This window comes from Rattus norvegicus, chromosome 8 (assembly GCF_036323735.1).
Source record: "Rattus norvegicus strain BN/NHsdMcwi chromosome 8, GRCr8, whole genome shotgun sequence".
Taxonomy (NCBI): domain Eukaryota; kingdom Metazoa; phylum Chordata; class Mammalia; order Rodentia; family Muridae; genus Rattus; species Rattus norvegicus.
In genome coordinates, this window is record NC_086026.1 from 62,152,797 (window position 1) to 62,224,885 (window position 72,089).

The 72,089-nt window shown below is 41.7% G+C and overlaps 1 long non-coding RNA gene across 10 annotated transcripts; it reads right to left on the reverse strand.

The window, feature by feature from the left end:
* Nucleotides 1-1,613: 1,613 nt before the first annotated feature.
* LOC108351705 (uncharacterized) lies at nt 1,614-55,165 on the reverse strand. 10 transcript variants are annotated; one of them, XR_005488189.2, is made up of 7 exons: nt 53,172-55,165; nt 51,789-52,176; nt 30,944-31,051; nt 27,637-27,732; nt 20,807-20,881; nt 17,808-17,880; nt 1,614-14,772 (listed from the first exon to the last, which is right to left on the reverse strand). It is a non-coding gene; the product is annotated as an uncharacterized LOC108351705 (long non-coding RNA). The 10 variants fall into 10 exon arrangements; XR_005488190.2 differs by having other exon boundaries at nt 1,614-17,880; nt 20,807-20,878; XR_005488187.2 differs by having other exon boundaries at nt 1,614-20,083; nt 20,807-20,878.
* Nucleotides 55,166-72,089: the final 16,924 nt, after the last annotated feature.

The window sequence follows — 72,089 nt, forward strand, 5'->3', positions numbered from 1 at the left end:
ATCTAAGTCATTCGCCCAGAAGAGTCTCCATTAGATTGGACATCTTGACAGCCGAAGTTCACATTGGAATGCAATGTAGCACCTTGAACATAGTCAAAAATGTAAACTAGGACTTAAATCTACCCACAACTTATTTCAGCATAAGGGTCAGAGATGTGGCAGACTGGGCTACATTCTTTCCAGGAGCCTGTGTTCAGCATTCACCTGGAAGCAGCTTTAGGTGAGCAAAAAGTAGCTGAAAGGATTTTAACAATGTTTCAGGATTCAGGACTACGTGTATTTACCTACAGAAATAAGACTAAAGATTATTGTTATGATGATACTAAAACAATATCAAGTAGCAGCCAAAGTAACCGCTGTCTCTGAGGTATTTCCCTGAAGGAATCCACTACGAGTAGACAAAACCATAGCGTAGACTGCAGAAAGAATCTTAAAATGAGTCAGCATGAAGAAGTGCTGACTGAAGTGTGTGTGTGTGTGTGTGTGTGTGTGTGTGTGTGTGTGTGTGTGTGTGTGAGAGAGAGAGAGAGAGAGAGAGAGAACTGTAGACTGTAGTTTCTGTTAGTTTCCTTTTGTTTATTTGTGACGTAGGCTCTCTTGTACCCCAGGCTGACCTTAGTCTGGTTATCTAGCTGAGGATGAATTTGAACTCCTGATCCTCCTTGCCTCCACCTTCAGAGCACTGTGATACAGACATGAGTAACCTTTCCAGACTGAGTTTGTTGTTCTTGACCTTAACATTGTTCAGAAGATGTAGTTTACAACCAGGCTGAAATATTAAGCTTTTTTTTTTCAAAATTAAATATAGTTTAACCATTAAGGTTAGCAAGGAAGTGGTTTATTTCTCTAAAGAATTTCCTTTTGTGAATTAAACTGTAAGTGGGTTTCTGAGCTGTGGTATCTCTGGCTATGGTAAGGTTAAATTAAAAGCTTTCCTATGCTTTGGCCTTAAGTGTGGTTCATTTGTTGTGTTACAGTGTTGTCTGAACTTCCAAAGAAGAAAGTTCTGTCCTTGTAGTCAAACTTCACAGCAGTTTGAAGTTTGACAGATGTGCTTCAAGTGCTTGACCTAAAGCCAAGAAAACAGAAACTAAATTGGCTTGTGAGAGACTTCCTTCCCTTCACACATTCCCTGAATTTCTCTAATCCTCCAGTCCCACCTCGGTACATGCTGTAGTGAATAGCTAAAAATGACAGATCTGGACAAAGAAAGAGAGAGTGAATAGGAAGTAAAACGTGTTTGTTGATTAAGACATAGTTATTAACGGGACTGTATGTGTGCATACTCCTAAGCATATAAATCAATAAATGTCAATACTAATGTTCTTTTTTTTTTTCCGGAGCTGGGGACCGAACCCAGGGCCTTGCGCTTCCTAGGCAAGCGCTCTACCACTGAGCTAAATCCCCAACCCCAATACTAATGTTCTTAAAACTAAAAAACAAATGTTGCTCACACATCGGCAAACAAAACTGGAACACACTAGATCAATGGGAGAAAGGAGTAATGTTTTTAATTAGTCTCAATATTGGTCATCAGAGGAAATAAGTAAGTTATACCTAATAAGAGTGTTACAGAAAAGTAAAAATGTCTCTGTTACTGTCTGTTTTCTTAGCTTTGTGTGTGTGTGTGTGTGTGTGTGTGTGTGTGTGTGTGTGTGTGTGTATGTATGTATATGTGGATCTCTGTGTGCACGTTTGTGTGGAGCTACTGGCATGTGGAGTCATACTGGTTACATACCTCCACATACTGGTATGTGGAGGTCACAGGACAATCTCAGGTGTTGGCTCTTGCCTGCTGCCTTCTTTGAGGAAAGGCCTCTTTGATGTTTGTCCCTACATATGCCAGGCTAACTGGTCAATGCTTCCAGACATTCTTCTGTCTGTCTCCCAGTCACTGCAGAAGCACTAGGATGACAGAAGCAAGCTATTGCTCCCAGTTTTACATCTGTGCTGGTGATTTTAATGCTAGTCCTCATGCTTCTGTGACAATCACTTGACCCACTGAGCCATATCCCCAGCTCCAGAAATGTCTCTTTCAACAAGTAAGCTTTGAAACAAAAAGGAAAAAGTATTCACACAAAGCAAAAAAGAAAATACACAAGTTTAAAATAGACAAAGTATAAAAACAATGCCAAATGTAACCATCATGCCAATAAGATTATTACAAAAAAGTTATTCTCGTGCTGACTTCTTTTAGCCTATTTTATTCAATGTCTCTTCTGTTACTATGATTTCAAAAGATATTCTGGAAAAAGCTTAAGGGTGGAAGGGCTAATTTTAGGTCCATGAGAAAAGATGGACTACTTAAAAATTAACAATATATTAAGCCACAAAAAGTTAAAAATATTAATAATTTCCATAAAAACTAAAATGGTATATTTTTATCATGGAGAAATAAAACTAAAAGTATAAACCCCTTCTTCCTGGAAATACAAACCCCACACCATTCAAATCTTGTGGCAAGAAGATAAATAATATAGAAAGTATAAAAAGTAATTGCAAAGTTTCTGAGAACTGAAACAAATAAAATGCAGTGTTTCGCAGACAGAGGGTACGGATGAATTAAATGCCCAAGTAAAAGCACAGGACGTCCAAAGGTTTCTTGTCAGTGAGAGTGGCAAGTGGATGAAGTGCCAGCTCCAACGTAAAGAACAATGATAGCTATCCCAAAGAAAGAATAATGGGCTGGGAACTGGCTCAGCTAGTAAGGCAGCCTTGCGAGCATGAAGGCCTGGGTCCCCCGAAACCACATTGAAAAAGCTGGGCAATGGTAGAATGTGCTTGGACTCATAGCACTTGGAGTATCCCAAGGGCTCACTGCTGGCGGTTCAGCCTATCTAAAAAGTTAGGCCAGTGAGTGACTCTGTCTCAATGGGATAGGGAGAGAGATAGAGCCTGAGGAACAAGAACAAGGTTGTCCTCTGGCTTACACACACACACACACACACACACACACACACACACACACACAATATTTGTTCCTTTGGATAACATTAATAACATAGGCAAACCTAGTAAACCTATTTTCCTTTCTAACAAACACACAAAGTGGCACAAATAACACAACAATCTTACCAAGGAAAACCATCGAAGTTAATTAATTTTAATATACATAATTAAATTGTAAGAGTTTCAAGAAATCGCCTTTTAAATCCTTGATGAAACAGATAAAAGGATGTCTCTAATCATCCCAAAGATTACTGTAAAAATTATAGGTGAAATATTAAAGCAGGATCTTCTGCAGTGCTGAAAGAAAATCCATAACTTGAGGTTTGGCCTTTTACTACGTATGCTAAGTGTGGACCCCCCAAGACCTGGTTGCCCGAGAGATGAGAGAGTCTGCACGTAGACCCAAGTGACCTTGCAATGTGACCTTGCCCCCAGGTTATTTCTGATTGATGAATAAAGATGTCTACGGTCTGTAGCTGGGCAGAATTTAGATAGGCTTGGTGTTCCCAGCTTTGAAGTCAAAGGAGACCGAGAGGGGAGAAAGAAGAAGGTAAGGAGGAGGAGAAAGTAGCCATGAGTTAGGAGTCAACAAAACATGGCCCTGGGGGTTGGCCAATTGTGGAGTCAAGAGCAGCCCAGATGAAACATAGTAAGGAATAACTCAGATTATCAACAGGGAAGGATTGAGTCTAAATAGCATAGAGGGTAAATATCTGCCCAGCTCTTGTAATTATAAAGGTCGCATGTGTCTTTTATCTGGGAACTAATTCTCAAAGGTGGGGTAGAAACCCCAGATTGGGATTAAAATTTTCTATAACAACTTTATTCTTGGGAAGCTAAATGATTAAATATGAGCAAATCATCCTGCAAATTATCATAGCAGCATGCCAAAGCCATTTCAACTGTGACGAACCTCTTTTTTACAATTCAACATTTATTTTTAGTCATATACACACTTACCATACATATTCATTCATTAAAATAAGAACCAATTAATGAATGTCAAAACGCTAAGCAACTGCTCCCGGTTGATTTACTCTTGAACGTGATATCGCTATAACCCGCCAATGGAATTAGGCGGAATAGATCCTTGAGAAGTAGTACTGAACCAATCCATACAGTAGAAAAATTTAAGATTAAAAAAAAAAGTGTTCTGAAGATAAGAGACTTGACAGATTAACAAAATATAAAATTGTGTGGAAATTAAGACCTTCCACATAAGTAAATGCCGAGTGTTGTGAGATACAAAAGAATAGAACACACTCTACTTTGAGAAGATTAAGCAAAACATCTGACAGCAATGAGGAACAGTAGGGCCTAGTATGAATGAGTAAAGGGAGGTAGAGGCTAAGGAGACAGCTCAGTCAGTGAAATGTTTATTGCACAAGAATAAGGACATGAGTTCATTAAATAAAACAAGTGGGGGAGTAAGGGAGGCTAAGTAACACACAATGTAATCCCAGACTGGAATGGCAGAGAGGAGATTCCTGGGGTCTGGTGGCCAGGTACTCTTGTCTAATTATGCTACAAGTGCAGTGAGAGACCCTGCCTCAAACAATAAGAAGAAACACTATAGAGAAAGACACCCAACATTGACTTTTGTCTTCCATATGTATAATGTACGCACACACACACACACACACACACACACACACACACACACACACACTCACTAGAAAGAAACCTTCCTCTAGATTAAAGAAAATGTACAGGATAACTCACTTGACTGGACTGGTGTGGATGCTAATTAACCTTGGGTCTAGGGTTCTAGTAAAGTGTTGCTGACCTGGATTGGGCCCAGTAACTACTGCTTGTCTGATTTTTTTCTCTCTTAAGAAACTGTTGGGTTGGGGACTTGGCTCAGTGGTAGAGCGCTTGCCTAGCAAGCGCAAGGTCCTGGGTTCGGTCCCCAGCTCCGAAAAAAAAAGAAAAAAGAAAAAAAAAAAGAAACTGTTTCCCCTTAAAGACAAGAGGTGGATTAGGGGTGACATTAAATGTATTCCATTTGGAAAAAGCAAGCAAGTCCCAAATTTTAGGTCTTTAATTACTAATAATGGTACGCTGTCTTTTTCCCTGTTGTTTGTGTTTTTGTGATGGCATCTGGAATTAGACTGACTGTCTGCTCTTGTCTTTTGCTGTGGCTATCATACCCACCTCTGTTGAGTGGGGGCTTGGATCGCTATTGGATGGTACTCAAACTTGGCATATTTGTGATTCTGGATAGAACTTGATGCTCAGGCCGGAGCGGCTTGTGGTGATATATGATCGGGGAGTCAGAAGTGGTCCTAGCTCAGAGAGGACAAAGTGAAGCTTCTGACAACAAGAACAAACCCCTGTAGGACTAGTGAGATCTGCATATAGCTCAGAGTACAGATCCCTTCTGATTATTACTAGTATAGTTGACAAATCTCACAAATGATTGACAGGAGTATGAAACAATATTCTTAGTATGATTATTCTCCAAACGCTTTCCTAAAATTTAATTGAATTAAGCCCTCGGGTTTTCTAACTCTTTCTTTCATGAATACAAGATACTCCCAATAAGATTTCATCTCATTGAGAGGAAGAATCAAATTTTGTGATTTTTTTTAAACACTCCAAATCACTGTGAATGTTTCTGGGGCCTAGAGATCAATTAGTAGGCATGAATAGAACTGGGTGGCTGGTGGAATCACGGAGTGAGCCAAGTTAATAGCAGGGTGAACGTTCCTCCTTATGAATTTGCCATCAAGCCTTCAAGCTGCTTCTGAAGGTACACAGGACAAATCAGAGCCTACAGTCCAAGAGGGGTGTGTGCTCTGTGCCTGGGCTTGCACTGCCCTGTGTCTCCTTAGAAAGGATACCAGTGGAAAAGGTATTTTCTGGAATTGTGTGTATGGAATTAGAAGTACCTAATGACTTGGTTGGGCTTGTCCTCTTTTGCTAGTAGATTCTAACAGGTTATCTCTGTTTGCCAAAATAAGATCTTTTCACATGTCATCCAGACCCAACTCCATGAACATGTAACCAAACGTGTGTGTGCAATTGCAAACACAGATACAACTGGATGGCAATATAACTCATTTTTCTTCTTAGAACGAAGGGGATAGCAAATGCAAATTCTCAACATGGATTTCTAAGATAAAATTAAAGTAACATATCCACCAACCTGGGCAAGGTTTAAATAGCTTAATATTGGAGAAAGACCACTCAAATAAGTATGGCTAAGGACACTCTGAAAGCTTAGGGTGTCAGCAGAGTCACCATCAAGACCACTGTCGTCAAGAGGTTCAGCTCTTAATCTTTTAAATCTTAGCAGCCACAGCCTCGTTCTCAGAACTTCCTGGCAGGGATGTGAAGAGCGTGGGATCTGCAGCCAGACACTCTGTTGTGTGGGGAGAGAAGCCTTTTCTTCTAGTTGCATGGTGGGCCATAATCTTCCTAATGGGTAGAAACCGCTGTGTGATCTATGACTGCAGTTTGTGAACAGACTGACGGGGACAAATATAGCAGCCCAAAGAGCTGGAGCTGCCATCTCTTTGCATAATAGATCACTGACCCAATGACCCTCTTAGACAAGCTAGCTAGATCTCCTATTTCTCCACTTGAGCACTACTAACAAGAGAACTTCATCATTCACCTCTTGGAGGACGTAATTAGGGTTCATGCTCAAACCCCAGAGGAGAAAGGAAGAAGCTGATGTTGGAAAGTATTAAAGCATTGCTAGGTCACAAGTCATAACATTTAATGATATCAGGACCCAGCTATAATTCATATTCACTGTCATTGTTATTGTTATTACCAGCTTTAAAGTGGGGATAGTCAGTTTACAACCTCACAGAACTTTCTCATTTTTCTAGGGTAAACACACACCTGTTAAATCCTATCTTACCATCTGGCTATGTTTTTCCTGTTATTTTTGGTGTCCTTTACTGAGTGGAAGGCACTGTATTGGGATATATGTGTGTGTAGGTGTATATGTACATTGTATGCATATGTATTTGTATTTGTATATGTACATGTATGCATACGTATATAAATATATTCACAATATTGATTAATCAGCCTTGACTTTTCATCCTGAAGTTAACTATCATCATTTTATTTAGAAAGAAATGGACAGTAAAGTTAAAAACTAGTATAACACCACATAGAGCTTAGGATGACAGACCTACAACCCAGAGCTACTCAAGAGCAATAAGCATACTTCATGCAAATGAGCCTCTGTTACATTTTGCCTCTGAAAGGCAACCGTGGCCCATGTATTGGTGCCTTTGAGTCCAGGTGGTGACACTACTTTGAGAGCAGCATTGGTATCAACTTTAGGGGGCAGGGTTTAGCTGAAGGAAGTGGGTCACTGGAGGCGTGCCTCTGAAGGTTTTATCTGGTCTCTGGTCCTTTCTCATTGCTTCCTGACTACCCTGAGTTGAGCAGATTTCTCCTCAGGCCTTTCTGCCATGACTATCTGCTTCATGGTCACCAAGAGAAAAAAGAAAGGTGACAACCACAGGATGAAACCAAGAGCTAAAAATAATCTTTCCCCCTCAGTTGCTTTTCTCAGGCCTTCTCCACAGTGAAGACCCAATTGGTTGTACCCTCCTCTAGTATTCACACAACAAACGAACTAAGGACTTCAGTTTGAGGAGATGGAATCAAGGGCAAAGCGTTCATCCCAGTGTCCATTCACGATCCATTCGCTCACTTGTCCAGTTTCTGTTCCATAAAGCACCCTGACTGGAGCATATCATTCCCTCTTCTAGGTGATTAAAAAGATGTCTGTGATCTGGAAGTTTCCTCACACCTGACCATACATCAGACATCTGGTGAAGTAGCCATTCCTTTGTCTAAAACTCAGGACCTGTGACTTGTCACAGCAGGCTTCTATCAGAGTGCTTGTCACACACTGCCACCTCTGGCCACTTGATAATCAACTAAGCAACACAGCACCAGCTCCAGGTTTAGGAGGATTACGTGTTTCCGCTGGAGCACCAGATGGGATAGGAGCCTGCAGGGCCTAAAACTCAGACCTCTATCATTATCAGCTTCACTACCATTCACTTCAGAAAAGAGAGGGAAGGAAAGTCCTTGGTATGATACTGAAATGGGCTCCTTTGGCAATTTCTCCTGGTCAGAAAGCACACGTTGTTGTAGTTTAATACCACTAGACTTCTCCATCATCTTTAGAAAAACAAAGATGAAATTACAGGCTGAAGCTGAGCAGAGAAGGAATGGTCTAGTCTGTGCTCCAGGAGCAAGATAAATGATAAGGCTCTGCAGTGAAGCTGTGTGTGAAGTCTGAGCAGATCAAAGCTGGGCCCTCACTTCAAAGACCAGCACCCACATGGTGAGTTTGACTCCATTTTGTTAGAAAATTCCTTTATCAATTCCTTTTCAACCACCTTTGTAAACAGCCATCTTCCAACCTCGGTTTCATGGGTGAATGCAAATCTCAAAGGGGAATCCGAGAGATGATTCAAGCTTTTATCTGCTGCTGGGGATTCTTCCTAACCAGAATGATTTCATTATAAACTCGTGATGAGTTCCTTAAAAGGAAAATGAGAATCCCAAGAGAGATACTTCGATCGCTACAGCACACGAGCTCAGGCTGACAGCAATTGAGCTACAGCCCCCATGTATTTTCCTGAGAATTAAACCATCACCCAGAACAAAGGAGATTTTAAGCCAGCTGAATTCAGTCAACGCACAAGAAACTCTATCCCAGGCAAGCATATAGCAGGCCTTCAGTGAATCAGTCTAAAGGTGGATTATTTGTAGATGAATCTTAATCCAGCAACCTGGCTGATCAGATCACATAAAATAAAAAATAAAATAAAAAAAATAAAAAACTTCTAGGTGTGTATGATCCAGGTGGAATGCAGAAATGCCACATACTTTTAATCCCTCTGGCTGGAATGTAGACTCACCCTTAGTATGCACCTTTAATCCTAAACAATGAAGGTAGAGTTAGTTTGTAGAAGAAAGCAGCCATGTTTGAAAGTGACATCTAATTGAAGGTCAGACAAAGTGACAAGTCAGAGAAAGGTTTGACATAATGAGTCAGAGAAAAGATATAGCCAACTCTCATGAGAACAGCTCAGGAAAGGAGGACTTAGAGAGAAATGCAGGGGGGAGGGGCAGGGATAGAGACAGTTTTACTGGACAGTTTTACGGAGACTGGTTGTTGCAGGTGAAATCAGAAAGAACCAGAAAATAAAAAGGAGCCAGAAAATTAGAACAAATTGTCAGAGTTAGTTTGAGGCCAAGCAGAGCAATTCAGTCAGAAGTCTAGAGAAGGCAGTTTGAATCAGTCAAGAGTGGTGAGGAGGGGTTGGGGATTTAGCTCAGCGGTAGAGCGCTTGCCTAGCAAGTGCAAGGCCCTGGGTTCGGTCCCCAGCTCCGAAAAAAAGAAAAAAAAAAAAAAAGAGTGGTGAGGAATTTGGACCGGAACAGCTGAGTTGAACCAGCCAACCATACTTCAGAAAGAATTGGAAAGGGTGAGCTATTCAGCAGTAAGCCTCTGAGACAACAATTACATCTAGCAAATAAAAGTATTTGTCTTGAAAATTATCTTCAAGCTGACCATAGAGCACTGTCCCTCTGATCTAGATCAGCATAAATGGCAGTGTCCTATCAGTGGCAGGAACAGTAATCCAAGAAGATAATTTCTACTTTTTCTCCCATTCACTTTCTAAAGACATTAATCTCACCTTTTGATCCCAACTCCCAGCATAATCTCTCTTTCATTCACTGACATGTGTCTGAGCATGGCTATGTACCTAAGACAGCTAATCTACTGTAGCATGTAGCTTCTTCTAAGAATCCTGCTTTCAGCTCCAGGCAGGCAGACTGTGTGACAGCCCCTGTCCAGGAGCCACCTTGGGTCCTCAAATGAAACACACACACACACACACACACACACACACACACACACACACATTAACTTATTTTTAATATGCTTTAGCTCAATGGCTAGGCTCTTCTAAGCCTCCCCAACTAGTGTGCCCTTCTCCTCACTCCCAGCTCAACACCCCCAAATCTGCCCTCATCTTAGTTGCATTTCTAATAACCTGCCTATTACCCCAGGTCCAGTTGGGGAAGTAGCCAATGGCCACTCCACCCAAGATCTCACATGTCTGGTGGCTCTACCTCAGAAGCGTAGAGAATCTCTTTCCTCCTGTGTCTGCTAGCCTGCCTGCAGTAAATTGGAGGTCCCACCTCTTCTTCCCAGCTACTATCCCCTAACATCTTTATTGATCAATCAAAAACCAATTGCAGAACAGGACCTTCAGCACTCATTCTGGATCAGAGCATCCAAACCACTCCCTACAATTTACCCAAAGCTACATTCCCCGAAAAGTGTGCTTTGTTTTTTCTGGGCAAATTTCCCCTCATATCACAGATGCTCTAGCACCACCAAATGACACCCACAGGGCCAGATCATACAAAAAAAACAACAACAATAGCAAAAAAAAATCAACTTTAGAAAAGAGATGAAATAGGTGTGTCTCAAATAATCAAAATTTCAGAAGCATTCTTCATGGAGTCAGGGTGAAATGGACTGCTGAATGTTAGCCAAAAAAAAGAGGGGGTGGCAAGAAGCCTGTTCCGATACATTTACAAAAGTTTGCATACCTCCGTATATTTGCATTTGCATAATGCACTGAAAATTCTCTTGTTCTTTATTTCTCCTTAATTTTCCCGTGTTACATTTTATCCTAGGCTATGAAGAATGCAAGAGAAAGAGGAAAAGGGGGAAGAAAAGGCACAACCTGCCTTATGATGCGAAGATGGTGTCTACTGGAACTCCAACCAATAACAATGTAAACCTACAACCTAAGTCCTGGTGTTAACAAGCCGGCTGCCATCACTCCACAGCTGATCCAAAAGAAAAAGATACAGTAGGATTAAGAACACAAAGAACCCTTGCTAATCACCAGCAGCTGGGTTTTAAATTGCTACTGCCTTGCCATTGTCCTGGGGCCTTGTGCAATTGTCTCAAGATAATCTCAGGCTGTGCCTTTTTATCTCCAAGTGCCATCCAATCACTGAGACACACAATAAGAGGAAGAAGGATTTTTCCCAACCTTACCAAATGAGATTAAGTGGGTTGATCTGGCCCATATCTACCAAGAGGCTGCGTTCAGTAAAAATTCACATTACCACACTTTTTGATGTAAATTTTCGAGCAATTCTTTACTAGTATAAATTAATAGGCAAAGGCAACCAAGACCAGACATCTAGGTTTCATTTTGTTTTGTTTTATAAGAATCTAAAAGCATTGTTCTGCTTTGAAGTTACTATATTTTAGTGAAAGGTTGTTTGGTTGTTGTTGTTTTTAAACGGCTGCACTTGAGGCAAGTCCGTACACAACATGGTAATATTCTCAAATCACACAGCAGTGATTTCTGAAAATATCCCTTGTCCTCAGAGAAAGCCACCACCATATCCTAATGCCGCTTAACAATACACAATACAGTCATGTGTGTGCTTTACAACAAACTAGGTCATTGCAAATCACTCACCAAATGCTCATATGAAGGGGCCATTATCATCAAGGAACTGGGGAAGAAATGGTATCAGTTTTGCAGGATCAAATCCATGAGTCAAGGGTATATTGAGAAAAGAATTTGTCTAGGAAATTGGGGTGCTTTAAGCACCCCAGAGAGTTCCCTCTCCTTGGCTCAAGTCTAAAACCCGGGAAGCAATTGGTAATCAACATTGAGGGCCCTCTATCCACTAGGCCCAAAGCGCTTCCCATCCTTGTCTTATCATTTGATTTCTGGCACAAGTTCTGCCTCTGCCTGGCTGATTCCATCAGGAAGCTTCTCTGCAGGTGTACTGTGTGACCTGTGAGTTCAAAAAACTTGGTTTTCATGAAGTTTAATTTCTTTGACATTCCAAATATCAACATAGACAATGACAGGAATGTTCTGCTTCTTTCTTTCTTCTGTTTTGGTTTTATGAAAATTTTCTCCATAGGTATGTAAAGGATGCAGAATAGACCACAGATGGGAGAAAGATACGAGTTGGGACTGCAAAATTGGGAAGCAAATAGAATCTTCTCACATAGTTTTTAAACATTTCAATATTTGGTGCACTTAAAAAGAAAGAAAAACAAATTATTCTTCTCTTCCCCAAAAGTAAGACTGTTCTTGTTCAAACCAGCAGACTTCAAGATAAAGGACTCACCAATGTCAGTAGCAGCAGGACCTGAGCAGGAGTTCAGACAGTCCGGAGCATGGATCACCATGTTCCAGAGCTCAGCCTAAGAAACAACTGACTACACAAAATGAGACTGAAGCAAACCTCAGACTGATGTGGATGCCCAGATGTGGTTTATCATTTATCCAGAAACATTAGGCAGGACAGAGCAGAACACCTATACTAGCTGCACTGGCCTGTGCACTGTGTGATCCCAGGACCAACAGATTGGTCTTACTCTTTTCCTAAGGCTGAAGGAAGGTGGTCCATCTGCCTGTCTTTCTGCCTGAGTGTCATTAGAGGCCTTGACAGCTTTCCTCTGGATAACTGGTTGGATTGCTATTTTAGGATCCTTTATTGAATCCAAATAGATATAATTAGTTATCTGAATACTGTTACTGAACAGAAGAGAAAGGTTACTGAGGAAATTGTTGTACTTTTTATTTTGAATTACAGAACCACAAAACAGCAACACGAAAGCATTGAGGCCACCTCCTTCACATGCTCAGTCATTTAGCGATATCAACCGAGCACCAAATAGTGTGCTAGGCATGAATTTGGATATTTAAAATAACAGTGAAAAACAAGCCTCTCTACTTATCTAGCCAAAAAAAAAATAGACATAAGCTTAATCCATAAGAAAGCTGTACAAAATGCCAGAAAAGAAATAGAAGAAAAAGCAGAATAAATAAAAGATATATAGAGGAAGATGTAGGTAGGAGTCTGAATAGAGTAGTCAAGAAAGACCTCATGGGCAGGTTTCACTTGAACAGAAAATTCAAGATGAAGAAATCAGCCTTGAGGCCTCTGTATCTCTGAGGAAAGCCTTGCAGCAGAGAAGAGTCAATACCGAGACAGAAGTGAGTGGCTAGGCTTAATGGGGAGAGTGCTGCTTCCCAAGCATGAGGACCTGAGTTCAGATTAGAACAGGGATCTGAGGGGGTGGGTGGTAGTGTGAGTGGTAGATCCACAAGGGCTGACTACAGACAGCCAGTGTATCCAAAACAGCAAGCTTTCAGTTCAGTGAGAGACTCCTTCTTATAAACTTAAATTAGGTGCACAAGTGAGTTGAGGATGTCTGTTCCTTGCACACTCATGCACACACAGGTAAGCACACACACAAATACACATGCACATACTATATACATACACACAGAAGCAACATAAGAAAGATTAAGGAACGCCAAAAAAAAAAAAAAGGTAATATTGCTAAGCTCCTATGAGAGAAATGGAGGAACTACAGGACTCTGGAAGAGTGACGTCCCACAGACCTTATGGAACAGGGACTTCCACTCTAAAGGGAGCTACAATGTCGGGAGCTTTAAGCAGGAAAGTGAAATGACTGGGTTTCCTTCCATGTGACTGGATGGGCTCTGAGTTAGTCGCTGAGCAGAGACTGTAGATGTGGATTCCAGGTAAGACGCTCCTACAGGAGCCAGATGAGGAGAAGTCTAGACTAGATAGCAGGGAGGTGCCAATGGTAGTAGAGTTCGGCATCCCTGCTAAGGAAAGATCCAATCAAAGCAGTTGATGCATCCAGTGTAAGGATCGGGGAGAGCGCCAATCCAATAAAAGGATGGAGTTATCTTTTGGACTCCCTTCAGAAGGACCTTTATCCTTGAATGTGAATGGCAACTAGAGAGTTTCCTCTTTCACCTCAATCTTCTCTTTGGAGAATTAGCACACAGCGCAAACTCACAAACACCTAACTTCCCTTGTTACTGTGGTTACAAGCCAGCCCCGAGTATCTTCTCTTCTGCTGTCTTAAACATTCCTTGTGACACCTTATACTTTTCCTCCTTTTTCCCCTGTCTGAGAAGAGTGTGTAAGGTCCATGTGACCGTCATTTCATGAAAATAATCCTGGTAAAAGGTGGGACTGGAAGCCCAACTCAAACTAGACGTAGGCTCTGTCAAGAGTTACTTCAACAGCTATGTATAAGAGAGGAACTGATCTCCATCCTGTCAACCTGAGGCTTGCCCAAGGTCAACAAAGGTCATTAACAACCAACCTGCTTCTAGAATGAATCTCCCTTAATTCTCTATCCAAAGAGCATAAACTCTCTGAGGGGAAAAAAAAAAACACAGAGAAACTTTTCAAGATTTAAATATCTTACTGTTTAAAATCCTTCAGTATTATCTGTGACAAATGTCATATTTATCCCAGGAAAAGAAAATACTTCTTCTAGAGAAATTACTTTTTTTCTGCCTAGTGACTAACTTCCATCCTTTGTTATGAATTAGCTCAAAGGCACATCCCTAAGCCCTCAAATGAATTCTCCACAGAAGTAGGAGTAGAGTGGGCTGAGTGTCTGACAGAATCCCTCTTGAGCCTGATAGTGCACAGGTGAGGTGTGTGAGGTCCACGCCTATAGAGTGAAATGTAAAATAGCACATTTCCCAGGCTTATGTAACAGCTTTTCAGAAGTTAAAAGCTGCTCCCCATGGCATTTTATGAACTCCTGTAGTCAGCTCAGCTGCCATGACTGTGGTTTTCACTTACAAGGGTCCTCAGAAAGACTGGTATTTTATTCTTTGTACTTCAGAGCTAAATCATCTCGCATTGCTCACAAGTCAGCAAGACTGTTTTCTACCAAACTGCAAACAATTTCTTCTGGCAGCCATTGTTCTGTGATTTCCCCATCTGTAGAGACAATGGGTTCCAATTTCAAACCTTATGCATAAATATGGCAGCCATCACCACAATAGGCTGGCTCTCTGGCTGCAAGTCAGGAAGACACTTAGACTGAGGGCATTGTGCTGCTCAGATTCGGGACAGAAAAAAAAAATGACAGCTTGAAATAACAGCAGAATAGAGTGCAGAGCATCTGACTAAGCAGAGCCCTGTGAGCAGACATTCTATGGGTCTCTAGGTTTTCAATCATTTCTTAGAGAAGGATTTTCAATCATTTCTTAGAGAAGGCCAAGCAGGCAAAGTGGAGGGAAGGTGGTGGAAGGCAAGGGCTAAACGAAGTGGAGCCTGGATCCCTTGTTCCTTTTTGCTTCTTTTGTGTCTTCTTACTCCATGGAAGAATAAAATGGCCAAAAGTGTTTAAATTCATTCTGCTTGCTGACTGGGTGTAACTCCATTTATGCAAGGCAGTTTTAGACTTGATTTTCAATGGCAACAATAATACACCAAGAGCCAACCACTCTCCCTTTCCCTTGGCTTTCTACAGCTGGAAGCACTATCCACACTCTGTTCACCTTTTTCACTCTTCTAGAAGTTCAAGTCCCTCCCTGCTGTGCCCTCCACACCCCGCATCCCCAACATTACCTAAAATCTAAACAATGCACATAGACACAGACACACGCCGCGCCTTAGATATCTGAGGAAGGTAGGAGCTCCTCTGAGTATCTCCACACAATGCATCTGTCTCTGGTCATCATTGTATACATCTGCACATAGTAGGTGATCAACAATAATAACAAAAAGAAAAACGTCGAGAAAATAAATGGTCGACAGCCTTGTCTGTGTCCCACGAGTAACAGAAGAGACGCTATTCTTAGACTTTGACTTTCAAGCTCCTAATTCTTTCTCCAACCTGCAAAGGCCATTTTGGATCAGACACTTACTCTTCAAGGCAAACAAACAAACAAACAAACCAAAACAAAAACAAAAACAAGCCCATCATCACTGTCACCTTGAAACTCTAACTGAAATTCAGGTCCAGCCCATCTTCTATACATTTTAAGAAGCCCACACTGTCCATGTCTGCCAGGAATGACGTCCCCTCTCTGCTCTGCCTGTGCATATCACTTACTGGTCAAACGTTACTGTGCAGATTTTCAGAAAATTTTGCCAATTATCTCATAAATGACTTTTCACAGAAAATTAGTGCATTTAATTATTTTTTCTTATATCCTAATCACTGTGCTAGCTGTAGCAAAAATGGTATTTATTTATTGACATGAATCTGAAAGAAACCATCCTATTTCAACATTCCGATTAAGAGCTCCAGACAGGCTAGGGAGATGGCTTGGTGGTGAAGAGTCCTGGCTGCTCCTTCAAAGGACTGTGGCTTCATTCTGACTGCCTTGCTTGCTTGCTAACTTGGAGAGACCATTACCTCAGTTGGCCTTAGTCTGTTAAAATGCAAAACAAATGCAGAGCTGTTTCTATAGGGATAGTGTGAGGCTTTAAAAAAGGATAATGTTCCTTGGTACTTAAGAAACACAAGCACCATTGCAACAATTTCTCCTCTCCTTGATGGGGACTCTTAATAACAGACATAGAAAAGTCTGCTAGACTCAGACACAGGGATGACACTCAGGTGCCTGGGAGGACCCTGTGTCTAGGAATGCATGCCAGAACAATTTGTCACTACTGAGCCCGTCACACATTGACATCAAAACACGGCTTGCCTTGCGTCAGTTAGTCATGTGACATGATCCAAGGGCCACCAAAGTGTTCCAACTCCTGGGAATATGTCCTGAGCAGTCTCTAGGTTATCTGAAATTTCACTAATGGAGAAGAACACACAGGGGCCATGACAGGAATGAGAATTCCCCGAAGGTTATTCAGGAGAAAACAATAAAAAGCCATATGAGGTCTACCAACCAACTTCTCATGACAGAGTCCGGGCACCCACTGCATGTGGTAGGAGGTATTTTGTGGAGAGAGCAAAGCCCTTGGAGGAATGCATGGAAGGTAAACTGTGCACAGGACCCTTCAAACAGCAGCCTCAGCTTTCCACTTGACTGGTTTCTAAGGTCCAACCTACAGGTCTGCGGGTGCCTGCATCTAGAACAATTGTGGAAGTGAGGGCCTTCATAGCCTTCTGCTTCATAGAACTCGTGAATTTCTATATACTGGGTCTGGGCTCTGTGCCATCTACTGACATGGAAGACCCAGCATCACCTGCCAGGACTCTGTAAACAAAGAGAGAGACATAGAAGGTGGTTGCAGTGACAGGAGGCTGGTGGGACAGCAGAGAGGATCAAATATTTCGAATGCCATGAGCTGGTTAGAAAATGCCAAAAGTCCCTCCATGGAAAGAGCATAGTTTATAACTCTAATCATTTACACGTGAGCTCACTTTCCCTGGGTAATTATAGATTATTATCCAGCTAATTACAGTACACAGTTTTTAAAAGATCTGGAATTTATTAGCCCAATCTGGAAATTACTGTGAAACGTGATTTGAAAAGAAAAAAAAATCCAGTCTTGCCAGGGTTACTCGGCTCAATAGCCTCGGATCTCTTCCTGCGCAAGATGGGCTTGTAGTGCCGAATGCCCTGCAGACTGTCCTAGCAAGGAGATTTCAGCATCTCACTTCCAAGAGACTTTTCTCTGTAAGTAGAGGTACCAGATTTACAAAAGGGGAGGTGGGGGTGGGGGGGAACAGATGTCAGTTAAATCTGAATTTTAGATGCCTATTCAATCAACTTAGCCCTCAAATGTTGCAAAAGGAATACTTACACTAAAAATTATTCATCTTGTAATTAAAATTCAAATTTAACCCAGCATCCTGTGTTTAATCTGACAAAAGAGATCAGAAAGTACATCTGAGGAGCAGTGCTCAGCAGAGACTGTAAAGGCCCACACAGGCTTACTAAACAGTATCCCATGTCCAAGAAAGGAGGGTCAGACTTCCTGTGTGTATCCAATAATACAATGCTTAAAACTTAAAACAGGGAGGGAGATGTTAATGAGAATTCCCAAGTAAGGGCTTTTACCTCCAAGTTAAAATGAGCTGGTTCTCCTTTTATGACCGTATGTGCTATCTATGAAGAATCTCCTCAATGAATACTGAAAGAAGAAAGCAAAAGAATTATGGGGAACGCACTTCTGAGTGGGAACCCACATCTGCTTTCCCACTGGCCTGCCTCATCTCCTCATTCAATGAAGCATCACCAGGATAGACGGTCACTCCCTGCCTTCCATTATTTTGACACACCATGCTGATCTAAGGGACAGAAAGAGGCAGGAAAAAAAAAAGCATCGTTCTAATTAATAAAGGTCTCAGCAACTCAATTTTTAAAATTTTCAAAATGCCTTTGAAAACTACTTGGGTCTAAAACAACAACTAACTAATATACTTGAAAAGAAGTACAGACTAATTAAAGACAAAGTCGTATAATAACCATCACTATGGATTTTCAAAGAACGTCACTGTGAGTTGCATGTCATCAAAGTAGTCAGATGATCCCTTCGTCCAATAAAGGCTTAATCCGTGCTAGATGCCTCATTGCAGCCACTGAGCTGCAGCTAACAAGACAGGCGAAGTCCTAGGCTCGGAGTATTCACGGTAAAGGGGTGAGAGAGGATAGGGAGAACCAGGAAAAAACACAAGAAATAAACAGTAATAAGGAAACAAAATAAACGATAAAGCACAGATAATTAACTGAGTACTAGGGGCAGAAGCTAGAGCTCTGGGGGAAATACAACAGCACCAGATCTAGATAAGACCCAGTGGTTTCCCAAAAGAGTCTCTCAATTCTAGGTTTGAGGTTGAGGACTCCTGCGTTCCATTGCTCACTGCCAGTTCTGTTTTGCAAATTCAGCTTAGAGAAGGGTTCGCCTAGTCATTCTGTGAGTCCTTAAAAGCATGAAATACAGTCCCCTTCGTGATTCATATTCTCTCTCCTCTCCCTCCCTCCGTCCTCTGCCTCTCATGCAGATAACCTTTGTATGTACAGCAGACTTTACTGAGGTTTGTAGGGGAAGAGCAAGAGAATTTACTCACCACAAATACTTGGCACTTAGATGTCTCCAGATCCTGGAGACACTCTATTGCTTTGTTCCTTTTCTGACTCTGACATTCTGATAGTATTCTCTTCATTTCTACTGGTAAGCTTTGCACAGCCCTTACTAGTTTATCCCCTACTAAGCCATCAACTTGGTATCTTGTTGGGTTTTTTTTTTTATAAGCCCTTTAACAGGGTATTACCTGAAACAGACAACGTCCTCCTTAAGAGAAACTCTGAAGCCAGCTGTTAAGATAATTGCTGATTTCAACCGCCAAGTGAAACAGTCAGAGACCTATACTTTGTTACATTGTGTGCATCAATTGTAAAAATAATAATAATAATAATAATAATAATAATAATTCTTTGATTTGCAGTTAACTAAAAGTTTGCATGGGGCCCAGGTGCTTTCTTCTGTCGTCAGTTTTCCACATCCATTTGGTATCCCACAGGCTGTGTGCCTGGTGCACAGTAGGCCCTCAACACACGTTTGGCGGGTTTAATTTAATGTACTGCAGCCTACACAAGCACCGTGGTGAGTAGAAGGCACACATCTGGCAGCTCGATGCTGGCTTATTAGTTTGCCACCAGCAGCACTTAGCTGTAGATTGTGCATGCTGTTTCTTCATCTCGCCATTAGCAAACACTCCTGAGGTACCTTTTGAAGTGAGCACAGGGAGAAAGCATCCCTGTGGTCGAAGATTTCACACTTAAAGACACAATACACAGATCGTTCCGAGGAAAGCGGGTAATTGGACAATGTAATGAAGCTAGTGACGGCCAGGCTCACCTATTACTTAGGTCCTAAGATGAAAACATCATCACAAAGGCAACTTCATATCTCCAATCGCCCTTGAACTGTTAGCTTTCTTTAATTCATAGTTGACCTCCACTTTCGAAATGATTTTTTTTCCCACCTGGTGAGTATGTTTCTAGTTCATATTGACTTGGGGACACTCTCCAGGTGGAAACATTAACCCCAGCCAGGCTACATCCAGTCCCAGCTCTGAATTATCTGAGTTCATGCCCATTTGTCTTTGAACTGGCTGCTTCCCACCTTCAGGGTACCTTGTTCTCCTCTAACACTGCAACATTGTTCTATTCATTGTCAGCATTTCTCATTGGATTATGGGCTTTTGGGGAGATGATGTGGCACCTTTCAGTTTTAGAGCTTCAGTGTATAACACAAAGTTTGGAGATTGGTTTCATTCAGTTAATAAGTATTTACTGATTGAATCACTCCCTTCCCGTTCTGAGGTAGGTAGCTGTTAGAAAGGAATGAGAAGGTCATGATATGATTAGAAAAATAAACCATTTAGATTTCTACTTACTAATGCATAAGTGTTCTGTAATATGCATGAATCTAATATCTAAATTAGAATTTGTGATGTGCTCTTTAACTCATTAATTGCCCAGAGCAAAGACATTTTCCTCTTTTAAAATTTGTAATGGTAAGTTCACTGGTTCAGTGCTAGATTCTTAGTCTCTGTGTTCTTAATTCTTTGTCATGGAAAAGAGAGTTGGAAGGATAAAATGCAAGAAACTTGTCCAAATTGTATGAGTATATAATAAATGTTTTTCCATTTGTCCCACATAACTAACACACAACCATCTTGCTTTTTTATTGATCTTGGGGCCAATAGATGGACCTGACTAAGCAGTTAATACTATGGGGCCCTAATGAGGATTTTAGGTCACCCTCTTCTCTGCTCCATGTCTTAGTTGAAATCCTTCAGAAAGAATTGTCTCTGGATTTCTTATTCATCATCGGTATGTATGTAAACATATTTATTTTATTCTTTGAGTTACAAACTACCGTTATTTCTTTTGTTAACAGAATTGGACCCTTCATAAATTCATTGCAGTTAACTCTGTGCCCTTTAAAAACATCTGGGCCTTTTTGAAAAATTATTTGATTTGTGGCATCACAAGATGCTATAGCCAATTGCTTCTCTAAGAACAGACGCCCCAATTTCCTCTTCACTTACTTGTTTACTGGACAAACTTAATTTTCTCAAATAAAGGGTCCTTTGTCCATTTGAAAGATGGTTCTTAAGCATCTGCTGAACAACAGAGATACAGTTTTGGTTGGGACAGACGGAGACACAGACATCCCCTTCCTGGATACAATGCCTAAAACAAGCAGAATACCCTGAGAAAATGTAGAGATGACAGTTTGCTGCTCTGCACACCTTGGCAGAAAAGAAATAACTCTAGCCTCTGTCTGAGGTCCTTATTAATCACATGGAGGAAAAGCTATATTATCATCCAAGGAGAACTGCTACCCCTGCCCTTCCCTCTGTTACCATCCCCTGGGAATTTATTACCCATTGAGAGAATTGTTTGCTAAGCAAATAAGTGCTAAACTTATGAAGACTATAATTCAGGTGGTGACTCCTTAGAGAATAGCATTAGTTTATGAGGTCTACTTAATGTTTCCCTGGGCTATGCTGACTTTCATTATTCAGGGGAACTGAGAAATGTCTTGGAGAAGAGCAATAATTGGCTGTATCTATTCATGTTTCTGTATAGTCACTATGCTGGGTCCATGTAGACAAAGTTCAGTGTTTGTATATTTCAACAGGACGACGGATCCAAAATTAAGGATGTAACAGAAAGGGATGACTTACCTTCAAGAGTACAACAAAATTATTCACTGCAGAAACTCACAGCAGAAGTTAACATAAGAAGCAAACAATCAGATAACCTATGGATTCCTTCCGTGGGGCTAGAACAAGCTATTTTCTCTGTTCTCCCTCTTCCTCCTCCTCCTCCTCCTCTTCTTCCTCCTCCTCCTCCTCCTCCTCCCCCCTCCCCTTCCCCCTTCCCTCCCTTCTCTTTCCTTTTTTTTCCCCTCTGAGACAGGGTCTTATTTTGTAGCTGACCTCAAATTCAATAAACTTTCTGCCCTGGCCTCCCAAGTGCTAGGATTACAGCTCTGGGCCACCACCAACAGGCTACAAGATGCTCTTTGTGTACACAATATTTAGACATTAAGTGTAAGATATTTCCAAACCACCTCCAAATTAGTCTACACCATGAGCAACAAAATTAAACCTAACTTGTAACGCTACTTCTAAGCATGCTTAGGTCTCCTGCACTTTGATACCAGTTTTAAATTATATGTCCTATGCCTAACCTTAGTGGTAGAGAATGAGCTGGCAATTTATGAAACAATGCCATTCTTGCTCTTGAATGTGGGTAATACTTATAAAGAAGAGGATGAATCAGTTGCCTTCCTCTATACAAAAGAGAAACAAGCCGAGAAAGAAATTAGGGAAACGACACCCTTCATAATAGACCCAAATAATATAAAGTACCTCGGAGTGACTTTAACAAAGCAAGTAAAAGATCTGTACAATAAGAACTTCAAGACACTGAAGAAGGAAATTGAAGAAGACCTCAGAAGATGGAAAGATCTCCCATGCTCATGGATTGGCAGGATTAATATAGTAAAAATGGCCATTTTACCAAAAGCAATCTACAGATTCAATGCAATCCCCATCAAAATACCAATCCGATTCTTCAAAGAGTTAGACAGAACAATTTGCAAATTCATCTGGAATAACAAAAAACCCAGGATAGCTAAAGCTATCCTCAACAATGAAAGGAATTCAGGGGGAATCACTATCCCTGAACTCAAGCAGTATTACAGAGCAATAGTGATAAAAACTGCATGGTATTGGTACAGAGACAAACAGATAGACCAATGGAATAGAACTGAAGACCCAGAAATGAACCCACACACATATGGTCACTTGATTTTTGACAAAGGAGCCAAAACCATTAAATGGAAAAAAGATAGCATTTTCAGCAAATGGTGCTGGTTCAACTGGAGGTCAACATGTAGAAGAATGCAGATCGATCCATGCTTATCACCCTGTACAAAGCTTAAGTCCAAGTGGATCAAGGACCTCCACATCAAACCAGACACACTCAAACTAATAGAAGAAAAACTAGGGAAGCATCTGGAACACATGGGCACTGGAAAAAATTTCCTGAACAAAACACCAATGGCTTACGCTCTAAGATCAAGAATTGACAAATGGGATCTCATAAAACTGCAAAGCTTCTGTAAGGCAAAGGACACTGTGGTTAGGACAAAACGGCAACCAACAGATTGGGAAAAGATCTTTACCAATCCTACAACAGATAGAGGCCTTATATCCAAAATATACAAAGAACTCAAGAAGTTAGACCACAGGGAAACAAATAACCCTATTAAAAAATGGGGCTCATAGCTAAACAAAGAATTCACAGCTGAGGAATGCCGAATGGCAGAGAAACACCTAAAGAAATGTTCAACATCTTTAATCATAAGGGAAATGCAAATCAAAACAACCCTGAGATTTCACCTCACACCAGTGAGAATGGCTAAGATCAAAAACTCAGGGGACAACAGATGTTGGCGAGGATGTGGAGAAAGAGGAACACTCCTCCATTGTTGGTGGGATTGCAAACTGGTACAACCATTCTGGAAATCAGTCTGGAGGATCCTCAGAAAATTGGACATTGAACTGCCTGAGGATCCAGCTATACCTCTCTTGGGCATATACCCAAAAGATGCCCCAACATATAAAAAAGACACGTGCTCCACTATGTTCATTGCAGCCTTATTTATAATAGCCAGAAGCTGGAAAGAACCCAGATGCCCTTCAACAGAGGAATGGATACAGAAAATGTGGTACATCTACACAATGGAATATTACTCAGCTATCAAAAACAACGACTTTATGAAATTCGTAGGCAAATGGCTGGAACTGGAAAATATCATCCTGAGTGAGCTAACCCAAACACAGAAAGACATACATGGTATGCACTCACTGATAAGTGGCTATTAGCCCAAATGCTTGAATTACCCTAAATGCCTAGAACAAATGAAACTCAAGACAGATGATCAAAATGTGAATGGTTCACTCCTTCTTTAAAAGGGGAACAAGAATACCCTTGGCAGGGAAGATAGAGGCAAAGATTAAAACAGAGACTGAAGGAACTCCCATTCAGAGCCTGCCCCACATGTGGCCCATGCATATACAGCCATCCAATTAGACAAGATGGATGAAGCAAAGAAGTGCAGACCGACAGGAGCCGGATGTAGATCGCTCCTGAGAGACACAGCCAGAATACAGCAAATACAGAGGCGAATACCAGCAGCAAACCACTGAACTGAGAATAGGACCCCCGTTGAAGGAATCAGAGAAAGAACTGGAAGAGCTTGAAGGGGCTCGAGACCCCATATGTACAACAATGCCAAGCAAACAGAGCTTCCAGGGACTAAGCCACTACCTAAAGACTATACATGGACTGACCCTGGACTCTGACCTCATAGGTAGCAATGAATATCCTAGTAAGAGCACCAGTGGAAGGGGAAGCCCTGGGTCCTGCTAAGACTGAACCCCCAGTGAACTAGACTGTTGGGGGGAGGGGGACAATGGGGGGAGGGTGGGGAGGGGAACACCGATAAGAAAGGGGAGGGGGGAGGGGGATGTTTGCCCGGAAACTGGGAAAGGGAATAACACTCGAAATGTATATAAGAAATACTCAAGTTAATAATAAAAAAAAATAAAATAAAATAAAAGAAAGAAGAGGATGAGCCAGTCTAATAAAGTAATTATTGTACCCTCAGAGAACCGTGCTCTGAATTCCATGAGGTTTCCTCTCAGATAAGCTATTACCCAACAGAACATACGTTATTTTGGAAGCTGGGGATCTGAGCTTAAGCTTGTGAAACACCTCCCTGTGTAGCTGGTAAAAATGAAGAATGAGGCCTCATCCATACCGAAGCATCTGAAAGTTTTAAGAAGATAATCCCTCTATTTGACAAAATTTGAGGACTACAGAAACATAAGCAAATACTGTTGACTTTTACCTTCGTCTAAAATAGGAGCATATAGACAAATATGGTGTTGAAAAATGACACCAGCAATAAAATTATTTTTCATTTATAAAAACCTTTGTAACAGCTGATTCTGAAAGCATGAGGCACTAATGGATTAGTTCCCCTACTACACAAAATACGAAACTGGATGCAACGTGGGAGACCGGCATTCTCATAGGTCAGACGTGAAAAGCACGGGGCAGAGTCCCGGAGAGATGTGGGAATAAGAGATGTGGGGAGATGCTGTCTAGAAAAACAGGACGGAGAGCAGTCGTCACACAGGAGAATGCTCACTCTGCTAAGCTGACACATTTGAGACCAGGTGCTGGCATCCAAAACTTTTGTGAGACTGGGGTCTCAGATCACAATACAGATGTTTCTGTCAGGTCTTTGCCCAAAGGGCAGTGTGTGTACACAGTGCTGAGCAAACAGGTTTTGGAGACTGAGAAATGAAGGAAGATTTAAAAAGGCTGGAAGAGTCTTCTCAGTACCTAGTACGTCCATTTGGGAGGCCAGAATCCCTTAGGAAGAAAGACGTACCCTACGATAGGAATCAAGATCTTCCAGTAACCTACCCAAACAAAATTCAAAATTAATTTTTAAAGAAGTAACAGTCAAGACTCCTTCAATATAGATCTTCAAAATATTATCTTCAAAAAATAGACATGTAAAGTAGTTCACAATCAGGAGAAGTAGAAGTCAGAGCCATTGATAAAGAAGACGATACTGGCATTAGTAGATAAGAAGGAAGTCAAAAGCAGCTGTGTGCAAGGGCCCGGAGCGATGGTTCAGCGGTGAAGACTGCTTGCTGCTCCTGCAGAGGACCGGAGTTCAGTGCATAGCACCCATGGAAGGTGGCTCTTAATCCCTCCAGCTCCAGGGGCTCCAACACACTCTTCTGGCTACTCAGACAGCAGCATAAATGTGCACTAAGGCACATAGTGGTCAGCCTTGAAACCATATATATCCAAATAACAGAAACACTCACTCACTTAGCATATTGTATTTTATACATATTTGTGCATACACACACATGCACACACACATATCCACCAACTATAACTAAAGAAAAGGAGCCATCAACTTGAGAATTGGGGAGAAATGGGTAAGTTTCAGGAGAGAGTAGCTGATAGGGGATTTGGGGGAAGAAAAGAAAAGGGGAGTGCTGTAACTAAATCAATTAAAAATTCAAAAAAATAAAAATAAAATAAATCTTCGAACAATAACAAAATACATTCATACTTAAAGGGTGGCTATTGCTTGAACCGATGGAAAATCTGAACAAAAAGTAGAAACTATTTTTGAAATAACCAAAGATAAACTCTGTATATAAAAATTATATTTAAATGAAATTATATTAAAATGAAAAAGTCACCAAATGGAGAAAACCTATAGGGAGGGGTGATAGAGGTTGGGAGGAAGATTGTCAAGACTAAGTGCAGAGCAAACAGAATCACCAAATAATATATGAGTTATCAAAGAACACTCAATTCGTCAATCAAATTTTTCATCAAAAGAGCTTAAAACAACTTACATCATACAGAATAAAGGGTAAATGAACTAGAAATCAAAATGATAGAAATTATACTGAAGAGAACAATTTTTAATTAACAGAGCTGTCCATTTAATTACATTTAGAAAAAATAAGTGCTCTAACCTATGTAAAATTGAAATATCTGAGAGAAATGACGAAGAGACAGGGAAGCAATTCAGAGAAATTGTGATCAGAATAACAGCATCACATTGTACAGAATTCATAAACTATGCACAAGTGAGATCGACGACAATCATATGACAATGTAGAAATGAGAGGATACATGACCGATGTGCATGTGTTTTACATAAAGACACATAGTGGAGTTTGACGTCTTGAGCATCTTCATGTGCACAGCCCAGGGGCAGTAAGTGTACATGCAGTGTACATGGGCAGCCATCACAACTGTTAGTTGCCAGAGCTCTTGGATCTTCCTTGAATGAATCTCTGTCCATTAAACACATATTCCTTGTTGCCTCCTATCTGAGAGTCTCAGCAGCCATCATGCCACTGTCTATATTTCACCTCTCTATCACTTCATAGAGATGCAAACATACAGCATTTGTCTGTCATGATGGGCATTTTTCACTTAGCTCAATACCCTTCAGATTTAGCTGTGCTATACCACATTAGAATTCCTATACCATATTAGAATTTCCAAAGGGTAGATAATAAATAGTCTATTGCATATGTATACCATATTTTAAAATTAGACATTCATTGTAATTTTTTTTTGCAAAGGCTTTTGTCCTGCATGTCTCTCTGTACTGAGAATTTTGTAATTTTAGTTTCTTTTAAAAACACAAAAATATTGTGGGAATATGGTTTTGTTTTAATCCCAGGTGTGGGATACAGAGGTGCCTCCCAGGGACGTGATTTTGTCAGCTTCAGACACTTTTTGCAAGTGTGTGGCGTTTCAGACATTTGATATAAATGTTAGAGCCCTACGTTGTCAGGTTGGTTGTTTGTGGTTTGTTAAGTAGCACTTCACAAAGAAGAAATGAGAAGAAGAAATAAGATATCCTGACTGCAAAGATCAAACCCCTAATCAGCAGGAGGTGGTCTAATGATAGAATCACCCCCTCAGTATTTCCCCTTCTACCCTTTTCCCTCTCTTATCTAGTTTTAGATGGTTGAAAGGGTGAAAGAAAAGGGGTAGAGAGAGGTGGAAGAAAGAGGAACCCACAGAGTAGCAAAAGCCCAGTTACATCTCTCTGCAACACTTGTTTGCCTGGTGCCCTAGGAGGCCAGAACAGAAGGACAGATCCCCAAGGACTGAATTTCCAGACAGTTGTGAGCCTCCGTGTAGGAATCAAATGTGGGCCCTTAACTGCCGAGCCATCTCTTCGGCTTCCCACCCCGTATGACACAGTCGTTTATTCATCCGTCTGGCTGTGGACACTTACCCTGTTTCCACCTTTGGGCTACAGTAAATGATTCTATAAATATTCATGTGCAAATATCTCTTCACAGTCCTGCCTTCTTGGCTTTTGAATTTACACCTAGAAATGAAATTTAACATTTCTTAATGAAAAGTATCACAGTGTTCCTAATTATGAGGGTCTGGCTGGGAATACAGCTCAGTGTAGGACGCTTCCACATAATAAGACCCTAGGTCTAATGGGCATCGTAGCAAAAGTGAAAACAAGCGAGAGGTTTAACTGGGGGCAGGATGCAACAGACACATCCAAAAACATCTTTAGAACTGATACAACTGAGCCAAATTTTAATAAAGAAATAGGATATGTTAAGAAAATCGCCAACCCTCTTTGCCTGATTTCTATCCCAATGTATGTAAAGTAAGTATTACCTTCAAGTACACACTGATGTTCACTGAGATACACTTCACAGTGTACTGTTCTGGTTTGAACCTATGTCCCCTCACAGGGTCATGTTGAAAGCTTGGTCCTTAATGGTTGCGTTTCTTAGGGAGCCTATGAGACCCTTAAGGGGTAGGGCCTAGCTGGGGTTACTAGCAGTGGGCCTTTGATAGTTATACCAAGCCTCTGGTTCCTGCCTTGGTCTTGGTTTCCACATCTGCCATGGTGTGAACAGCCTCTGACAGAGACCTCTACCCATGATCTGAGCTGCCTCTCTATGCCTTTCCCACCAAGTTCCAAAACTGTGAGTCAAATATATTACTCCCCAAGTTTCTTCTATTAGATAATGCATTCGTGGCAATGCAAAAACAAACAAAAAAATAATAAACACACCATAAAATACCTCAGCAGATCCCAGAAATCTAAAATCATGTGTGGTAGAGTTTCTGAACACCACAGAAATAAATTAGGCATCAATAAAAGAATATTAAAATTAAGTAACACACTCTTATATAATCCTTAAGTCAAAGAAGAAATCACGAGGCAAAATTTAAATCACTGTGAACTTAATGAATATGAACGCATACTAAAAATGTAAAGGATACATCTAAATTAATGCTTAACAGCAAGGGAGAGAATTTGAGTTGAAATTCTTCTATTTAAAGGAAGAGGTTTAACACTGATTAGCCTGGGGGCCAGAGGGATGGCTGACCCTGGTGACCTGAGTTCAATCCATGGAATCCATGAAAAGGTCGAAGGACAGAACACACACAGCATGTGTGCACACACAGAGACACACAAACACACACACGTATCAGCAGCAACAGCATTACATAATGTTTAAAGCTGATTACCTAAATATCGCCATTTTAATCATAAAGTTTAAAACCAGATATCAGTGAAGTAGAAACTAAGCAAACTATAAACCACAGTAGAGTCAAAGCCACTCTACGGAGGTAAAGCCTGAGAGGCTGTGGTGGTGGCTAAGAGTCTGGTAACAAAAGCATGGAGACCTAAGTCTAAATTCCCACCTACAGTGGGAGAGCCTTGTGTGGTCGCATGTGCCTGTAACTCAGAGTTGTCGGAGGGCAGGGACAGCAGGGACCCTCAGATCGGATGGCTGCCAGTTTAGCTCCAGTTTAAGTGAGATACCTTGTCTCACAGAAGTAATGTGGACCATGCTACCTGAACACCCACAGCTTTCTTCTGGCTTCTGCACACGTTCATGAGCATGTGTATCAGCACACAAATGTGTGCATACATCACAGGTACTAGCACACATAAATGCAAATATACAGTTAATAACATTCTAAGACATCCAAGAATGGACTGAGAGAAAAAAATAAATTACCAAGTTTGGAATAAAAAAGAAAGTACTGTTTCGGGCATCATGGAGCTAGTATCAACGATGGCTAGCAGGCTTAATCTAGCTATTATTTTTGTACATCTTGAAGGCTAAGAATAATTTTCTTATACTTTGAAAGGATCACAGAAAAAAAGCGCTCTGTGGTGCATGAGAACTTTATGAAGTGCAAAGACCAGAGTCCACAAACAGTTTCGTTAGCCCACAGCCACACTTACTCTCTTCTCTATCGTCCCTGCTCACTTTCCCATACAATGGTGTTGAGTGACTATGATAGAGACACTGTTTACGAATCCCAACCTAAAAAGGAGAATTGCACACTAAAACCCACTACTTTGTGCATTCATATATGCTAAGAATACCGTAAAGGGAGATGGTGGAATGTTCAGTGGGAAGGAGCACTTATTACTCTTGTAATGCCCTAGCTGGGTTGCAGCCACCCACATGAAAACTAACATCTACAACTCTGGTTCCAGAGGTCCCAACACCCTCTTATCCACAGAAACTGCATGCACATATATACATAGAGAAAACACACATGCACATAAAGGAAATACATCTTTTCAAAGGGAAAGGAAGAATGAGAAAGAAATAGCACCAAAAGCTTTGCATTAGCTAATAAATGTAAAAGGCTGGGCGCGACTCTGCACATTTGTAATGTCCTCATTTGGAAGGGGGAAGCAGGACAAGCAAGAGCTCAAAATCATGCCAACCATGACCACATAATGAGTTAGAAATCAACCTAGACTACATGAGACTCTGTGTGTGTGTGTGTGTGTGTGTGTGTGTGTGTGTGTGTGTGTGTGTGTGTGTGTGTGGCAGGGGGGGTTGAGATAAAGGAAAGCACAATTTAACAAATGTGATTCACACAAAATATATGAACATGAATTAGATTTTTATTTGCAATGTAAAATTTTTCCTTAGAAACCCCTAAGCACTTTAATCTACTAAATTCAATTATAGAAGGACTGTAGACCTAAAGATGAAGGGCACTGTGAGAGAAGAAACATCAGAAGACAGTTTTGAGATTAGAAAGTTTCTAACCAGGACATTAAAAAGTAGCAACCAAGGGGGACCACACAGATAAGGTAGCCTATTCCAATTAGAAATCTCTGCTCATCAGAAGGTCCCACTAAGAGAGTGAGAAGGCCAGCCACAGATGGGAGATTTCTGCAGCACATATCACTGACAAACATTGCTATCTAAAGGACAAAAGGAGCCAGGAATAATATGGAGGTTTTTTCTTTTACAAATGAGGAAAAACTTTGAACAGTCACCACACACAAAGGGGGAAAGCTGATAAACATGAAAATCGGTCTCTGTCATTATCAGGGAACACAAATTAAACCACAGCGGGAAACACCTGCCTTTTGCAATTTAGCAGCACCTCCTGTCCTTTTAGGAGTGCCAAATTTCCTCCATAGCCAAATTTCCATTTGAAACCCACCTCTTAGCTATTCCCAGCCATGTAGCTTGGCCCAGCCTGAGTTCTAGAAAGGGGAGATGACTGACCCAAGCTGACAAACATACCTCATTTTCCAAGGCTGCAAGGTTGACTGTGAACATGAACTATCAGATCCATCAAACCACGAAAAGCTATTCCTGCAGCTTCAAGTGAGGAAGTGCCTCTCCTTTCAGCTGGAAATAACAAAAGGGCCTTTTACTTTGGTTTCTCCTGTGATGGAAAGCAACACCCTGTGACCTAGAACTACATGTCAAGAGACACCAAGCTCAGATAGACAACAGAGGGAACAATTTTCCAAGGTGTCTCTATTGAGCAGGTGTGTGGTATCTCACCTGAAGCCACTCCCACCCTGATATATTCAGCTGTGCTGGCCAGTAAATTTCTCCATGGAGAGAGTCTTTGAGTTAGACTTCTCATGACTTCAAAATGGTGCCCTCCCAAGGAAGAAGGCTGGGCCAGTAAGAGCTTTTACCACCAACCTAAGCCCTGCAGGAAGAGAATCAACGTCTGAGAATTGTGTTCAGTTTCCACATGTATGTCATGATATGCATATGGCCAGCTGAATAAACACATACACACACACACTTAATAAATGCTTTTGAATGATAAGAAATACTTTTTTAAATGCTGTCCTAATTGACGAGTTTGTTGGCATTCATTGGTGTTTTCTAATATGCCTGTGAACTTGGTAGGTACTCTTTACTCATGACATCTGAGGTTTCAAATTTCATGATATGTATGGAGGAAGAATGCAGATGCCTTTAGAATAGCTACCAGGTAGTGATGGTTGTTGTTGTTTTAATTACAGCTCATCCTTTGCTATTTAATTAAATGGTCTAATAAGAAGCTACTGGGTTTATTTCTAAAGACTCTGCAGAAGGTGCACATAACCAAGCAAACCTGGTTAAAATGGCGTCCCACCCAACATCACTGCTAAGCTCCAGCCTCTCCTGAAGGGTGACCTGATTTGTCAGATCTATGCAAAATCTCTTTCCAGGGATAAGCTCCTCTTATTGGCACAAGAACCTCAGTCTTTCTTCCCACAGAATAAAGATTCTGAAGAATGGGGTACATCTACACAATGGAACACTGTTCAGCTATTAAAAACAAAGACATCATGAATTTTGCAGGCAAATAGATGAAGCGTGAGAATACCATCCTGAGTGAGGTAATGCAGACCCAGAAAGACATGTATGGTGTGCACTTACTTATAGGTGGGCACAGCCATAAAGTGCAAGACAACCATGCTGCAATCCACAGACCCAAAGGTCAGAACGCTAAGCAGAAATATGCTGTATGAGCAGGATTGTAGTTCCAGGCCAGCCCGAGTACAGACCAGCACTGCTAAGGTTTTTTAATATTTTTTTACAAATTATGGAAACAACAGTTCTATTGTTGAAAACCCAAACAATAAAATGTGTCGCTTCTCCTAGGTTAGTCCTGAGATTTCTAGCTCCTTCTCTCTTCTTGTATATCACTTAGCCCCCTTCTGTGTAACTAACACATGCCTTACAACTGAGTCTAACCATCAGGCTGACTGCTGCATGTGTTCAGATAATACACTTAACCAAGGTCCTGTTGGGCCTTCAGACCATTCCCAAAATTTAAACCTTCTATGTTGAACATTTCATTTTTTCTCTTGCCAGAATACCTCCAGTGAATTAATGTCAGAAATGAATGTTCTAAGACATTTTAAAGCTTTCAGTGTGTGTCAGTATTCACTTTCCGTTTGTTTTTAAATTGGGGTACAGAGATGGATGGCTCCGTAGCTAAAGCTTTGTCTTTGAATGAGATTCAAATTCAGACCAAGTTCAGATTCCCTGAACACACATAAAGCCAGACATCATAGTACACATCTGTAACTCCAACACTCCTACCATGAGTTAGAGGGCTGAGTCAGGACAATCCTGGAAGCTTGCAGACTAGCTAGAGCAGCACAGAGAAGACAAAGAGACCCTGACTCAAACAGTGTGGAAGGAGAGGATCAATACCCAAGGGTGTTTGCTGACCTTCACACACAGGCATGTGCATATCTGTACTCACAAACATGAACACATATATACACATCACACACATACACATACATACACACCACAACACACACACACACACACACACACACACACACATGAATTATACAAATTGGTACTTAAAGACTCAAACTTAGTGTTGAATCTGGTAGTTTGGCAAGCCACTCCTTGCCCTAAAACCCCTTCTTCCTTAGGGAGTCTCTATAGTTTCCACAGTTTTCCTTAATTCCTAAGGAGGAATTAAAGCAAAGGAAAGAGGTGGATGACAATAAGCCCTTTCTTAACTCATGTACAAACCTGATTATCAGAATCACATAAGGGACTGTCTCTATATTCCATGATTTTCTTTTAAAGCAAAAACCACATTTATTGAATGCCTGAAAGCATAAAATGTCTGAAACAGAAAAAATTCCTAGTAAATAATTGTGAAGAAATAAATGAAAACATCTAGAATTTGAGCTGGATCTGTTCTCATCCCCAGGTCATACTCGTAGACATCTCATGAGATCTTCCTCTGACTCAGATTGAGACTCACTTCCGAAAACAGACTACGATGCATGGAGGAGAGGACGAAGTCCATATCTTCTAGACCAACCAGATTCTACCCTGGGCACTTGAAGTGTTAATGTTCCATGTTTTCCGAGAAAGATTGCATTAATTCTAGGACTCCAATGGTTCTTCAATGTTGCTAAGATCTACATGCTGCCCAGTTTCAGTAACTGACTGTGTTTATTGTTTGCAGCCAACAAACTTGAAGGTTTACCCAAAACCTGGATCTTCATCTTCATCAGCAAAGCCTCATGTGGTGACAAGGTCTTAGAAACAGGAAACTGGCATGGCGGTGAGTGCTGTCCTACCTTGGAAGTAGAGACCAGTTGCTCATGGCAAACTGCTGAGAGCAAGTCCCAGATGTCTTGCCAGACACTCCATGAGAGTGTGGGCATATGATTGGGTAAACCTCAGACGTCTCGGGAATGGCTTTCATTGTTCTTTCTCCATATGTAACAAGAGAACAGTCGGGGTGCTCTGCATGTATGGCAAGCACAACAGCGGCTACGTGAATTTTCCTATCAGAAAAGTTAAACCTAGTCTTAAAAATACTGCAGGTAGAACTCATACCTTCTGGAACCCAATTATGAGAACTAGCTGTCCTTGAATAAACCTGCCAGAAGTAAAAAGGCCTAAGGTTATTTTTAAAAAATATTTTATGACTTTTTTAATGGCTTCAGGTTTATGAAAAAGGCAATTCAAACCATCAGAAGCAGAGAACGGAAATCAGTTAGTGTAAAAACAACCTTAGAAATGTATTTAACTTACAAGCTCCATCTTAAACATCGTCCCCTTCAAAACAACTCTGGGTTACATTTACTCACATCGTCCATCTGATCTTTCTATCTAGCCTGTATCAGCCGCTCCCCGAGTCAGGGTTTCAATTCCTGTTCTGTAGCCTGTTCTCTGAAATCCATCTTCACAACTGGGCCAGCCAAACCCTCTGTCCAAAAAGCTACCACTGAGATAGCCCAGTATGCAGTGAGAAATGCCTGCATTAGAGCCAAGAACAAAGACCATTCCCTGTCCCACCAGCTAGCGGCAATCTGAATTTACAGTCATCATCCGTGGTATAATGATCAAGTGGCAGTCTTAGCCATGCATCCCTAAGCAGTTTCAGCACCGTGTGAACGCCACAGAGTGAACTTCACACACCTGCACAGGAGCATCTACCATACACCTGGGCTATATCACCATATGACGAAACCATTGTGGTAAATGTGGTCCACCACTGATCAAAGAGTTCTGAGGGACATGCGGAGACCAAGCCTTAAATATCCCTGAGCCTCGACGTACATCTGCAGATTGGACATCATGAGCCCCCTGAAGGATGCCACAGATGAATGGTACTTCGTTTGCTTTACTTTCCCCTAGTATGTTCTTAGAAAAGCATTCAGCACATTCCTTTCCTGTCCTACAAGGCTCTGCGTGTCCAAGAGCTCGTCTTCGCCAAATGAAATCCATGCCCCTGCCAGGCTTCATTCTCAGCTTGTCCGATTTGTACCTCTCCTTTCTCCATGGTATATGCTGACTCCTTAGACATAATGACTTCACCATGTTCTGACATATACCACAGGTGCAAATTCCCAGGCCACAATCTCAGATGTCTAGGAATGGAATGTTCTTCATGTTTCTGTGGTTACATGGGATTTCCAGGAGCCAAGGTCCAACTCTAATTAAAGGTGGTTATTCAGTCTTAGCCAAGTTAGTTTTCCCTTGGTCAGAGGAGGCTTTGCTAGGTCTCTTCTGGATTTTTGGCTTCCTCTTCTAAGAACTGAAATTCATTTATAGCAAGAAGGTGGGGGGTGGTGCTTACAACCAAACCTAATGATATGAATTAGATCCCCAGGCAAATGTGAGAACAAACTCTTACAAATTGTCCTCTGATCTCCACACACACTAAAGCATCTGACCCCCACAAACACACAGAGATATAATACATAAACAATTGTAATTTAAATTTTTAGAGCTAAAAAAAAGTATTGTAGCTCAATTTTAAAGCATCTAACAAATGTTTGGGCCAGGCTAGTGGACAAGAAAGGCATTAGCCTCTCCCCCACCCCCAGCCCTACTCGAATGAGCATTCCCATTCTAATGATTCACCAGAGACTCCCATTTGTAAATCGGTGCTTTGGGTCTTGAGTTCTTAGGAGACCTGACTCCTCCACACCCTGGTGAACCTCATCTTCAAACCCAGTCCCTCCACTGATGTACACCCAACTTCACTGATACGGGAAGAAAGCCTCATGTTGAGTCAGAACCCTTTGTCCAGATGGCACCCACAGCCATCTCTAAATGCCTTCTCTGATCAAACCAACAATTGACAAGACCCCAAACAGGAAAGCAAGTCTCAGCTCTCCCTACCATTTGCATGGTATATTGTAGCTTGGGAAACAAAACCCCAAAATATACCATTTGAAACTTTAAACTAAGAATTTCAACTACTGGGAGGGGCTTTCCCCTGTCTCCTTGAAAGGATAGATCTTTTAACAGTCTGTGTCTAAACTCTCTTCCCAGAAGACTCAATAGGCAGGGCAAACTGGTGTGTCTGTCTGGAAAGAAGATTAGAGATGACATGGTACCCAGAACCCATGTGAGCCTTGTCCCAGGCCAATACACTGTCTCTAAAAATAATTAACATTTCTTCTAGAAGTTTCTCTATCTCCTATTGCTTCCTCCCTATGAAGAAGGTATAAACATCTCTAAGTCTTACTGGATCATGTTAACCCTGTGATGCCTTGGGCAGCAAACAAATTTGGGTGCCTTTTTTCCCGTGGATTCATCTAATTCCCATTTCAAGAGACCCTCCTATCAGAACTTCAGAGGGTAAGTTCTCTGTGCCCCACAGGTGCCTATTATCCCCACCTAAGCAAGACTCTATACAAGGTGTCCAAACCATTCCTCACTCTATTGTCAATTCTCATCTACTCTTCCAGAAACACTTTGTACCTTCTCATTTGGAAAAACTGGCTCTGACATATCTATAGTCTTACAATTCTACATTCTGAGTCTTTCAGGGTCAACTTTTGAGACTGGAAAAAAAAAGGCTTTTGCTTTTGATCTACAGGTTCTACTGTGAGTTTTCAATGTCTGATTTAGAACACAGAAGCTGTATATTATCCATCTCTTCCCTGAAGCTGCAAGCCCAGGCTGTCCCAGCTGCCACCTGGAATGGATGGATGGGTTACAGTACAAAGGAAACATCAATAATTGGAGTTAAAAAAAAAACATGAAATGAACTCGAGGTTTCAGTAGAGAAAAAATGACTCAGGAACAAAAAAATAAAAACACCGATTGATGCCAAACATCACCCCTACCATACTGGTTTGGAGCCCTTTTCTTCCAGGCTCATGCTCCCCCCTTGTTCCTCCTGTTTAGCTAATGTAAACTGTTAGTCCTGTGCTTGCCCGTCACTTCCTTGGAGAAGCTTACAGCTCCATCCTTCCATTCCAGCCCCAAAGTAAGTGAATTGCTCATTCTAGAGTCTGGCAGAATCCTAAAATAACCTGCGGTGGTACTCTTCTATGTTTTCCTTCCAGGGTTTATACAGTATGAGACAGCATTACTGCTACTCTGCTAAATTATGAGGCAAAAAGATTTTTGTCAGTGTAATTAAAGTTGTTAATTAGTTTACTTGGAGTTAATCAGAAGAGAAAGCATTCATGCAGGTCCGACCTTATCACAGGCACTCTTTAAAAGTTTTCCCTCGCTGGTTTCAGAAAAGAAAGTAAGAGATAGGGAATGTGGTGTGGGCTTGATGTGCCCTCCCTGGGGACAATGGGGATAAACATGCTGAGAGATGAAAGAGGACGATGCCAGCATCTAGCAAGAAAATGGAGACCTCAGTTCCACAATCTCAAGGAAACTGACTCTTCCAGGAACGAGGAAGCTTCAGAAAAGAACACGGAGCCTCATGAGATGCTCTCTGGCTGACACCTGCTTTTCAGTCTGGTGAGCCTGCAGGCAGAGGGCACGGTGATGCCATGCACTAACTCAGAGAAGCTGTGAGGAGCTGTGAGATAAATGTGCGTTCCCTTAAGCCACTAAATCTCCAGTGATTCGCTATCCCCCCTACCATCTTGTGATTACCCAGTTGTTACTGCATCACAATTGCCTTGGGTTGCTACTATGTCCTGATTGCCTTGCAATTTTTATGTCCAACATAGAAGAAACAAAAAATAGAAAGAAAGAAAAAGAAAGAAAGGAAGGAAGGAAGGAGGGAGGGAGGGAGGGAGGGAGGGAAGGAAGGAAGGAAGGAAGGAAGGAAGGAAGGAAGGAAGGAAAAAGAAGAAAGAGGGAAGGAAAGAGGATATATATTTTTTTTCTTTTTTTTTTTTTCGGAGCTGGGGATGGAACCCAGGGCCTTGCGCTTGCTAGGCAAGCGCTCTACCACTGAGCTAAATCCCCAACCCCGAGGATATATATATTTTTTTTCTTTTCTTTTTTTCAGAGCTGGGGACCAAACCCAGAGGATATATATTTTATATTTATATATTTGTCCATTTTTGTATTAAAATACTGTTACTTGAGTTAGATTCATTAAGTATAATAAATAAAATATTATAATAAAATATAATAGTGACTAGCATAGATGATTTAGCTGTTATTGTTACTGTGGCCAAGAACGATTAAAGCAGTTGTCAAGTCAATGTATTAACACAAGATGTGTTGACAAGTATCTGGATGCATGAGTTCATTTTAGAGAATCTCCATATCATGACACACATCAGATTCAGAAAGCAGAGGTGGGGTGGGGGCAAAGAGGAAGGGAAGACATCAAAAATGAAATGAGAAAGGACCTGCATGAATGGCATTCAGCAGGTCCATTTGGCTACAAAAGATTTCTCTAGAGTAAAGTCAAATTGGAAAGGGCATTGGCCATATAATGGAAGATGCTGGATGCCACACTCTGAGGACGATATCCTATCCTCTAGGAAATGGGAAGTGTTGGTGGAATTGAACAGAGTTGCAATCGTCTTAAGGATGCACGGGACAAGGCAGATTTTGTAGAAAGTGACACCAGTTGAAAAAGCTGCAAGATATTAGTGACCACACTGCTATATGGGAGTGGTTAGAGACAGCAGGGATATAAGCAGAAGACTAGGGAAAGAGACATCAGTACAGAAGCAATGGAGGCCTCATCTTGCCATTGACAACGAAGGTCAAAGCCTTGCAACTCTGCAATCATACATTGAGCATCCCCTTTGGAACATCTCTCAAGAGTCCCTCTACTTAGAAGGAGACTTCTAGACTTACCCTGAGACAACTCAAAGTGTGAATCAACATTAGCAGAAGGTCCTCCTGCAAATATGGATTTGTGATAACAGATAACACCTTCTTTCCCTTCTTCAGCTTTTCAACATTTGAAAGGAATTGGAACTAATTGAATATGGGTAGGCCTGGACTTTTCCAGAAAAGGAAAAAAATAACTTGGTTGCTTAATACATGTGAGCAAGCTCTGAGAAACCCCACTGTCTGCACCCTTTGGCTAGAATAGGGTGCGCCATTCTCTCTAGGAAGGAATCTACCCAAGTTGGATTCTCCATGGTATATGAGCTCTGCAATCCTGAGTGAGGATTCTGGATTGAAGCGATCCTTCCTCCTGCCCAGATAGACAAGGATAAACATTCAAAAATACATAGGCGATGTCTTCCACATCCCTTTTGGAACCTCAACCAAAGCACATCCGTAGGCCTGAACTCTACACCTGACTCCATCTTGAGTTCTGAATCAACTTCACTGGGGCCAATGTTTAGAAAACAAAGGGCAGCTTAATTCTTTCCCATCCTCAGCTCAATGTGTCAAAGTCCTGCAGAGCATTCAACACTCACCTCTCTCGCCTTCATTCTTGTGCGTTATTCACTCTAACTGTAGACCTTCAACTTCTTCAACTTTCCCTTCTCCATCTGTCTCTATACATCTCACAGTAGCCTTGGCTTCTTCGCCAAGGCTCCCTCATCCCCCAGCCAAAGCCTTGCCCATGAAAGTTCAGCCAACCCTTGGGTCCTCTACACTTTAGCTGTCTAGCATGCAACTTCATGAAGACCAAGAGTCCTCACTTCTGCAGCTGACCCTAGGTCTTATTACGAAGTGCAAGCCACTGAACCTCTAAAACCTCCAGTATTTCCCAAACACAGTTTTTTATCCTCCCCTAACCAGCCTACACATTGTGGTCATTATTCAAATGATATTTTGGGTACAAGTTGGGATAATTTGACTCCTTTATCTTTCCACTGTATCCAATACAGTAAGACCCAAATTTGGGTTCAATCAGTGTTGGTCCTTTCTCTTGGAAAAAGAAAAATGAATAGTAATCGGTGAGAGAGTTCACTCAGTGAAGTGCTTGCCTCTCCCAAATGAAGATCTGAGTCTGTTTCCCTGAATGGACATAAACAGTCAGGCATGGTAGCATCTACTTATAACCCTAGCACTGTGAAAGTACAGAAAGGAGAGTCCCTGGGGTAGCCCGCCAGTCTAGCCTAATTTGTGAGCTGATGACCAATAAGAGACTTTTGCTCAAAGGAAGTGGGTAGTATTTCCAAAGATGATCACTAAGATTGTCCTCTGACCACACACACACACACACACACACACACACACACACACACACACACACCAACATGACCACCCTCATAAACATATACACAAGCTAAAGGGGAAAAATGGAGAATCCTGAGGCTAGAAGATGGCTTAGTGGTTAAGAGCATTCACTGATCTAGCAGAAGGTCCAGGGTCAGTCCCCAGGGCTCATGTCCCAGGAATTACAACCACCTTTAACTCCAGTTAAAGAAAATATGGCAGCCTCTTCTGGTCAACATGGGTATGCATGTGGACAAAACGCCCACAAACATAAAATTAAAGTGTATAATTCTGTTTTGTAAGAAAGAGAGAATCATGCTAACCCAGGAAGAGTGCTCAGGCATGCTGGGTAGTAATTTCTAACTTTTATAGCCCCTTCCCATTCTCAAGTCCCACAATATCTATATTAGTGTTTATAATTATTTCTACTGTTCTAGCCTTTCAGTCTGTATGAAAGAAATTTCTCTGGCCAATGAGAGATTGGCTCAGAGCCTCCCATAACCTGGGTCAGGGCAGGCACCTAACACACTTTGGCTAATAGGAATGTAACTTCCTTTGCATCTGTGAGGCTCCATAGTGATGAGACATTCATTGCCTGTAGATCTTTCTTTGGTTCTGGAACTATTTCCTCTAATTTTGAATTCTACATTCAGAAATAGTCTTACTTGGTGGCAGCGGTGTCATTACAATGGTTAGAATTTCAAGGACATTTCTGCCAGTGGGCTTTTCTACCCAAAGAATGTTCGCTAAGGTCAAAGGAGTTAGGCATGAGGACAAAAGCCTACACTCTTTCTATAAGCTTGTGCTATTTTCCACCCAAACATATAGTAAGCCCCACAAATGCACAGTATCAGAACCAACTGGCAATGGTTCTTTCCCTACACAGTTCTATCTGATAAAAGCATCAGGGTTCTAACCACAGAAGCTGGAGTGTATATTAAATTGTCTGCTGAGAAATAAACCATTTGAAGTTTAAAGGTTGGTTAGTGAAAAATATAAAATTGACAAGTCCACTATTTCATACTTCATTCCCTAAAAGATACTGTAGTCTTATGTCATAAAGCAAACTGACAAGACTCAATTTATAGGCAAATGAGTTGCACTTGAGCTCTAGTAGGACCCTAAGTAACCCCCTTAATCTCTCTGAGTGTCCATTTTTCCTGAACCCAAGTTGAACTGGACATTCAGGCATCAACGGATCAGAATTAAGAATGGCTAGAGCAAGGTTCTGGCAGTATTACCTAATGCTTGGCATTAATTAGTTGTTAAATCATGGGGAGATCCCTAGAGCTTGAGGAGATCAGGGGCGGGGGGGAAGTAGTGACTGTTTAGTAACTAAGAGTTTGGAAATATTTTAACATTTTAATAAAAATACATCTACGAGGTTCTGTGTAGCACCATTCCTGCCTCAGCATTGCTGTGTGGAGGGCACTGAGTAACTTCTCCAGACTCCTGAGGTTTCCTCAAGTGGATGACATGAATTCTTGGTTATTTAGTTTGGTTGGAGGATTAAATGGGACACTAGCTGTATGAGGAGGCTATAGCATGTCTAAGACAGAATAGGGACTTATTAAACAGAATCCGCTAATATTGACTGTCAACTTGATAGGATCTAGTATCACCTAGGAGACACACCTCTGGGCATGTCTAGATTAGGCTGACTGAAGCAGGAAGAACCACCCTAAATGGGGGCAATGCCATTCCGTGGACATTTCTTGACTGAATAAAGAGGAGGTGACAAGTACTACCTTTTTTGTCTTTCTCTCTTCATCCCTTTTGCTCCCCCTCCCCTCTCTCTCATTCATTTCTCCCCTTCTCCTCTCTCCCTACTTCTCCTCCTTTGTCTTTTCTCCTCTTTCCCTTCCTCTTGTTTCCCTCCCTCCCACTCACTCCATCTTCTCTCTCCCTCCTCCCCACTATGAATGCCCTGTAATCAGCCATCTCATGCCCTTGCAACCATTTCCTTCCTCACTATGATCAACTATACCCTCAAACTGAGCCAAAATGAGTCCTTCCTTCATTACATGTTTCTGTCAGGTGTTTCCCTCACAGCGGTGAGAAGAGCAACTAATAGAGCAGCCAATTATGACATGAAAAAAAAAAAAGAATCTTCTTTCTTACAATGTTTTTAGAAGGAATTGAAATGCTCAACGTAAGAACTGTTTAACTCTCAGTCATATGGGTCTGCAGGGTCTGCTTATTTTGCACAGCCTGCTGCTAGCACCAGTGCTACATCACTGCCTCCTAAACTGTCGGTGGTTACCCTTGGAGAACTTCACCATTTCAGCCTAGACCTCAGACTTCCAAAAGGCACACCTTGCCGCCCCAGTGAGGGATCTAAGCTTCCAGGCATCTTTGGTGTTCTCACAAGCCACACTCACCACGTTTGTAAGCCACTTGGTATAATGTTAGGACACTCCCTTTCTTCTCCCAGACTCTGGACCCAGGAAAAGGATGGATATCCCTCTCAGGATCCAGAAACTAGTGTCTAACTGCCACCAGGAAGGTTGAGAGAGTGATCATTGGCATGGATGTTTCCACCAGCAAGGCCAGATGAACCCTCTATCAGAGAGTAAACTCACCAGGCACTTGAGCATCTCTCACCCATTGGCCAGGTTAATTATGGTCATTTAACTATATTTCACCAATTGCCAAGTGGAAGAGCAGTTTAAAATCAAGAAAAATCTATAGATGTTTAACAGATGGGTAAGCTGAGACCCCCAAAGAGACATTATATTGCTATTAAGTGATTGATGAACTTGACCAGAGAGAGCCCTTACTCCTCCCAAAACCTCTCTCACACCTGAGGTATTAGAAAACAGATGCAGCAGGCAAGCGATTAAACATGAGAGAGACTAACTACATGCTGCTGGGGCAATAGGCCATAAAAATCCATAAAAACCCTGTGCTTTCAGGTAAAATATAGTATTGCTAAAAAGTAAGGCTACAGGGGCGCGTATGCCTGCCTGAGCCTTTGCAGAAATGGCAAACTCACCGTGATGCATTAGAAAACCAAAACTGGACACTGGGTACCAACGAACTCCACGGAAGGGAAGTAAGACTTTGCTGCAGCAGTCTGGTGTGTGTGTGAGTCATAGGATAAAAATGCCTGGCCTCCAGCATTCATTTGTCTTTCCCAGGGCAAGAAGCCCTGTGCCTTTCTCTGAGATACTGAAGAATTCTTAAATGGCAACGGATAATAAACAGAACAGCTGAACCTATGGCTCCTTCTTGGAACACTCCTCCTCCCCCGCAGAAAAAGGATAGGACAACATTTCCTGAAGGAAAACGAAAAGGGGTCTTCACTCTTGTTCTTTCTTTCTGAAAGATAGTTTCGTGGTCTTCCGCGTTGCTTGATCCAACTCTCTATTCACCCATTCCCTCCTCAAAGATGGCATTTGAGAGGACCCTATTCTTTTAAATCTCTGTAATAATCATCATTAGCATTGACTTACAGATTCGCATGTGTTCTCCCAGTCACCAGTATTGTATAAGGCCATGGGAGCAGGGCCTTCAGCATCCTCATGGGCAGCTATGGCTATGTGCTTCTGGCTAGAACAATGTCTAGTTAATAATGGAAGTAATGGAAAATGAGCACATTTTTTTGAATAAGAAAAAAAATCTGGCCTTGCCATCATATACAATTCCACATATACAATTCCCCATATACAAAGGCAGAGATATCGTATACGCACCCCCAAAAAAGACAAATGCCCTAGAATTTTAAAGATCACGTTATTTAATAGAACCCTGTCTAATATGTACAGTGATACTCTATAAACATATTGTAGGAGCCAACTACCTGATTACCCTCTTACCTCAGGCTTCTGTAGGCCTAACGGTCAAGTTCCATATACAACTCGACTGGGTTAAAAAAAGACATAGGTCAGAGGCTAGTGGGGGGAGTCAGTTGGTAAAGTGAAAATACTACAGTTTTGATTCCTAGAGTCATGTAAAAGCTGACCACAGTCACACACGTCTGTAACCCCAGTATAAGAGTGTAAGGGGAGATATCTTCCTCACAGGGTCAGTGTCAGGGGTTAGTATGTATAGTGAACTTATGTAATGCCTGACATAGCAGCTGGCCAGTGTGTACAGACTACAACAGCCACAGACATGGGGACACATCCCAACTAAACCTGTCCCTCTAGGCTTCCCTGCATCTCAGGGACCCACTGGAGGACATATAGCCATAATCACAAACTTTTAATTTCCAATGTTTCTCACTTCTCAGTCTTTTGACAAAGACCCGGTGTAATCTCCAACTATCACAGAGACTGTATGGGGACATGACTATTCGCTGCTGACTCTGAGAGATGACCGTCTCTTTCCCTCCAGTAACCCACTTGACAGTCTACTCAATTTTGCGATACTAGTTTGCCTGCCAGGCTGAGTCTATGTGCTCTCCCCTCCCATCAGTTCTTCCATAATTTGATGAATACAATGTCACCATGCACCCATTCGATTCTAAGATGGCGAAGACATGGACATGAAAAAGACGCACCCCCTGATCCTATGTAGTTGAGACCAGCTAGGAAAAGATGTGCACCTAACTTACTAGATGAAGGTGGAAAGAGAATGAGGAGAAAAAGTACTTTAGGGAGGGAAAAGAAGGAATCCAAAGTCAGTATTATAATCTGTCTTCAATCCCAAGGATTAACATCTATAGTCACCTGTAAAATGACATTAAAAGCCACTGAGATTCCTAATCATAGTACAGTCAGCAGCACAGTCCCATATAGAGGCTCTTTGCAAGGTCCCTGGCCATGATCTGTACCATTTACGCACAGAGCAGAGCTGTGTGAGTCCTACAGAGTGTCCTGATACTTACTGAAAGTGGAGCAAGGGAGGAAGTGAGCTATAGATGCCCCACTCTGTACTCTCTTATTCCCCGTGTCTTGACCACTTGTGGGAATCCATGATCATCAGCATTTACTGAAAATTGAAGCTTCTCTGATGACATTGAGAGATGTCCTAATCTATAGGTCCCTGGTCTCTAGTACTTCCTAGAGATTCTCCCTCAACCCCATTTCAGATAGCTTCAGATTTCCATTCAATCTCCTGGCCCACTGGGCCTCTCTCCTGTCTCTCCCTGCACCTGATCCTGCCTCCCTACCAGCACCACCTCCATTTAATTCTCTTTCTCTGCATCCTATGACTATTTTGTTTCCCTTTCTAAGTATGATTCAAGCATCCTTACTTGGTCCTTTCTTCTTATTTAACTTCTTTTGGTCTATGGGGTATATCATGGGTATTCTGTACTTTATGACTAATGTCTACTTATAGATGAGTGCATATCATGCCTGTCCTTTGGGGTCTGGGTTACCTCATTCTAGTTCCATCCATTTACCTGCATATTCATGATATCCTTGTTCTTAATAGCTATATATACTATGGTGTAATGAACCACATTTTTTGTATCCATTCCTCATTTGAGGGACATCTGAGTTGTTTCTAGTTCTTGACTATTTAACAAAAAGCTGCTATGGATATAGGGGAGTATGTGTCCTTGTGATACGATAGGGCATCTTTTGGGTATATACACAGGAGTGGTATACCTGGGTTTTCAGGTAGAACTATTTCCAATTGTCTGAGAAACCACAAGATTGATTCCAGAGTGGTTGTACAAGTTTGAATTCCCATCAACAATGGAGGAGTGTTCCCCTTTCTCCACAGCCTCGCCAGCATGAGCTATCCCTTGAGATTTTGATCTTAGCCTTTCTGACTGGTGTGAGGTGGAATCTCAGGGTTGTTTTTATTTGCATTTCCTGATGACTAAGGATGTTTAGCATTTCTTCAGGTGCTTCGTGGTCATTTGAGATTCAGCTGTTGAGAATTCTCTGTTTAGTTCTATGCCCCATTTTTTAATTGAGTTACTTGGTTTGCTGAAGTTTAACTTCTTGAGTTCTTTATTTTGGATATTAGTCCTCTGTTGGGTGTAGGATTAGTGAAGACCTTTTCCAAATCTTTAGCCTGCTGTGCTATCCTGTTGACAGTGTCCTCTTCCTTACAGAAGCTTCTCAGTTTCATGAGGTCCCATTAATCAATTGTTCTTAGAGCCTGAGCCATTGTTATTCTGTTCAAGAAATTATCTCCAGTCCCAATACGTTCACGGCTCCTGCCCACTTTTTCTTCTATTAGGTTTAGAGTATCTAGTTTTATGTTGAGGTACTTGATTCATCTGGACTTGAGTTGTGTGTAGGGTGATAAATATGGGTTTATTTGCACTCTTCTACATGCAGATATTCAGTTAGACCAGCACCATTTGTTGAAGATGCTTTCTTTTTTTTATTGTATGATTTTGGCTTCTTTGTCAAAAATCAGGTGTTAATAGGTATATGCGTTTATTTCTAGGACTTTGATTCTATGCTACTGATGAACCTGCCTATTCCTGTATCAATTCCATGAAGCTTTATCACTATTGCTCTGTAGGACAGCTTGAGGTCTGTGATGCTGATTCCTTAGAGGTTCTTCTTTTCTTCAGGATTGTGCTGGTTATCCTGGGTTTTTATTTATTTGTTTTTCTATATGAAGTTGAGAGTTGTTCTTTCAAGGTCTGTAAAAAAAATTGTGTTGGAATTTTGATGGGGCTTGCATTAAATCTGTAGATTGCTTTTGGTAAAGTGGCAGTTCTCACTATGTTAATCCTAACTATGCATGAGCATGGGAAATATTTCCATTTTGTGATACCTTCTTCAGTTTCTTTCTTCAGGGTCTGGAAGTTCTTGTTGTAGGAATCTTTAACTTGCTGGGTTAGAGTTACACCTAGATATTTTATATTATTTGTGGCTATTGAGAAGGGTGTTGTTTCCCTAATTTCTTTCTCTGTTTATCATTTGTATAAAGGAGGGCTACTGATATTTTTTAGTTGAATTTGTATCCAGTCACTTTCATCAGGAGTTCTCTGGTAGAATTTTGGGAATCGCTCATGTATACTATCATATCGTCCAAGAATAGTGATTCCTTGACTTCTTACTTTCCAATTTGTATCCCTTTGATCTCCTTTTGTTGTCTTATTGCTCTAGCTAGAACCTCAAGAACTATATTGAATAAAAGGGGAAGAGTTGACAGTCTTGTCTTGTCCCTGATTTTAATGACTGCTTTAAGTTTCTCTCCATTTAATTTGATTTTGGCTATTGGCTTACTTATTATGCTTAAGTTTGTGTCTTGAATCCCTCATTTCCCGAAGACTTTCAACATGAAGGGGTGTTAAACTTTTGTCAAAGGATTTTTCAACATCTAATGAGATGACCAGGTGAATTTTGTCTTTCAGTTTGTTTATATAATATATTGTGTTGCTGGATATTTGTATATTGAACTATCCCTGGATTCATGGGATGAAGCCTACTTGATCGTGTGAATACTGTTTTTGATGTGTTCATGGATTTGGTTTGCAAGAATTTTATTGGGTATTTTTGCATCCGTGTTTACATGTGAAATTGGCCTGAAATTCTCTTTGTTGAGTCTTTGTGTGGTTTCATTATGAGGGTAACTGTGACCTCAAAGAATTAGTTCGGTACAGTTCCTTCTGCTTCTGTTTTGTAGATTAGTTTAAGAAGTGTTGGCATTAACTCTTCTTTGAATGTCTCATAGAATTCTGCACCAAAACCATCTGGTCCTGGGTTCCTTTTGGTCGGGAGAGTTTTAAAGACTGTTTCTATTTCCTTAGGGGTTGTGAGAGTGTTTATTTTATCTGATCTCCATTTAATCTTGGTATGTGGTATCTATCTAGAAATTCATTCATTTCATTTAGACTTCCCAGGTTTTTCGGAGTACAGGATTTTGAATTAAGACCTAATGATTTTTTGGATTTCCTCAGTTTCTGTTGTTATGTTTCCCTTTTCATTTCTGATTTTGTTAATTTGGATACTGTCTCTGTGCCTTTTCCTGAGTTTAGCTAAGGGTTTGTCTATCTTGTTGGCTTTCTCAAAGAACCAACTCTTGGTTTTGTGAGAGAAACCATGCCGTACAGAAAGCAAGAATATAATCTCCTTGCAATGAAACCAAAAGAGAGACACACAAACATAATTCCACCTCTAACAATGAAAATAACAGGGAGCAACAATCACTATTCCTTAGTATCTCTCAATATCGACAGACAATTCCCCAATAAAAAGACATAGACTAACATAGTGGATATCTCTTTGTTTCTATTTGATTGATTTCACCCCAGAGTTTAATTATTTTCTGCCATTTACTCTTCATGTGTGTGTTTGCTAATCTTTGTTCCATAGCTTTCAGGTGTGTTGTTCAGTTGTTCACATGAGATCTCCACAATAACAGCAAGGCAATTAGTGCTGTGAATTTTCCTCTTAACATAAGTTTGGGTATGTTGTGCCATCATTGTCATTGAATTCTAGAAATTCTTTAATTTCTTTCTTTCTCTCTTCCCTAACCAAGTTATCATTGAGTAGAAAGTTGTTCAGTTCCCATGAGTATGTGGGCTTTCTGTCGTGTTTGTTGTTGAAGTCCAACCTTAACCCATGTCAACCTGATAGGATGCAAGGGGTTATTTCACTCTTTTTTGTTGTGCCCAATTATATGGTCAATTTTGGAGAAGGTTCCATTGAGGTGCTGAGAAGGTATATTCTTTTGTTTTAGGGTGAAAGGTTCTATAGATATCTGTTAAATCCACTTGGTTCATAACATCTGTTAATTTCATTGTTTCTATGTTTATTTTTTGTTTTGATGGCCTCTCCATTGGTGAGAATAAAGTGTTGAAGTCTTCCACTATTATTATGTGGGGTTCAATGTGTGATTTAAGCTTTAGTAAATTTTCTTTTATGAATGCGGGTGCCCTTGCATTTAAGGCATAGATGTTCAGAATCGAGACATCATCTTAGTGGATTTTTCCTTTGATGACTATAAAATGTCCTTCCCCATCTCTTTTTTATTACTTTTAGGTAAAAGTCTATTTTATTAGATATAAGAATGGCTACTCCAGCTTGTTTCTTGGATTTGTTTGCTTGGAAAAAACCTTATCCAGCCCTTTACTCTGAGGTAGTATCTATCTTTGTGCTGAGGTGTGTTTCTTGTATGCTGCAGAATGATGGATTCTGTTTATATATCCAGTCTATTAATCTGTATCTCTTTTATTGGTGAATTAAGTTCATTAATGTAGAGAAACATTAATGACCAATAATTGTTAGTTTCTGCTATTTTAATCTTGGAAGTATTACTGAGAGTGTGTGATTCTCTTCTTTTGGTTTTGCTGTGAGTTTATTAATTTCTTGTGGGTTTTGATTTTTTGTTTGTTTGTTTCTTGGTTTTTTTGGTATAGTTACCCTCTTTGTCTCAGTATTTTCCTTCTATTATACTCTGCAGGGCTGGATTAGTTGAAAGATACTGTTTTAATTTAGTTTTGTCATAAAACTGGTTTCTCCATCTACAGTGATTGAGAGTTTTGCTGGGTATGTAGTCTGGGCTTACATCTGTGGTCTATTAGGGTCTTCCAGACATCTGTACAGGATCTTTACAGTGTCTCTGTTGAAAAGTCAGGTATAATTCGGATAGGTCTACCTCTTTATCTTACTTGGCCTTTTTCCTTTGCAGCTTTTAATAATCTCTCTTCATTCTGTACATTTAATGTTCTGTTTGTTATTTAGTGAGAGAATTTCTTTTCTGATCCAATCTATTTGGTTTTCTGTAAGCTTCTTGTACATTTATAATCATTTCTTTTTTAGGTTAGGGAAGTTTTCTTCTATGATTTTGTTGAAGATGTTTTCTGGCCCTTTGAACTGGGAATCTTTACCCTCTTCTATTCCTATTATTCTTAGGTTTGGTCTTTTCATAGTGTCACAAATTTCCAGGATGTTTTGGGTTAGGAACCTTTTACCCTTGCCTTTTTTTAAATCAATGTATCTGTTCTTTCAATGGACTCTTCTATGCCTGAAATTATTCCTTCCATCTCTTGTATTCTGCTGGTGATGCTTGCATTTATAGTTCCTGTTTCCTTCCCTAGATTTTCCATCTCTATGTTTGCCTCCATTTGTGCTTTCTTTATTGCTTCTATTTCCATTTTTAGGTCGTGGACTGTTTTATCTATTTCCTTCTTCTGATTGTATTTTCTTGTATTTCTTTAAGGGATTTGTTTCCTCTTTAAGGCCTTCTGCTTGTTTGATTGTGTTTCCCTGCATTACTTTAAGGGAATTATTTATATCCTCTTTAAAGGCCTCTCTCATCTTCATGAGATAAGATTTAAGGCCACAATTTTGCTCTTCAGGTGTGTTAGGATATCCAAGGCTTGCTGTGGTATGAGAGCTGGATTCTGGTGATGCCATATTGTATTGGCTTCTATTGGTTATGTTCTTGTGCTTGCCTTTTGCCATTTTGTTGTTTCTGGTGTTGGTTGGTGTGAGTGTCCCGAACTGTAGTAGGCCTCCTGGGAAGCAGGTGGAGTTGTGTGGTCAGATGTGATGTGCTAATTTGTGACTGCTGTGTGTCCAGTAAGAGTTGGCCTCCTGGGAGGCAGGCAGAACTGTGGGGTGTGACACCACAGTGCACTGCTCCATGACTGCCACTGGTGTAGGTGTGGATAGGAAAGAAGATGGAGCTCAAACAGGGCAGGGAAAAGCCCAGGGCTACTAGGCTTCCTGAAGTCCTGGAAGGCAGAAACATTGGAGCAGGGAGGTAGGGCTGTGTGTGTCAGGTTAGAGACTGCCTCTTAGGAATTGTTTTTAAGGGAGAGGACAAAAGTTCAGTGAGTACAAAAGTAGGTTGATCCAGGAAGAGTTGAAAGGAGATGGGGGTATATGATGGAAATATCAAATAATCAAAAAATTAATATGTGTTTTGTGTGTGTGTGTGTGTGTGTGTGTGTGTGTGTGTGTGTGTGTGTAGTGGAGCAAACTATTATAATTGACACATTTCTGGGAAGAAGTGAAACTCTGGCCACTCAAGATGGAGAAACATTCACTAAGACTTTACCAAAATCTAGAAGTAATTACCAAACCATAATAAGGGCTATTGTAGATTTACATAAAGAATATAATAGTATTAACTACATGCAGTAACAACTTTAAACTTAAATTAATTAAAATTAAATAATATTTAGAATTGCCCATGAGGGGACATGGAATGGACCTAGGCTTTCTGCACATATGTAACAGTTGTGCAGTTGGGTCTTCATGTGACAGCAGGGCTGTCTCTGACTACATTGTCTGCCTTTGGATTCATTTTCCCTAACTGGGCTGCCTCTAGCCTCAATAGAAGAAGATGCACAAGTCTTACTGCACCTTGATAAGCCCAGACTGGTTGATATTTATGGGAGGCCTCCCCTTTTCTGAGAAGAAGAGGAAGAGGCTAAATTAGGGGTAAAGGAGGCAAGAGGGAGGGACTGGAGGGAGAGAAGGGAGGGGACACTGCAATCAGAATGTAAAGTAAATAAATTAATAAAAGGGAAAAAATTAGGTAATATTTAAAACTCACTCCTAAGTCTCATGAGCCATTTTTAAAGGTTTACTAGTTAAATGTGACTAATTGTAACTACTTCAGCTAATAGATACACAGCATATTTTAATCATTGAAACAAAAGATTTTTAGATATCTCCTCTGATTCCCCTGTGAATTCTATTAACAATAATGCCACTGCTTGTGAAGTAAAAGGGCAGCCATATTTACATAAACATCTTATCCACATTTGGCCATTGGTAAGTCCTGAAGAGCTTTCACTAAGGTGAACTCTCAGTTGCCACTTCTACCCTGGCTACCACCAGAACCCAACACTCAAGTGAATAATCCTGACTACACTGACTTGGAGCCAAGACAGCCTTCGACGCTGTTGTAGAGCAGTTTCTCCTGTCCTCTCCAAGTCAGTCCTGACTCAGAAAGGGGTGAAGTTGGTGAAGTCAGCTGGTAAAGGACAGTCAGAACTGTGTAAGAAATACACTGTTCATTTCGGAACACAATGATGTCACAAGCAAAGTGAATGCTGGTGTGACTCACACAGAGATGGGCAGCAGTAAGTGAAGTTGTAAAGGGGCGCTCCGTACCTTACTCACCTCTCGGTGTAGACACTCGGTGTATCAGTCAGTTACAGCAATCTGGTAATAGTGGTCGCTGCAACTCAGGTAGAACTTGTAGCAAACAACCGCTTCATCCCTCACCTATCTCGTCAGCTCTACTTTATGATTCTGAAGAAACTATTTGGTTCAAAAAAAAATGCATAAAGCAGAAACAACTGGGAAATGAAAATTACCTGTATAGAAGGCACAAAAAAATCTTAAAGCATTTTGAGTAAGACTTAATAAACATTTCTATGTGGATCTTTTCTGTCCCCAGCAACTTGAAGTGATTAAGGTTTTCCAATCATGACTGGCATAAAAACTAAGAAACAAAAGAGCCCAAAGAAGCTCAAGCACAGGGTTAACGGTGTGACCCGTGTGACAAACTTTGAAAGTGCCCCACCGTTAAAGGACCAAAGGCATTTAGAAAATACATAAAACTATAACCGCATAATGTCATCGGTGACATAAAAGGAGAGGGAAAAATAGATGAACTAGCAGAATATTAAAACTCCCCTTTACTTTATATCAATTTTAAACAACTATTTTTAAAATATTGATTTAAAGAGTCACCAGGTTATAGGCCTTTATCGATTCACCGTCTTGGCTAGCGCTTACCTCACTCACTGCCTGCTACAAGAACACTGCCAACTTCTGGCAGAAGAATTTGTGAGAGGTCATGCTTGCCTCCTCTTTCTGTCTTTGGGCCAGCCTACTAAAAGACATCTGCTGTCTTTGGGTTACAGAGTTAAAGTCCACAGGCTTTGGTGGTCTATGCTGGTCCAGCTCTGCCCATGACTACAGGCAGGGGACTAAATGATGGTTGGGTATAAGAAAGGTCACATGGTCACCATTACCACATTATCAGTCAGGGGAGGATTATAGTGCTTTTTCACCTTCATCTGTCCGACTTCCATGTTCTTCTCTTCGTTCTGATGTTCAGTGAGGACTAGAATAAGTCAGAGACTGGGGCAGCATAAGACTATGGATGTCACAGCAACAAGGGAGAATCTTGGAGAAAGGATTGCCTCTTCCCAAGTCCCTGCACCCACTGTTGGAATGTTGGAAGGTGGCGAAGGTGAATCATGCTTTGGTAGGGAACAATGACTGCCACATAAACACAGGACACCTACCTCTGGGGCATGTTTCACAATTAAGGAAGCAGTGATGGTCCAGGCTCAGGTAGCTGTGAGGATAGAGGTGTGGCAGATTTCCTCATGGCCACCATGGGCTGCCATCCAGGATGTCTGAAAACAAAATGGTTGTCTGCAGGATACCTACAAGGGGAAGCCAGCAGAATTTAAAGGGCCACATGTGGGAAGCAAGTGATACAGGTTATCTGTTTGCTGGTGAGGCACTCGTATCATGCAGTTTGCAAAGAAAGATGTGTACATTTTATAAACTTGGTGACATTAAGTTTAGGAAGGGGAAACTGCCTACATCCAGATGAAGAGAGATGGGCCCAGAAGTCCAAGTTGGTGCAGTTCTGTATCTTGGAACTAAATTTAACAGATTAACAGAAAGAATAGCATCTACCACATCAGGAGAGGCAGGCTCACCACACGGTCCTCATCACACCATATCTCGCTCTCTTACATCCAATGATCGGGGACATGCGCAGTTTTCCTTCATTCATTGACATCTTTTATTTCCAAATTCAAGCTGTTTCTTTGGAATAAGCTGGAGTGTTGAACTGCATTCTTATGTAGCACCAATCCATTGCCAACACCTACATCCCTCGCCCCATGTCTTTGTAAATTGTATCTTAAGTGATATCATAGACAGGATTGCTTAAACTTCATATCTTCCAGTTCAGCTTCTGAGAAAATGTTTCTTTTGTTATATGTCAATCATATTTCCATTGTTTTACTTTGGTTCCTATCCCCATTCTGGTTGTGATTTGAAATCAAACCATTTTTATTAAATAACCATCAAACTGTTTTTATTCCTTGTTATTTTCCTGGGCTAATCTGACTTAGAGAAACTGAAATTCTAGGTCTAATCCTCTTAAACCTTTGGGATCTGAGATCCTTCCGTCATGATCATGTCCTGCTGTGGTTCCACTGGATGGCACCCTTTCTGCAAATTAAGACCCCAGGCACTTGATTATTCTGAAAATCCACTATTATTTTATGGGTCTCAAAAATGTGAAGTCTTGAAGTTTATACAACTAATACCGTGTAGCAGGATATCTTGGGGCCACTGTGCTGGATTTTGGTACAACACAAATGGGCAGTTTCTTATGTCCCTCTCAGATCCAGGGGTTTCTCTGCCTCAGGACTCTCTAAGGCAGTGGTTCTCAACTTTCCTAATGTTCAGCCCTTTAACACAGTTCCTCATGTTATGGTGACCTCAGCCATAAAATTATTTTTGTTGCTACTTCATAACTGTATTTTTGCTACTGTTATGAATCATAATGTAAATAACTGTTTTCTGATGGTCTCAGGTGACCCCTAGGAAAGAGGTCTTTAGACATCCCCCCTCAAAGGGTTCTCCACCCACCGGTTGAGAACCACTGATCGAAGGCCTCAGGAGACTCAGTCCTTGCACCAAAACAAAAAGACTGCTCTCAACCTCTCAGGAACAAAGGGCAGTAGGTAAGCAGTCCCCGCCCTGCTCCAGAGAGTAAGGACATTCATTCAGCCCCTCAAGGAGCTTGCTTCCACTGAAGCCCAGCTCTATAAGCTTCCTCCCTTACTTTCCTTGTTCATTTGTCTCTTTTTCTCTTTAACTTCTGGAGCTTTCTAAGCTTCTTTTCAAGCAAAGAAGTGCAGGCCAACAGGAGCCGGATGTAGATCTCTCCCAAGAGACACAGCCAGAATACAGCAAACACAGAGGCGTATGCCAGCAGCAAACCACTGAACTGAGAATAGGACCCCCGTTGAAGGAATCAGAGAAAGAACTGGAAGAGCTTGAAGGGGCTCGATACCCCATATGTACAACAATGCCAAGCAACCAGAGCTTCCAGGGACTAAGCCACTTCCTAAAGACTATACATGGACTGACCCTGGACTCTGACCTCAGAGGAAGCAATGAATATCCTAGTAAGAGCACCAGTGGAAGGGGAAGCCCTGGGTCCTGCTAAGACTGAACCCCCAGTGAACTAGATTGTTGAGGGGAGGGCGGCAATGGGGGGAGGATGGGGAGGGGAACACCCATAAAGAAGGGGAGGGGAGCGCTTGCCTACCAAGCACAAGGCCCTGGGTTTGGTCCCCAGCTCCGAAAAAAAAAAAAAGAAAAAAAAAAAAGAAGGGGAGGGGGAGGGATTAGGGGGATGTTTGCCCGGAAACCAGGAAAGGGAATAACACTCAAAATGTATATAAGAAATACTCAAGTTAATAATAAGAAAAAAAGAAAGAAAAGAAAAGAAAAGCTTCGGTAAATCCGAGTTAAAAGAAAAAAAAATCTTTAAAAAGGAAAAAAAAAAAGTGAAACAACTCCCCACCACTACTTGTGGCAAGTAAAAAACCCAGCCCACGTTTCAGCTCTGCTCCTGTAGAAAACCTTATAAGACACAAAACAAAAAGTACATGAGACATCATAATGGGACAGGGTTAGAGGACTCCCTCTTAAGGCAACATAGACTACTAGAGAACGTCTGTTCCCTCCATGTTCTCCCTTGCCCTTTAGTGCAGTTAATGGAGTTTGGGGGCCGCCAGTTCAGTAATGGACTACTTAGGACTGGCATTAGAGATTTATAGCTAGAAAACGCCAGTGAACTCAGAGGAGAATGTAGCTGTCTTGGTAGACCTGGATGAGCAGCACAGTAAGAGAAACAGAAAACTCTTAGAGCCCACACACACATTTCAGCTCCACTAAAAACACACTTTCCTTTTGAACATGGTTCTCAATTTTTCTAATGCTGTGAGCCTTTAATATAGTTTCTCATATTGTGGTGAGCCCTAATCATAAAATCATTTTCATTGTTACTTCATAACTGTAATTTTGGTACTGCTATAAATCGTGATGCAAATATCTGATATGCATGATATCTGATATGCAAGATATCTGATATGTGACCCCCAAAGTGCATCCCACGGGTTGAGAACCACTGCTTTTGAAGCTCAGATTCCTTTTAACCTTCCCTACAGTCTAAGAAACACTGTGGTCTTGTTAATAATGTCAGCTGCAGCTGACAACCTGACTGGTTTCTGTTAAGATCCACGGAAGCACTCTCTTTCTGCAGCCCCCTCCATATAGAAGCCCCGACATTCCTATATGAAAATACCCTCTTGCCTATAAGGAAGCGGCCATAATCTGCACTGACCCGAGATCATTTTCCCGTGTGGCTCACTTATTAAACACATTAAAGCCGCTCATAAGTCCAGGATTATTAGAAGTCAACCATGCAGCTGCAAAATAAAATGGCCGCACAGCACAATACAGAGCTCTTGCAAGCTGCCGAGGAGAAAATGCCTTGTGGCCTCTAGATATTAATTAATAATGAGAGCCACAAACCCAGGCTGCACCCAATATTATGAACCATCCCCCTCCAGATTCTAGGTTTCTCAGATCACGCACCAATAACAGACTTTGGAAGAATCAATAATTTGCACATACAGAAATCAGGCAGATGGAGATAAATCATTGTTTTATTACTGGGTTGCAGTGATAACTGACTGGTAAAATGCTTGCCCTATGAAGATGAAAACCTGAGTTTTACTCTGCAGCAGCCCAACACATACACACACACACACACACACACACACACACATAAACATCCACAAACACACACACACACACACACACACACACACACACACACACACACACACACACAAAACAAACAAGCAAAAAAAAAAAAAACCAGGGCCCAAGACTTAAGTGCTTGAGTCTCTGGGGAGCATTTCTACTTCAAATCAGTACAGAATAGTAACACATATTATGTAAATAAAAGGAATACTCTTTCCTAACAGCCTCACCCTGTGTGTACCAGATACAGAACCTTACAAACCCCTTTACCTCAGTCATCTGCTGGAATAGAGCTTACCCCACATGTCACGAACCACTGGTCTCACTATGGAGACTTACTATTGGCCCAGGTGATGAACTGTGCCAAAGGATACATCAAGGGGCTGCCCTTCCTATGCAGAGACTCTAGAAGGGCAGTACGGGGAGACCCCAGCTGGTCTATAAGCAACTGAATTTCTCCAAGGTGCATGACCCTGTTACACTTACTTCCATCACCTCTTTTGGAACATCTCAACACCACTTTGGGCCACCTTCAGTCAGCCTCTCCCTCCTTCACCCTTACCTCTTCCCCTATCCAGGCTTAGAGCAGTGTGGTGCCCCCAAGTATGGCCTTCTTTCATGACAACTGGCGCCTCTGGAGTCCATTCTACAACTTCTTGGTTGCTATTATGGTGTTAAGTCAGGCCTTCATCCTCTATCACAGGTGACAACCAATACAACCCTCCAGTCCTCGGTCCCCCTGTCCCTAAACAAACCTGCCTTGAACCACCACTCTCTACATCCTTTATCCCATATTCCTCAAAGAACCTAAGAATCTCACATTTCTAGCATCAGATCCGTGTATACCAGTGTAAAACCAGTTGACTTAAACCTTTTGGCCTCCAACTAAAGACAACAGTGCATCAAAGGCTAGGCAATTTGAAAAGCAGACCTTTTTGAGTTGGAAAATGCATGTCTTGGCTGCCAGGAGGCCAAGGAAGAGTGGGAGGCCAAAGGACCGTCCTGGATTGCTTAAGGAAAATACAGCTAAAATCACATTTGCACAGCAATTAACCTCACCTCAGAGGCCTGCTCCCATGGCCAGGTCTAAGGCAAACTTCCCTGGCCAGAGTCAAGCAAGATGCGTGGGAGAATAAATTACCTGGGAAAGGAGTCCAATAAAAACAGTTGGAGTTTGTTGAAAAACATTCAGGTCAGTCAATATTGGACCTGAATTTCAAGAGCGGCTTACTGATCACAACCTGACATTATTCCACTTCTTTCCCACATCTAGCACATCCGAGATCCGTCCTGTAGACATTGCCTGCATGTCCCCAAATGCAGAGGAATACAGTTTTGTCATTAAAGGGAGTCAGGGCAGGGATAAAGGCAAGGCACAAAGTATTCTGATGTCTACCTCTCTCTGTGGCAAATACTGAAGAAACTTCAATGGCATCGTTCTGGGTAAAATAAGCCTCCTGAGGGACAGAGAAAGTTCTAGGTCTGAGTGTAGTTGCAGTAGAACTCCAGGACTGTGAACCAGAACAGGCTGCTACCCTAAGAACGGCAACTTTGCTTAGCCTTGAACCACAGCGTTGTGATGACATGTCTTTGAGATTCCGCAGCTGTGCACAGGGGTTAATCCTCCGGCAAGCCAGCTCTCAGAATCCCAAGGAGTCTCAGCGCACAGGTTCCTGAAGTGTGGAAGCAGCAATGGCACCACCTGGGATTCTGAGTCCTTACTCTGGTAAGATCCACTGATTCTGAATCCACATTTTAACAAGACCCCTGGAGATTAACTAACTCCTAGGGCTGTGACAGAGAGGTGTGGAAGGAAAAGAGCAGAGAGATGATTTAAAAACACACAGAGAGAGCTTCGGGAAATGCAAGCTGGGCAGGCAGAGCAGGCCTGGTGAGGTCATGAAACTCATTCTGAGAAGAGGTTACATATGAGTAATTTCCGTCTCTGATTCAAAGAATTCCCAAGTCTTTAGGTGAATTCTATAGGCTGGGATTTCTAGACAGTGACCAAAATGTTCTTCTGAGCTCTAGAAAAGCATTTCCAGATAGGAGCCACGAAGAAATGGCCGCTCTGAGAATACCGAGGAATTGAACACACTAGAAATTATACTCCATCCTTAGGGGCTGTTCTTGTCAGTACCTCAGGTTGTTCACCCAGCTCCTTCACTGTCTCTGCTGAGTGTCCCAGCCCTGATTCCTTCCCAGCTGAGCTGAGGCCACATGGAGCACTGTCAAAGTGCAACATTTAATCCTAATTAATAATAAACGAGCTTGCCCATGAACACGTTTCTCAATAAGAGCGGAGCACTCTGAAAAAGCCCCTGACAGTTAACTTGCATGGGCCGTAGGGGTCGAGAGCAGTTTTAGGGAAGTCAGCTCACACACTTCTTTGATCTCCTCTATCGAAAGCAACCCTTGATATCTTCTTGTGAGCATAAACCAAGGGAGCCTTTGCTCTCTGTCATTCTGGGTAAGGATTCTGAGTAGCCCTGCAGAAGAACTGGGCCCCCAGAGACAAGTTAATGAGGTCAAGATGCACAGTCAATTCTAGGAAGAGCTGAGGGAGGTCACACGGAGGGAAATCTTGACATGGTAATCCTCCTGGGTGCTTTGCCCAACCCAATCATCTCACAGCTGGGCACATCATGTCCCAGAGAAGAGAGGAGCCACCATAGGTCAGTGCCACAAAAAAAAAAGTAAACGGGAAAAGAGAATTATACATGAGTTTAAAATTTTTATTCCCGGGAATCATGCTTCCTTATTTTTTCATTAGAAAATATGTATTTGTATTGGCTTGAATAAGAATGACCCCCACAGGTTCATACATTTGAAAGCTTGGACCCTAGTTGGTGGAAGTGTTTTGAGGATTAGGGGGCATGATCTTGTTGGAGGAGGAGGTGTGTCACTGAAGGTATGTTTGAGGTTTTAAAAGCCCATGCCAGGCCCAGTCTCCTACCCTCACCCTCTTTTCTGTCTGCCTTCCTGCCTGCCTCCCACTTGTGAGCTCTCAACTACTGCTCCAGCACCATGCCTGCTATCTTGCTCCCTTCTTTGATGGTCAAGGATTTGCTCTCTGAAACGGTAAGCAATCTCCCAATTAAATGCTTTCCCTTTTAAGCTGCCTTGATTGTGGTATCCCTTCACAGCAATGGGAAACTAAGCAAGACAGTCTGATTGGGGCTGGAGAAACAGCTTAGTAGATAAAGAACATAGGCTCTCAAGCAGGGGCCCTGAGTCAGAATCCCAGCATTCTTGTAAAACTGTAAGCAGGGCTCCGTGTGCTTCAGCTACATCATTGGACCATGGAGACAGGCATACCCCAAGAGCCAACATAGCCAAAGCAACACACTTCTGGTTCATTAGGAGACACTGTCTTAAGACAATAAGGCAGGGGGTGGATAAAAGAAGAATCTCAACATCCTACTCTGGTTTCCACAGGCACCTATGCCCACACACTCACATGCGCTCACCACATGTCTACACTGCACACAACACACTTTTGTAAGCGAAAGGAACATATGTGTTACTTTAAAGATGAGATGTTAAATATTCCTGGAAAAAAATGCATAGGCATTTGCTCCAGAAAACATAGAAGTGAGCACTATTCCATCTCCATTACCGCTCCGCGTCGAGGAAATCGTTTAACCTTTCTAAGCTCCACTGTCCTCAATTTATAGTTTCTATTTTAATAACTGCCGCCTTCTCAAGTTCACAGATGTTTTGTGAGGCTCGAATAAGATAATGAGTACTTAGTCCTACAATTCAAAATAACTAAGGACAAAAAAAAAAAAGAAAAGAAAAGAAAAATGACAGCCTGCCTTCTTAAAGCCTGCTCATGGCCTGAGTGCACCTCCTGAGAGCTGGCCTGCTTGCTGCGAAAAGGGAAAGGGAATATCATCATGGAGCTGAGAGATCAAGGGCCTTTGAAGTCAGGAACATGGAAAGAAACCCAATTCTGGTCATTGTTGTTGGTTTGAGTTTAGGCAAATCACTTGATCTTTCCTAGCCCCCGTTTCTTTGTCTCTAACATAAAGATTGTATTCGTGTAGAGTGAGTGTGCAAATGAGGACAAATGTATGTGCCTTGTCTGGCCCTTATGAGGCTGTGATGGTTTGTCTTTGCTTGGCCCAGGGAGTGGCACTATTAGGAAGTGTGGCCCTGTTGGAGTGGGTGTGTCACTGTGAGTGTGGGCTTTAAGACCCTCATCCTAGCTGCCTGGAAGTCAGTCTTCCATTAGCAGCCTTCAGATGAAGTTGTAGAACTCTCAGCTCTGCCTGCACTATGCCTGCCTGGATGCTGCCGTGCTCCCGCCTTGATAATAATGGACTGAACCTCTGAACCTGTAAGCCAGCCCCAATTAAATGTTGTCCTTTATAAGACTTGCCTTGGCCATGGTGTCTGTTTACAGTAATAAAACTCCAACTAAGCTTTCCTGCTGGTACAATCATAAAGTAAGAGTGAAACCCTATATTCTACGATTGAAAGAATACGTAACTCAGATGTGCCTTACATCTGGGATTCAACTGAATTTTCTCCATTAAACACTCACTGGACCAGTGTGCTGCCTGCTGCCTCTGCCAGGATGGTCAGCTCTAAGAGTGAGGACCGTGCCCAGTAGCACTTGAGATGTCTGCCTATGTTATGAGACCATGTTTTCTTGACCCTTGGGACTTATAAAGTAGGGAAACCCAGGAGGATGCAAGCTGTTCACAGACACCCTGCTGCCTCGATGTCCACATAGCATAAGTGGGAAAGAGGTTTAGACTATAGCACTTGCCAGTATGTACAATGCCAAAGTGATAGTATAGACACCAAAATATTAGTGATGATTACTGAGCAAAGCCCTTCAGTGAACAACCTGGAAAGACTGAGTCACCAGGCAGACAAGCCAAGGCTGAAAGGGTGATGTATCACCTTGTGAAGAAACGACTGAGAGGAGCAATAGGGACTTTTCCAGGGAGGACTTGGGGGTTGGCATGGTTGGTAGCAGCTGACACATAGGGTGGTAGAGGTGGAGGAAAATGCTTAGAAGCCTAACCATGGCCCTGGTGAGTGCAAACTGTCAAAGCTCACAGCTGAGCCTACTCAGACTCCAGACACTGATATTGAACTTGGTTGATCAGTCTTGATTTAGGTCAGGAAGAGTTCACCAAACTCACACATTGAAGGAAGGCATGGTCCCCAGCTGATGCCACTATTGAGAGGGGATTGTCTAAGGACACTAATGTCAAAGATAGCTTGAGTCATTGATGAATTTATAGCTGAATGGGCTACCAGAAAGTGAGGCATAGCTGGAAGAATTTCGTAGATCTCTAGATGCTTAACTGAGGGGTGCATCTTGTCCCTAGACAGCCCCACCTTTCTCTTTCCCACTGTCTTGGGCTGCTATATCCTTCTGTGATGTTTCTGCCTTGCCACAGACCACAAAGCAATGGAATCAGCTGATGGGAACTGAAACCAGGAACCTAAATAAACATGGACTTTAAGTTGAATCATTCAGACATTTTGTCCTGGGGTAAAAAGTAAGTTGCACAATTACTAAATTTCCTCAAAGATGGGGAATAGTCACTCTTCAAAACCTTCTCTTCTTATTCTCCCCTACAAGAAACCTCATTTATAATTTGAATTGCATACACTCAAGCATAGCGAAACTTGCAAAGTACAGTGTGAAAGTAAGCCAGGTTTTTTGCTGTTATTATGACTAATGAAACACCAAAGACCCCTTACAATGTGCAAAGGACAAAACATTTTTAGAGGCATGAAGAACTTGGGAATCCATCCTAATGAATAAAATGTCATTTACCATCTTGACTTTTTTTTCTGATCTTTAGAGGTTTCATAATCTTTCCTGGCATTTCAGTAAAGCCAAGGAACCATACTCTTTTTAAAGCTAATTGCCTGGAAAAAAATTCCTCCTCTCTCCAGTGCAGAATAAAAGTGGCTGGCTGTCTAGCAATGACAGAGCCCTAAACCTGAGCCACTGCAGACAAGACAGGGACTAATTTGAACCCACGACCGCTTCTACTCTGGTTTTTAGATGAAAGCTCTTATGCCCAAGGTTCTGGCATTTGCTGGTATCTCATCCGTGTATGGGTTCCATGTCATGTATACTGATGGTTACCCGACAACCATCTCCTTCAAGTCCTTCAGAGTTGGATTTTCTAAGTTGGATGGAGCTAGGAAACCATGGTGCTCTGTCTTTGGGGAGACGGAAGAGTAACAGATAATGAATGAAAGCTGTCTGTCAGTTGGATGTAACCTGGGTCTCCTCTTTGGGAAGTATTGATAATTAAAAGCCTCAGTTTTCTTGATCATTAGTACCACCATCTGTCTCCAAGAAAATGGAGGGGAGTGCTGTTTGATTTGGCTTGGTTTTTAAACTGATTCCATAGTGAATAAGAAGCAGCACAAGCTAATAACATCAAGAAAAGAGTAGTGAATTCAAAGCAAGGGTGGATTGAGGATATATGGGCTATTAAAGCAGAATGCTAAAATTCCATATAAAATCCACAGAGAGCAGGGGCAGGGCAGAGTCAGTCAAAGAGCGCACATGCTCGGGATGTGAACACGTCAGAGTCATGGTCCCTGAGCAAACCTTGTGTTTGAAGCAAGTATCTGAGCAAGGAGGCCATATTTATTTATTTATTTATTTATTTATTTATTTATTTATTTATTTGCTATGGCAAACCCTTGCGCCTATGTATGCTACTGCTCAAACCACTGTGCTCACTCTATTCATCCCTTTAAAGCACACCGTGCATCACTTCAACCAGGAAGCCCGTCTCCACCACCATCCCTCCATTCTCCTCATGCTGTTTTTTGTTATACCAGAACAAGGCCCACATTGGTAATGATTACTCTCCTTGCTTATCCTTCTTCCCCACCACACTGTGAGCTCCTGGAGGACATGGAGTTTGGCCTTCTTTATTATGTACCGCAGTGCCCGTTACACTTAGCATGGCCACATGGAAGGGAGGAAGGACGCTAGTAAATTCTTCAGCTGTCTAGGTGCTCAGCCCTTACACAAACGTCTCCACTGAACTTACACAGGGACTTTGCAACTGAAACATGCAGTAAACATCCCTCCCCCTCCAGGTCAAGGGCAGAAAGTCAGCGGAGTGTCAGTCAAGTCTCTCTCCCTCAGCTAGAGAGACAAGCTGTGAACAGCTTGCAAGCGTTCCTTGCCTTCAGTGCTGGGGGGATTTGGCTATGGGGCTTTTAACAAGATCAAGCTGAATCGCACAGTTTCATCCTGTCAAAATGCATTGGAAATCTTTCTTGGGTGATTTATCATGGAAATACACATGGCGGGGAAGGGGAAGGCAGGGGGATTAGAGGAAGCACAGAAAGCCACTCAGCCTGCAGAGCTCCGTTGGCACCATGCCCACGGTGGCCACTGCAGCTGATGGACAAGCCTAGGCCAACACTAGACAGATGGGCTCCTGTGAGAAGGCCACCTCCTGAAAATAAATAATCAAGGCCACTTCAAGAAAAGTGTTAACATGCAGCAGCCACAGCCAATAAATCCTGGACAAGTAGGTTCAATGAGGGGAATGGATTCATTCCAACCACCACCATTACTTCCCAGGCGGATCAGCTAAAACACGGAGGCTCAGATCTGCCTCACCCCCCAAGTCAACAGTAAACCAGCACTAATTTAAAGTAACAGTGCCCACAGTTACCTGAAGCTGCCGCTCCAGGAAGAATTGTATAAAACATAAAATAGCCAGGAATTTGAAACTATCACCCTGAACCTTCCCACACCTGTATGTATTCCCTGCCTTTCTCCCAGCTATGGGAGCTAACCTGGGGCCAATCCTTAGTGTTACCATACACATGCGACACTAGCAACCTGGGCCTCAAACACAAAGCAGCTCCCATTTGTCAATGCATTTGTGAAAAGGTGCCAGCTTGCACTGCAGGGCCCTTGAGGGCAGAGACTCATTGTTCCAAAGCTGAGAACCTGTTCCTTGCCAGGCACGATACGGAAAACAAAGAGCAAGGGACAGAAGGCAAACAGTTCTGCAATCTAGCAGGGCACATAGAAAGAGCCAGAGAGGAGAGACCCCAAGAAAAGATCACTGCACGTGTGCATTGTACATGTGTGTTGTACTTTGAAAGAAGTACACTTAGCCTGTCCTAGGGCAGAGCATGTCTGGCCAAGGAAAGGATTCTGGGAAGATGTGTGTCTCGACTATACGTCTATGTGCAGAGAACCCAAAAGATCTCTCCTTAGAAGTACACAGTGTAAGTGATATTTGTGTGTGTGTGTGTGTGTGTGTGTGTGTGTGTGTGTGTGTTTTCTGTATGTGTGAACATGGAGGAAGGGGAGGGAGGGGAACGAGGCGGGATGGATACCATGCCAGCCTTGAACTCACTGGTAGTGGAGGATGACCCTGACCTTGGCGCTCCTCGATCCCCGAGGACTAAGGTCACAGGCCTGCAGCAGCACATCCAGTTTATGTGGCTCTGGGGATGGAACCAAGACTTCACAGATGCCAGGCAAGAACTCTACCAACTGAGTTACATCCTCAGTCCATGGTGCTTATAGGTTTGAAAATTACTTTTTAATAATAACTCTTAAGAGACAAAAAAAAGTAAATATTGTTTCAAACCCCCAAGTCCTGGGAAGCTTCAGTGTACAGCAGTGAGGTCTCTGGGTTTTAGATCAAATGAGAAAATAAGGGAAATCATACCAAGAGCTAATTTTAAAGAACAACCAAAGCCCTGAAAGCAGAAACCAGTGTTGGCAAGTCACAGTGTTAGCTCACTGGGGCCACAGTCACAAACCCTCTGAACTGGGGGACTTAGAACTGTTATCCTTTCAATGTTCTGGGAACCAGAAGTCAGAAACTGAGTCAGCAGCCCTGGTTCCTATTCTGCAGGTTCTAGAAGGAATCTGTCCTGTGCCCGTGCCTGGCTTCTGATGCTGTCAGCCGTCCTCAGTGCCCTCCTGACCAGTCTCTGGCTCCCTGGGCTTCCTCCCAGTGTGAGCCTTTGTGTTGGGTTTCCGTCCTCTTATAAGAGCACTAAGCCTTGCACTGGGACCCATTGTATGTTAGCCCAAACTCATGTCACCCAGTTCCACCTTCAAAGACCTTATTTCTAAATTAGGCCATATTCCCGGGCACTGAGATTAGGGTCTCAACATACCTTTCCAGGAGTTGGGTATAGACAGGATTTGGCCCATAGCAAATGCACATGAACCTTTTGGCTTTTCAACCACTCCTCTTTTTACCAAAGATCAACCATACATATCCCCAAATTCTATCCAGAGTATGAGGGAAGGGCACACAGTAATAAGACCCAGAAACCTTACTGCTTGTTGCCTCCTTTATCTCATTCCTTATCCTGAACCTGCCTATTAGCACTATTAGCAGTGAGGGGGGCTAGGAATTTAGCAACAAACACAAAAGAAGAGGATCTGTTCTGAGTTTTTAGCTGGACAACCATGTGGGGTGCCCATTTCTGTACACACCAAAGTGTGAGTGTGCATGCGTGCTCAGAGGTGTCCTGTCTGAGAGCCACACGTCTGAAATGGTTCCATTGCTCCTTTATTTCTGCTGTTTGCCTTCTCTGCAGAAGCTCGGCCTTCTAGAACACTGGGAATTCTGAAAAAACACATCTTTTTCTTATTACACTGTGGTAGCTAAGAGGTGAATGGAGTGCTGAAAGTAATATATAATTTGCTTTTTAATAAAGGCAGGCATGATAGAACAGTCATGTCTTAGGAGGGAAAGACTAATTTATTGTGGGGAATAAACAGAGCGTTGACCCAGTTTTAAGTTTTCATAACATCAGATGTCACTAACACATCTGGGTGTTTGTTGAGCATTTGTCCCTTGTTCCTAACCATAGCTTGAAATAATGACAGTTGAGGAAACTAAGATTGGTACTAAAGTCATCCCAAAGTTTGATGTACAGCCAGTCACCTCCCTCTTGGCAAGGGCTCGGAGTAACTGCAGCAGTGAGGAGTCTGCCAGATTTCGCCCTTGAGGTTGAGGTATTAAACAGAATGGAAACTAATCTCACTTTAGTGAAGTGTGGTGGGTACTTCATCGCTGAATGTTTGAGCGGCAATCTTATAAAGCATCTCCTCTTAAAATGATTTTATTAGAGTAATTAAACATTTGGAAAATGATGCCGTCTTTCCACTGTTGTGCAAGAGCTCTTTCCTACTCTCCCTTCATCTCCAGAGCTAAGTGAATCTACACACAGCCACCGCTGCTCTACCCGGCACTCGCTCTCTCTATATATAGACCTGTAGGTAGGATATTCACTGTGAACACAGGTCACGCTATATCCACAGGGGGATTAGTTTTCAAAACTGTAAATTCTTTTAATAGTTCACAGAGCCAGCCATGGAAGTAAAAAGTCAGAGGTACTCTTTAGGTTCCGTGGCTGCACATTTATTTCCTTAGCCACTCAGCAAATCTTTACTGCGACGTATTCATCTCACGTGCACACACACACACACACACACACACACACACACACACACAGAGAGAGAGAGAGAGAGAGAGAGAGAGAGAGAGAGAGAGGAGAGAAACCAGAGAAAGACAGAGAGAAAGAGACAGACATAGAGAGGAGAGAGGGAGGGAGAGGGGGGAGGGAGGGGGAGAGAAGGAGTGAGGAAGGGAGAGGGAGAGAGAGAGCAGAGAGACAGAGAGACAGACACAGAGAGGGGAGAGGGAGGGAGGGAGGGAGGGATGGAGAGAAACAGAGATCCACTGATATGTGAATTTAATGCCAACAACAAAAAGAAAGGATCTCTGTCCACTAAGACTTAAAATGATAGAGACACATACCTACTGCTTTCGGCACACAGCAGACAAACCCCTAAATACAAGCAGTGTCCACAAGGAGAGAAAGCTGAAATATACGACATCTTTGCTCAGCTCCCCCTATGACGACTCATCCCCTTCATAAACCACCATTACTCTATTTCTCCACTGTCATTTTGTGGAGCCTCATTCACCTTCCATATCTGGTTTGAACCAGAAACTGCCCTGTACAGTAGAAGCTAAGAGTGACTGGAAGACAAGGGCCCACGGAGACCAAAAGCCTACAAGTTTTGAAACCATCCAAAAGGTCACATGACATCAGTCCTTTCCTGGAATTCTTAACCCTGAAGCCTGTCAACTTTCACAGTATTCATAGACGTTTCATGCCACATCAAGGTGCTGCAGACACCTTGAAGTCATGCCTATGCTCACTGTTACTGTTCTGCAATTATGAGAGTTATCAGGCAAATCACTAAACCATATAATTTTAAAAGCATACATAGCGATACATCACACATTTGATTTTTGATATTTTAATAATTTACACTTCAGTCTAGAATTATAATTCATCATACCTTATATATTCTATGAACTCAGTATATTCCAGAATGGTGCATATGCTTCACAAGGTTTCAGAAGAAACCAGACGTTAGCATTACTGAAAGAATGAGCTAGAGAAAAAAAAAAAGAAAAAGGTGACTTCCAGTAAAGAGAGCCTATAGAGAGAACTACCGCATCTCTGCTGTAACTGTGGTAGGAAAATTAAAACAAGACCATTGATGCCAGCTGTCACTGGGGAGTTTATGACCTGGGGCTGGAGAGAGATGGCTCAGCAGTTCAGAGCTTTTACTGCTCTTTCAGAGTTCAGATCCCAGGACCCAGGCAGGGCAGCTCACAGCTTGTGACTCCAGCTCCTGGGGTATCTGACCCACATGGGCCCAGAGAGACGGGGGAGGGGGGTGAAGGAGGGAGAGGGGAGGAGGAGAAGTAAGGGGGAGAGAGAGAGAGGAAGAAAAGGGAAAAGAATTTATGATCTACAGTCATAGACCTATTCACTTAATGATTAATGAGTACAAAAAGAAAACATAAGTTAATGAGAAAAACAAGCAAGATGTGGCCTCCCTGCCTGTGCTCTGAGGGTATGGGGCAGCACAAACACGCGTTGTCTTTCTCTAGGTGGAAGTATGTGAAACTCTCACTGCAGATTTCTAACACGTTACAAAGTAATGAGCTCAAAATAAACATTGTTAAGCCAATAATGTATCACAAACAAGAGCAAAAAATAGTAAACAAAAGTCTTTTAATAATGGCCCCAAGTCATCGGATCCATCATCTGATTCAGAATTATAATAACTATACAAAATATTTACAGAAATAAAAGAATGGGATTAAAGGTCAACAAGAGTTGGGCTACTAGGAATTAATAATTCATAATGAAAGAAATGAAACTGTTGGATGTTTAAAGAAATGCAACTTAAAGGCTGGGGAAATAGTCTAGCACAGAGGATAAAGTTTAGCACAGGCGTGAAAATCTGAGCTCACATCCTCAGTACCCATCCGGCATAGCAACATTTAGCTGTGACACTAGAAAAGGAAGGTAGAGAGAGGTGGATCATGGGAGCTCATGGACCTAGCCAATCAGTGAGTTCCAGGTTTAGTGAGAAAATATGCATCCCAAAATTAGGTGGAGTGTGATAAAGGAATACATATGACATTGACTTCTGTCCTCCACATGCATATGCGTACATGCAAATATGTACACATGCATATACCACATTTACATGCATGCACACACAAAGACAAAAATTTATATTATTGAAACTGGAATATAGATACAAACTAGGCTCAAGTTCTAAAGTTTGATTTTTTTAAAATCTAATTAGACATGGATGAAAAGATAATTATGATATTAGGAAATATTTCTAAATAATGCATGAGTCAAAGATGAAACAGTTATGAAAATTAAAATACGCTTAAATTAAGTAATACATCATGAAACTTGAGAATGTCAAAGCAATTATTTGAGGGAATCTATTATTTTGTATGTTTAGCAGAGAAGAAAAAGAAGAAAAAATTTAAGCTTAATACTTAGAAAAAAATTAAAACTGTACTTTTATTTTAAATAAAACATTCTAGACTTTAATAAATCTACATCCTGGTGATGCCTGAGGTGTCTCATTGGACTATCATAAAATCTCAAGTTCTTCAAGAACTATTTCTGGAAGTCTAAGAGATGCTTCTGAAGGCAAAGTCAAGGGCCAAGCCTAAGGGTCCACGCTATGACTCCCAGAAGCCACATAAAAGCTGGATGCACTAGACTATGTGTCTGCAATCCCTGCTCCCTATAGGGAAGCAGGAGGTGGAGGCAGGAGAATCAGGATGCTACTGGGCATCTCAGTTAACAAAGCAATGATGGGACCTGGTCTCAAACACAGTGTAGGACAAGGACTGACACCAAAAGGTGTCCTCTGTACTCACATGCTTACCATAACACACCTATTCACACAGAAACAAATAGCTAAGTAACTATTTCCAATAAATATCAATGTCTTTACAGAAAGGCAATGAGGAAAAATAAAGAGAAAGGATAAACGCAGGAACAGAAAGAAAAAAAGCAACACAGAGAAGAAAGATATGCAAGCCAATAGTGACAGATCCAAAGGATACCCATGGGTAATGTTGGTAAAAATGTTAAGCTTTTGGTTAGCTCAGTCAAGAAAAAGAGACACACAGCTATATTACAAATGAAAGTGGATCCTCTTGTAGGCAGAGTAGAAAACTGAAAAGATAGTTTAAAACATACAGTACCGACAAATTCCTTTGGAGAAGAGCAATTGACCAGGGGTGACAAAAGAAATAGAATGCATGGGTAGTTGTGTAAAATTAATTAATTAATTAATTTATTGGTTCATTTTTAAAAATTGAATTAGTAAAGGTCTTCTCAGATGATGTCTGAGAAGATAGATGTATTAATCACTCAGATACAAACACTTCATGATGTTCAAAGACATCAAAAAAATCAAGGTATGACCTATAAATATATATAATTATTACAATTAAAAATAGAATTAAAGGCCAGTAGTACATGCCTTTAATTCCAGCACTCAGAAGGCAGGACAGAGGCAGAGGCAGGAGGATCTCTGTGAGTTCAAGGCCAGCTTGGTTTATATATATAAAGTTCCAGAATATTCAAGACTACATACAACAATGGTTCTCAACATGGGCGTCTCAAATCGATGTTTGCTTTAAAATTCATAACAGTAGCAAAATTACAGTTTAAAAATAGCAACAAAAACAACTTCTGATTGGGTATTGCCACAACATGAGGGACTGCATTAAAGGGTCATAGTATTAGGAAGGTTAAGATGACTAACCCAGTCTAAAAAAATAATAATAATTAATTTAATTAAATTAAAAATCATTCTGAGGAATGAAAAAATGAGGTCTTAAGGTCTTCTAGGAAATACAAACAAGAAGCAGCCTCAGCTTATGCATAAAAATGCTGTCTTAGTATCAAATGTTAGAAAAAGAAAGGGCTGGGAAACCCTCTCTAACATCTAAAAGGTTCTATAAGTTGAATCCAGCCATGTATATAAAAGACAAAGCCAGTCTGGGTCCATCCCAGGAACACAGTTTGATTTAACACCCAACAATAAACTCACTACATTAATAGGTTAAAAGAGAAAAATCATTTCTTCATCTTACTAGACGGAGAACAATCATTCGAAGAAATTTAATTTTTTAACACAACTGTTTAAACAAAAATGGCAATCGCATTAGCTTACTAAAGAACACCTACAAAGGCAGAGAAAACATATCAAGAGGAGATATTAGGAATATTCTATATACAGCACAGAGCAACGTATATCAAGAGATAGATGTTAGTGTTACATTGCCACTACAATAAGAAAATCAGAAGCCATTGTGAGAGCATGAAGGAGTTTTGTCAAATTCCCAAGAATCAGAAGCTGGTATCAAATTTTTCACAATTCAAGTGGGAAAAGCAACTACACAGATGGGGGAAGGACTCCGTGGGTAAAGTGCTTGCTACACTCACATACAGGTCTGCGTTCAGAGTCTGAAGATAAATACTCAGATGAGACTTTCCCCACAATCTCATGTTGTAGGCACAGTTTCCGACAACCTCAGCATTTGCAGACAGAAGCAGGCAGAGCCCGCCAGTCAGTCCAACTGCCACAGAGTGCACCGAATTCATTAAATCTTGTCTCAAAACTAAGTGAAATTGTTATATGGTGATAGCCAAAGTTAACTCTGGCACACACGAAAGTTCACACACACACACACACACACACACACACACACACACACACACACTGCAGCCTTACCTGTCCCTTAGTCCTTCTGCTCCTCCCACTCCACCCCCACCCTGCCACCCTCCTGCTCTGACCACTGGCAAACAGCAACCCATATTATGATGTGATGACCAACACCCTTCGAAATGATCGTGTGAGGACATAGAGTCAAACTGAAAATGTTTACACGAGAACCTCCAGCTAGCCCCTACAACCTTGGGTCCACATTAAGAAAGCCTAGTATATGCCTGGTGTGGGTTGA